The sequence below is a fragment of the Leptodactylus fuscus genome, chromosome 9 (assembly GCF_031893055.1).
Source record: "Leptodactylus fuscus isolate aLepFus1 chromosome 9, aLepFus1.hap2, whole genome shotgun sequence".
Taxonomy (NCBI): domain Eukaryota; kingdom Metazoa; phylum Chordata; class Amphibia; order Anura; family Leptodactylidae; genus Leptodactylus; species Leptodactylus fuscus.
The window spans coordinates 32,497,899-32,569,987 of NC_134273.1; the positions used below are offsets into that span (position 1 = coordinate 32,497,899).

At 43.2% G+C, this 72,089-nt stretch overlaps 1 protein-coding gene across 1 annotated transcript; it reads left to right on the forward strand.

Moving 5' to 3' along the window:
* Positions 1-15,802: 15,802 nt before the first annotated feature.
* FAM120A (family with sequence similarity 120 member A) lies at positions 15,803-55,187 on the forward strand. Its single transcript, XM_075286619.1, has 17 exons — positions 15,803-16,524; positions 32,329-32,575; positions 37,174-37,256; positions 39,132-39,260; positions 41,521-41,617; positions 42,505-42,536; positions 43,078-43,355; positions 44,791-44,875; positions 45,029-45,250; positions 45,702-45,876; positions 46,976-47,225; positions 48,355-48,469; positions 48,981-49,190; positions 49,780-49,963; positions 51,310-51,448; positions 52,145-52,244; positions 53,080-55,187. Exons 1-17 carry the CDS (start codon positions 16,051-16,053, stop codon positions 53,389-53,391), a joined length of 3,132 nt encoding a protein of 1,043 aa, XP_075142720.1. The 5' UTR covers positions 15,803-16,050; the 3' UTR covers positions 53,392-55,187.
* Positions 55,188-72,089: the final 16,902 nt, after the last annotated feature.

Here is a 72,089-nt window from a genome sequence, read left to right on the forward strand (position 1 = left end):
TTTTGAGTATAATAATCGGAGCCCCAGGGGAGATGAGGGAACATAATAAACACTGTTACTCACCTCTCGGGGATCCAATGTTAATCCTAGCAGGCTTCTGGCCTATATGGTAATATACCTGATGTCTGGGGATTACCATATAGGCCCGAAGCCAGCTAGGATTAACATCGGAACCCAGAGTGGTGAGTAACAGTGTTTATTATGTTCCCATACCTCCATTGGGGCTCTGATTATTATACTTGGGGGTCTGAAAAGAACCCCGAGTATAATAGCAGCGGCAGTGGGATCGCGGCCTGGCCCGGGCCTATTCATTGCTGGCCTCCGATACTCCAGCAGGTAGCGGCCTATTAGAAAACAAAAAAAATTATTATACTTACCGATCTCGCTGCTGCCTCCGCGATCCTCTTCTCTCGGCAGTCAGACGTCTACATATCATCGTAGGCGGCGTGATGACGCTGCCTACGCTGATATGTAGATGTCTGAACCAGCACAAGTAGAGCGGCAGCTCTCCTGCACTGGTTCAAAGAAAAAAAAAAGTAAAAAAACAAAAAACAAACCTCATGACAGTACTTGTCCATAGTATTGTACTGTCAGAAGGGGTGTTCGTTACCACCCAGTCATGACACCAAGTTGTGAAGAACATCCCCCAGTACTAATCTATGGATGAGTACAGTCAGGAAAGGAAGGGGGGTTCTTACCGCCCAGCCATGATGACAAGCTGTGAAGAACGCCCTCCAGTACTAATCCATAGGAGAGTACAGTACAGTTCCTCACAACTTAGTGTTTTGGCTGGTTGGTAAGGAATGCTCCCTCTGACAGTACAGAACTATGGACGAGTACTGTCGGGGAGGGGGGGGGGTGTGATCCTCGTAGCCCAGCAAGACTGTTAGGAACCCGTTGGACATCTCCAGACCTGGGCACATAACAGGGAAGCAGACGGTGCACTGCATTCAGTGCACCATCGGCTTTCTAGCTGTATATAAAACCGCATGTGTCCGAGGACATTAAAGTCCATTTACTAATTCAAGCACATCTTGTGCCAGTTTGGGAATTAAAAATTAATTGGGGGGGATGTACTAATCCATCTGTGTCAGGTTTGGTTTTTTTACATAGATGGGTGTAAATGTGGTGCATCTTTAGTGCACAACCCTTTTTTGGGCAGGCCATGGCAGGGATGCCTCAGCCCAACAAATTTGCTATAACTCACGTCAGTTACACCTGAAAAGTATGCTAGTTCCTGACTGGTATAGGTTTTAATACCGGCGTAGAGGAGTGCACCTTAAGGCTGAAGCTCCACATTACGGAAACTCAGCTTTTTTTGTTGCAGATTTTGTTGCGTTTTTTTATCCAAAGTCTGGAGTGGATTGAGCAGAAGGTAGAAGTATAGGAGCTTCCTATAGATTTCCTATTCCTTTTTTAGCCACTCTGAGGTTTGGCTCAAAAAAACCGCAACAAAATCTGCAACATAAAAATCTGCGTTTCTGCAATATAGGGCTTCAGCCTAAGTGTGAAGGAGGAATTGATTATGCCTGGCATAGGAAACCTCAGTTTTAACAGGGTCCCCTATCCTTGTGAATGGAGCAACAGAGCTTGCATGACCGACGCTCCATTAACTACTACGAGGGTGCCAGAACTGTAATCTTCATCAGCGACCTCTGCCAAATAACAGGGAATGGGGTGACAATCACACAAGCACATTGATGATCCAGTCACATGAAAGCTTTAGGGGGGACTGTCAGTCCCTCGTTCTCCTGATCACTGGGGAACCCAATCCCCAATCCTGTGAGGGGAGGAGTGTCCTTACTGGTACAACCCCTTTAATAATTCACATTCCCCTGAAAATAAGTCAACTAATAATATCATAAAGGTACTTTAGGGGGAATCTATCACACCCTGCACTCCAGAATTTTGGTGTACCCCAGTAGAGTGCCCGCTGGTAACAGATGAAGATAACATTATGGTATAATCCACATTCTCGTCCTGTTCTTCATCATGGAACATCTGCTTTATTTCAGTATTGGATGGGCTCCAGAACAGGTTTTCAGATGACCTCATTAATGTTCGCCATCTAAAAAATTAATTAACAAGTTTTAAAGACGTAATGGTCTTTGGTCTGGCATCATTAAGTAAAGTCCGTACGGCAATTAGGAAACTCCTCGTTACTTTAATATTGTTAAGCAGCTAATCGCTTTGGCATTGAAACAGTATTCATTGCTTGAGGCATCGGTACAGTATAGATCTTAAAGTCAAGGGTTAATAAGAGAGACTTGATAGTCTCTAATTATAGGATAAAAGGTCCAAAATATGCCCACAAGGACTATATCCAGAAATGGGGTGTATGCTATCAGGAATAATAATTAGGCTGTGTTCACATGATACAGCATGCAATACGTGTCACAGATGTAGTAGAAATCTGTGAAAAAAAAAAGACATCAGTCTGGCTCCATATAAAATCAAAGGCATACGGTAGTATATTATGGGACCGCAATAGACTGCCTGGACCTTATTATGGATCCGTGCAACTATGGCTTCATGCACTAGACCGCATGCAGGGTCAGTGTGCTAGCCATATTTTTCACAGCTAGCACACTGACCCATTGTTTTGTATGGACCCACACCCATGTATTATCACAGGCCCGTTCATAGGGCTGTGAGCCCAAGGCAAGACTGTGGACGGGTCTTATTCCTGTCTGTTATGTGGCATAGGCTCACTGAAGAAAATTAAAGGATCAGGGAAGGCATCCATGTGCCGCCTATACTGTTCAACCACAGACCCGGCACATGCATATGGTCATATAGTACTTATATAAAGGCCACTATATTGTTACATCTATACTGATCACCTAAGAAGTAGCTTGAAATAGCTGGGTCCCAAGAGGAAATAAATAACAGGGCCCTCACATTTATCTGGTACTCTCTTATGGTCCATGTAACAGTGCGCTCACATTTATCTGGTACTCTCTTAGGGTCCATGTAACAGCGCTCGCACATTTATCTGGTACTCTCTTAGGGTCCACCACAGGTGTTGTGGTATTGGTTTTATGTCAAAAGTTAATAAGAGCGTTTTCAATGAAATGGAAAGACGATGCTCTCAGGTCACAACAGGATTTTATTGAATAAGACAATGATGCACAACGATAAAAAAATCGCCGCGTTTCGGGCACACCTGCCCTTTCTCAAGTGCGTAACTTCACATAAAGCTCGGTCAGTCCGGAAGATGTATACAAATTGTATGCCGCATACAATTTGTATACATCTTCCAGACTGACCGAGCTTTGTGTGAAGTTACGCACTTGAGAAAGGGCAGGTGTGCCCGAAACGCGGCGATTTTTTAGCGTTGTGCATCATTGTCTTATTCAATAAAATCCTGTTGTGACCTGAGAGCGCCGTCTTTCCATTTCATTGAAAACGCTATCTTCCCCGGCCTTGGCCGGTGTCCATCAGACGTGCTGCCTCCTCCACCTGACGGTAAACCCCAAACGTAGTTGTGAGCGATTGTCACAACCTCATCAGGTGAGAGGCCATTTGGTCCTTTTAAATTACATCTTCTGGTTATTTCCACCAAAATTTATCAGATATTCAACACTATATAGTGTGCTCGGTGTCTCTTTTGTTTTTAAAAGTTAAAGGGGCTCTATCAGCAAAATCATGCTGATCGAGCCCCACATATGCGTGAATAGCCTTTAAAAAAGGCTATTCAGGCACCGTAAATGTTATATTAAACTACCCCCCCTACCCGTTTTAAAATAAAACCCTAAAAAAGAATATGATCTACTTACGCATCGTGCACGATGGGCAGGCATTCAGGGTGTGTCTTCTTCATCCACGCCTCTTCTTCCTCCGATGTCCTTTGGTTCCGTCCTCCTCCGGCGCATTCGAACTGACACTGATAAAAAAAAATGGCCTGGGCGCCTGCGCAGTAGCCGTAGTAGACACCGCATGCTACTGCGCATGCGCCCAGGCCATTTTTTTTATATCAGTGTCAGTTCGCGAGCGCCGGAGGAAGACGGGACCGGAGGACATCGGAGGAAGAAGAGGCGTGGATGAAGAAGAAGACACACCCTGAATGCCCGCCCATCGTGCACGATGCGCAAGTAGATCATATTCTTTTTTAGGGTTTTATTTTAAAACTGGAGGGTAGTTTAATATAACTTTAGAGGTGCCTGAATAGCCTTTTTAAAGGCTATTCACGCATATGTGGGGCTCTATCAGCATGATTTTGCTGATAGAACCCCTTTAATAAGAGACACTCAATATTCTCTAATTATTGGATTAAATGTCCAGAAAATGTCCACAAATACTATATTCAGGATTAGGACGTACAGTATACTATCAGGAATAATATTCTCATCGTGCAATGCAACAGATACTGTATAAATCTGCTTAAGAAAGCTCTTAGTGTACCTCCTAAATCAATGGTATACTGAAGTACATTACATCTTACTGTATTTCTACAAGAGCCCTTATACTTTTTACCTATCCACAGCTCAGCATCTCTTCATTTCCTTCGCCCCTGAGCAAGTGGTATACAGATTCCTAAGAAGTCCATAGATTTTCTATGAATCAATACACTGCCTGCTCCACTCTCCAAAGTCATCTGAGAAGAACCAAACAGAGACAAAAGGTGCATAACGCTTAGCCGAGGGTTTCCGTCCCTTTATTTTAGTCATCGGTGGGGATCTCAGCACCCAACCCCCCACTGGTGAAAGCTGATGTCAAGTCAGAATTTTGTTAGATTGATAGGTACTCTTTAAAGGGGCTCTATCATTGGGAAAAGTCATTTTTAACTAATCACATACTTGCATAGGCTTTAGAAAGGCTATTTCACACCTACCGTTTGTACGTAAATCGCTCCAGTGGTTTTTGAATAAGTCCGTTTTTATTCATATGCTAATTAGCCTCCAGTCAGCACAGGAAGTTCCCAGCAGCACTCGTCTCTGCTATTATCTCCTATGGGTGGGTGCAAACAGGAAGCAGGAAGTCATCAACAGCAGCAGCCTGTGCTGTACACATACTGTACATAGGAAAGAATAGGAGGAGGGTACACGATGAGACTTCCGGGGTGCACCGATAAGCTAATTAGCATATGAATAAAAACAGGCTCATTCAAAAACCACTGAGGCAATTTACATACAAAAAGTATGTGTAAAATAGTCTTTCTAAAGGCTATGCAAGTATGTGCTTCGTTAAAAATGACTTTTCCCAATGATAGAGCCCCTTTAAAACACTCTAGAATAGTCACCTAAGATATAGCTTGACATTTCTAAGAAACGGCCCCCCCCCCTAACTTTACCATCCATTCATCTGGTATTCTGTTATGTCACTAGAGACCATCCTCTGCACTTCATGTTTCTGATAACGCACACGGTGATCCATTGTTATAGTCATCGCACAGTGCAAGGAGAATACATCCAAACCAGTGGCATAATAAATAGAATGGGAAGTAACAGCACAGATATGATAGTCACAAAATAGGAATATCACAATGTGACAAAAAACACTAAATTTTGTGTGGGAGGGTGGATGGGGTAAAATAAAAACAAAGTGATACTTCCAGCCCCCAATCCTACATTTTAGCTTTGGGTCCCCTGTTCTATTCCATCCAGATACTTGCCAGGCCAAACATGAAGTGGCTCAGGTGACCACTGTGGCTTGGTGCCCTTGCACCGAATAGGGAAAAGGGCAAGGACTGCTGGGCCAAGGGTGAACAGTTGCCAGGGAACATTGATGATTCAATTATAACTCTGCCCTGTCGTTAAGGGAAAGTATCAATATATACATATGAATTTGGGGTCACGTGGGAAGGGCTCCTTACCGTCTGTCATGGAGGATGAGAAGCACACCCACTCACCCTTACCCCCATGGTTTTAGTTTTTTGGAGGATGGTCTTTTTTCTCTGTGTTGTTTTCTTTTTCAGTTGTCACAGCAAGGCAAGGTTGTGGTCCATGTCCCATGGATGACAAGTAGATGGTCTGCATGCCCGCTGGCAGTCAGCGGGTGCCATGACTATGAAGTTCAAGGCTAGATTTCGCAGAGACATGGAGGAAGTGTTTTTGTTGATTGTTACAGGTCAAAGTTCATGTCAATATTTATGTTTAATTGTTACAAAAATAAAGCTGTGGCCAATCCTACTAACCACAAGTTACTGGTGTCCACATATTTTTGTGGGTAAGGGGTGGAGTATAAGTTGTAAATGTACGGTCATGTCCCAGCAGTCCAAACACTGGCCTTAGGGGCTCACATTTTGGGTACTGGTGACGTATTAGCAGTTTTTGAAAATACATACAGCCGGATACACACAACCATAATAAATCCATATCATATGGACCATGTGATGCCATAAGTCTGTACGGATTTCAATGTAAGTTTGGGTCATTAAAGGGGCTCTATCAGCAAAATCATGCTGATAGAGCCCCACATATGCATGAATAGCCTTTAAAAAGGCTATTCAGGCACTGCTAAAATTATATTAAACTACCCCCCCCTTCCCAGTTTTAAAATAAAAACTTAAAATGGAATATGTTCATCTTACCGAACGTGCACGGGGGGGCGGGTATTCAGGGTCCGACGTCAACTTCAGCCATGTCTCCTCTTCCAGCGATGTCCTCGGGTCCCGTCTAACTCGCGAACAGTTTTTAAGAATTCTTCTTACTATATTATTTCAGCATCAGATCACCAACATGGGATTAGCCATGAAAATAACATTTTCTGCTGTTTTAGCGGGCGTGCTCTCCATCATTTGGGTCCCATGGTGGATATGAATAACGAAGAGCAGGCGCAAGTGTCTATAGGACTGAAGAAGATAGCCAAGCACTGTACTCAGCAATCAGTCTGTAGAGTTTGCATTTACTCATGCAGACCACCACTCCAACCCAACAGTAGTCACCGGACCCCCGTTCTCGTGAACAGAGAGGGTCCCAACTGAGGATAGCTGAGATGTTGCTCACAAACTAACTCTTTAACCAAGGTTCACCACAAAATAGAAATGCAAAATGTAAACAATCCATTTTTGACTATAATAAAATTTCTCAGCGAGTCGTATCATTAAAAGTATATCTGAGTCAATTTGCATTTAATAGCAATTTACAGAATTACAAATAATGACTTGTATCATATTTGTGAGCAATAAAAATGTATTCAATATGCTAATAAATGTCGCCTCAGGCCTCTTTGAAACAAAAGCAGCACATGACCTACTTCAAGCGACAGATCTCCCTAGCCAGCTGTTAATTTCCATCTGATATTTTCCTATTTACATTCTACAAACACATACCACTGAGCATTAGCAGCAACAGTCCGCAACGGCTGCTTCATGTGGGATATCATGTGGCATGCCAGTGTGCCCACAGACTCACCAGACATGTCAGACTGTCAGTGAATAAAAGACCCCTGCCCATTAAATTGTAAAATATAAAGGCAGAAACAATTATCTACTCACAAAAGGGCTATGTAATAAAAAAAATCCACAAAAAAAGCTACTTTTTGATAAATTCATATAAACTTTTATAGTTTGCAGAAAAATGGACAATGAATTCTTACTCATAGAAAGGCACTACATGAAACGTGTCTGATAGGGGGTCCAACCAGTGGAACTGTCCATGTCCCCTGTGTAAAGGGAGCACTAACGCTCATGCATCAGATTCAGTGCTATAAGACTGTTGAAGTATACTGCTCTGACAGCCCTATACAAGTCAATGGAGCAGCAGTCATAATAATAATAATAAAAAATTTTATTTATATAGCGCCAACATATTCCGCAGCGCTGTACAATTTGTAGGGTTCAAATACAGACAAAAAGAAAGTCATTTCACACAATGGGACTGAGAGCCCTGCTCGCAAGATCTTACAATCTATGAGGTAGAGGGGGGTGACAAGAGGTAGCCGGGGCGGCATTGCTTATACAGAGGTCAAACAATTTTGGAATAGAGGTGACTGTCATTACACAAGCATAAAATTTTATGAGCCATCACTAGTGGTGTCCTGTAACATGTGGATAGAGCTTGGATCTATAAAGTTAGCCTGAAATGGCATCATATCATGTGGGGAAATGTGGGAGCGGGGACAGAGGAGGGTTAAATTTTGGGGATTCTACTTATAGTACGGAAGGGTTTACATTAGAAATTGTGATAGGCCTGTCTGAAAAGATGCGTCTTTAGTTTGCGTTTGAAACTGTAGAAATTGGGAGTTAATCTGATTGTCCGGGGTAGAGCATTCCAGAGAAGTGGTGCAGCTCGGGAGAAGTCTTGTATACGAGCGTAGGAAGTACTGGTAATAGAGGATGTATGAGTTAGGTCATTGAGTGAACGGAGAACACGGGTTGGGCGGTAGACAGAGATGAGGGAGGAAATGTAGGGAGGTGCAGCATTATACCTACCTCTCTTTCATTCATGCAGGGTACTTGGGCACCTTCATTTTCATGACCCCGTGGATAGTTGCTGTTCATGGGAATATTACTGTGTGTCTCTGGTCACCAAGTGGAACATTTTTACCAGTTTGCATTAGCAAATGATATGCTGTGTGTTGAGTTTGGTTACAAGTAATCTAGTAATATGTACTATGTCCAGTGGTGTTATATACATTTCACTACAATTGAGTTGACTTGTTTCCAAGCTCCCGATATGTACGCTGTATATGTCTCGATATGTCTCTGGGGCAAATATCAAAAATTGCAAGAATTGTCTGACAACAGAGAGCAGTAGAACTAGCTGTTTAAATCCTATACAGTACTGAGAGATAGATCCTAGACACCCAAAAAGGCAGATGGACTTAACCTGAATTTGGGGTCCAACAGAAACCGGTACAAAAAATAGAGGCTCCACTAACTGAAATTAAGCAGATTTCCAGTACCAAGCCAAAAGGTCATTTCTGGGAGGTAACGCTAGAGCCAAAATCAGAAGAAAGGTAGATTCTCAGTAAGCCAAAAATCAATTCAGAGCAGTCCAGTATACACAATCAGGATATGAAGGCCACACTAGGTACAACCAAATAGCAAGCTCTTAGCTGAGGAGAAAAAGTGATTAAACATGCCTCCTAAGCTTGGATAAGCCTAAGAGAACTCTAAGGCTGGGTTCACACAGTGATTTTTGGACCGGATTTTGATGCAGACGCTGCCTCCGAATCCGGTCCAAAAAATGTCTAGCCACGACTGGATGTCGGCATTCCGCTCCAGATTAGGCTCAAATGAATGGGCCTAGTTGGGAGGGAGTGTTCATGCCGTGAAGGCTGCGGTGGAATCTGCGGCAAGAAAGGGCAAGTCGCTTCTTTTTTCCGCCAGAGGCACAAAACAGCTAGCAGAAAAAAGAAGTGAATGGCTCCCATTGAAGTCAATGGGAGGCGTTTTTTTTGGACCAGATTCTGAATCAAAATCCGGTCCAAAAATCCCCATGTGAACTCAGCCTAAAATATGCAGAAGTTTTTTAGGTTGGTACTGTCAGCTAAAAGCAATGCCATCTAAACTGAGATTCCTGACACTAATCTTTAGTTCTTGGTGACCCAGTGGTGCAACTCTATGTCCAATGGAACCCAATCAGGATCACCTGGCCTACTATACGTTCTAACACAAAAATGGGCTCCAAAGGTCCAGCAGAAGACAACCAAATCTAATGTTGATATTGGAACCAGTACCTAACCACCGGGGTCTGTGCTTAAAAGAGAGATGTCACTACGAAACTTGGTATTGAACCAGCCACAGTGCATAAAAATATAAAAATGAAGATCAAGAGCAATAGGACGTGCCAGGGCCTCCAAGGTATGAATTACTGCCATGTACACTACATTGTCAGCCTCTGACTTTCCTACAGCTGTGATGCTGCTTGTTGCCTGTGGAAAAATAAGGGTGCCGAAGTTGGTGATTTGGCCTATTGACTCCACCGAGCTGATGACAACGGCTCCACTCTCTGTGACAGGAGTGCTCATAATGCATCGGCAAGCCAAGAACATGATATGACACATACCTCATGCCCAGCTACGCCTATGTCCATATCTCTGTTGGAGACCCAATCGCAATGGCCACCTGAACTTTTTCTTCCACCGCCTTCAGTTTTATGAAGATGGACCGTTATCATCAATGGGGTCTGTGTGTTACTGTCCATCCGACCCTAGCAATGGAGAGGAAAAGCTAGTGTGTACCTAATGTAACAGTGATTCCACAACTATATGCTCACATTTGCAGTCCATGGTGCCAAGAAGATGAGAGCCAGACACAGCTGGATTTTCTGTCCATTTTACACATATAAAAATACACGTGTAAAATGTAGTTAGCCATTGAGTTCAATGGCTTTTTCGTATAACGCGTGTGTTTTTGCGCAAAAAGACGCGCGTTATACGAAAAAGCCATTGAACTCAATGGCTAACTACATTTTTTTTTTTTTTTTTTTTTTATGTAGATTGTGAGCCCCACATAGAGCTCACAATGTACATTTTTTTTCCCTATCAGTATGTCTTTGGAATATGGGATGGAAATCCATGCAAACACGGGGAGAACATACAAACTCCTTGCAGATGTTTTTTTGCCCTTGGCGGGATTTGAGCACCAGGACTCTAGCGCTGCAAGGCTGCAGTGCTAACCACTGAACCACCATGTGTCCCCTGGCTAACTACATTTTACACGTGTATTTTTACATGTGTAAAATGGACAGAATACACGGAGGGTAAACTCCGTGTGAAGGGCCCCTTTGTATGCGTTATTTCTACTCTAGCATAGCGGTGAAGGAACCAGCATGTCTCTGACCTTCCAGTTTTACAGCCTAATATATTGATGACATCCTCGTGCATGTTACTTTTAGTGGCGCAGCCTTTATCCTTGCAGAATGTCATGGCTATCAAACACAAAGCAGGAATCTCAGGTTGCATCATGAAAACGACAAAGGATTGAAGCGAAAATAATCTTAATCTTATTAGGAGGGGTTTCCACAGCAACTAATGATTCCAGTCCTGACGCTGGAAGATGCCCATCAATCAGTAACAATAATGCGGCTTCATAGAGACAGCAGTGTCCCATGTCAGTGTGAATTAGCTCCACTGTATCGTTTCGTTGTGAGTCACAGAACTGGGGCGTATTCTGCGACTGTCTGGGGACACATTATCTCCTATTATACACGTTCATACATTTCTATACACATGTATGGTTCATGTCATGTCACGAAGATGTCAGATGATTAGTGGAAAGGAAGATAGCTACGAGCTAAACAAAAAATATATGTAAGCTATATATAATATATACATATGGGCGTGTTGTAGCATCTATGAAGAATTAGTGAGTCATAGGATACAGCCCTATGCTAGGACTAATAATGCCAGGGTTACCAAACCCTATCCAGTTAAAAAGTGGTTCCATGTGGAAACTTGCAGACCCTATAGACTATAATGGGTCCACCGGGCTTTTAGCTCATACATTAGTGTGAACATAACATCAATTTGGAGACGAATTTAAGCATACTTGACTATTCTCCTAGAGTGTCAGGCAGGCACGCTCCCCCAATGCTGGCTAGAATTGTGAATATATGTATTAAATAGAGCCTATCATGAACATTTGGGACACTAAACCACTTGCAGGTCTTCCTGGACTAGTGGCTTAGTGCCCTGAAAAGCCTTATTATAATATTGTCCATGGCTTCAATTACACTAAGAACCTTTATATTTATCTAGAAAGAAGTCCAATGTGTCTCAGCGGACTCATATTTGGGCCTCTAGCGCTTGCACAGCTCTTCATGGAAGTAGACCTGAGATAAAGGCCCAATCTGCACTCTGGCTTCATAAAAATGCATACACGCCTAGAGTAGCGGGATCTGGCCAAGTATAAGCTCTTTTTAAAATTGTGGCCATGTGCAGCATTAGTATAGGACTATTTGAGATAGTAAAGCATCACATATACCACTAAGCGTGCAGGCCAAGGCCCTTCTGGCAGGCCAAGGCCCTTCTGGCAGGTCAGAGACTCAGAACACCCAGGAACGGAATCCTGCAATGAAGTCAATGGGGAACGGAAGTCACTCAGATAACATCCAACAGACATTTCACTATGAAATCGGTTCCCCCTTGATGTGCACACTAGGTCGTGTGCATGTAGCCATTCGTCCATAAGGACCTGCAGGTGGTTTAGTGTCCCAAAAGTCTATGACAGATTCCAGTTTTTCCAGTCACCAGGAAAATCCAGTGCAGACAGCATGTTACAGAGCAAACAGATATTCAGGTTTGTGGGGAATTATTCAGTATGGTTTATATTTTATCCATTGAAATATCTGCTCTCTCTTTGCTATGTAGTCAAGGAGGCGGTCCTATCAGTTACTGACACCTAGCTATGCATGTACAGTCATAGTGGGGCAGCTGTCAATCACTGATAGGACCGCCTCCTTGACTACATGGCAAAAAAAGCAGAGATTTCAATAGATAAATGACAAGTTATACTTAATCTTTGCCCACAAACCTATACAACAATCTGTTCAGTTCTATAATGCTGCATTTTCCTGGTGACAGGCTCCCTTTGATTCCATGGCCGTGTAGCTGAGCTCTAGACATAGGAAGGACATGGACACAACACAGTTCTCGTTTGTCCAATGAAATAACACAGTCATAATATTAAAACCACTGAAAGGTGAAGATGATAGCACCTGGGGATAATGGCACCTGTCTACGTCAGGTCTCAAGCGGTGTCCCTGAAATAAAGGCTTTCTGGCTGGTGAGGATCAAGTCCCTGCTAGTGTCAGCTTTGGTACAAAGTAGGGACTCAAAAGCAGAAATGACACTGATAATGTCAGCCTGGCATTACCAGTGCAGTCCCCATAGCTGGAAAGGCTGAAGGACCAGTGATGATATTATCACCAATGGAGCACAGGTCCTTCACCCCAAATGCTGTATTCTGAAGGCACTACTAGGTAGCAGCTCCTCTCTCATCACCCCCCTTTCTTGAGTGGAAGCCCAGACAGCGTGGAAGGTGTGGGATTGGGGTGAGATTTGCTGCAAGCTTAGAAGGATGCACTTGGGGAGACCGATGTTATCGCCAGTGGGGTAGAGGTGAAGAAAAAAACAGTTGGGGGGCAATGCTGCTTCCAGTGATGTTATACTGTGGTGTTTGCTTAAAGTAGACCTGTCATGTCCTCCAACACGAGGCACGAAGGGGCTAGTTCACACATTGGATTTTTACGATGCAATTGTCAATCAGAAAATTTCAGCCTCAGGAATTTGAAGCAGATTTTCTTTGCTTGTCAAAAATCAACACCGAATTTGAAGTGGAATTTAGAGACGAGCGCTACTGTATTTAGCCTTTATTTGGCAAATTCCAATAAAAGATTTTCTTACAGAATTTGTGAAATTCTGCAGTGATGGAAAAGGTGTATTTTCTACTTCCTATTCATTTGAATGGGAGTTCTCAGTTGGAATTTGCCAGAACAAGTAGCTGAAAAAAAAGAAAAATCATCTACGGCCACCCACTGAAATTAATAATTCGCCTAAAATTCATATGTGTGAACACTCCCTTATATGCTGCTGCAAAGCTGACAGTGTAATGTTGTGCTTGGTTCACATCTGCGTTGGTATTCTGTCCAGGGGAATCCGCATGGGACCCCCTCTCCCCCGAACGGAATACCGAACGCAACTGCAAGCGCTGTGCAGTGAAAGCACACGGATCCCCATATACTATAATGGGGTCCGTGTGCTTGTCGCGTGCTGCCCGCACAAATCATGCGGGCAGGAAAGTAGATTTTGAACTACTTTCTGGTCTGCATGATCCCTGCGGAGATCTGGCAGCAAGTGCACGCACCCCATTATAGTCTATGGGGTTTGTGTGCTTTCTCTGGCACACCGCTTGCAGTTGCGTTCGGTATTCTGTTGGGGGGGTCCTCATGCAGACACCCCTGGACAGAATACCAATGCTGATGTGAACGAGGCCTTAGTGCTTTCAGTTTTGCAGGTATCTGCCCCGGTTTAAGAGAAATCAGTGAAGTTAGTTTTGGCTACTACCATCACTGCTCTGTCAGAGGGGCGTCATCACTAGATAGTGACAAGCAAACCCCTTCACAGTACAAGTCTATAGAAGTGTACTATGGGAGGGGAGCGCGCCATCCTGCAATGACGCCAAACTATGAGTCCCGGCTCCTCTCACAGTGCAATGATATTGGTAGCGGAAACTAACTGCACCGATATCTCTGTGTGGCACAGCGTTATATGCTGCATAGTGGCATTGATTTGGCGCCACCTTGGCAGTATTACTTTGCTGGTGAGGCCCTGTTGTGATGACACTGACTGGTGAGACCGGAGTCGAAAAAAAGGTTAGAAAGCTCTGCTTAATATTATATAGCAGTTATACAGCAGGGGTCAGCAACATCCGGCACCCATGCTGGGTCGGCACGTCAGGCGTATTTGCGTGGCACAGGGCTCTCTCTGCTGCTTCAATAAAGAACAGAGATGCAGCAGGCACCAATCTCATTCTCATAGACCATGGAGACGCAATCTGAGGGGAGGAAGCACAACAGGGAACGTGCGGGACATGACATCCTGGTGTCCAAGCCATGGGCTAGCCTAGTCAAAGGATAACAATAGGTTTTGTGCATGGAAACAAGTGCAAAAGTATAATATGGCAGCTGAAGTGGACGTTCATTCACCTGAACACCAGGGAAGGATCGCAGTGAAATATAAGTTTAAAGGGATTGTCCAGGGAGTTTAAATTTCAATTACCTTTTCCAATGGATGATGACGAACACGGAAAGGGGTCCAGGCTCATCATAACCGCCGGGTCATATGATGTGCAGCAGCACTCCGACCCCCGATCACGCCACGCCCTCCTTTCCAATCTCACAGGTGATTAATTACCTGTGTAAGGCCAGCTAATTAATCACCTGTGAGCTCATAGAGGAGGGGACGGAGCTCAGCTTCCTACCATGTGACCTGGGGTTGTGATGAAGCCCAAACCCCAGTGCATGTATGACACAGTATCACAGGCTGTCAGTGCATGTAGGACATATTACTTTCAGTGTATGTATGACATGATATTACTTTCAGTGTATGTATGGCACGGTTTTACTGTCAGTGTATGTATGACATGGTATCACAGGCTATCAGTGCATGTATGACATGATATTACTGTCAGTGCATGTATGACATGATAATACTGTCAGTGTATGTATGACATGGTAATACTGTCAGTGCATGTATGACATGTAATACTGTCAGTGCATGTATGACATGTAATACTGTCAGTGCATGTATGACATGATAATACTGTCAGTGTATGTATGACATTGTATTACTATCAGTGCATGTATGACATGGTATCACTGGCTGTCAGTGCATGTATGACATGGTATCACAGGTTGTCAGTGCAGGTATGACATATTACTGTCAGTGTATGTATGACATATTACTTTCAGTGTATATATGACATGGTATTACTGGCTATCAGTGTATGTATGACATTGTATTACTGTCAGTGCATGTATGACATGGTATCACAGGCTGTCAGTGCATGTATGACATGATATTACTTTGTGTATGTATGACATATTACTTTTAGTGCATATATGACATGGTATTACTGGCTATCAGTGTATGTATGACATGGTAATACTGTCAGTGTATGTATGACATGGTATCACAGGTTGTCAGTGCATGTATAACATATTACTTTCAGTGTATATATGACATGATAATACTGTCAGTGCATGTATGACATGGTATCACAGGCTGTCAGTGTATGTATGACATGGTGTATCACAGGCTGTCAGTGTTGGGGGTGTAACCCGTTGCTCAGCAGTGACAGCCCACACCATGTACCGGGTGCTCCGCTCCTCCGGGCCGGCAGTGACAGTGAGGTGAGCGGGGCCGGGGCTCCTCCCGTTCCGGTTTCCTGTGCCCCCTCCTCTCCCGCACACATCCCCGGACATGGCTCTGTGAGACAGCACATGGCGGCCGCGGCCATGCAGAGCCCCCCCAAACCATCCAACACCCCCCCGCTCTTCCTCCTCCGCCACTAGACACCCGACACTACGCCCGACACACCCGCCCATCCCACTACCACCACCACAAGCACGACAAGCAGCAGCAGTAGCAGGCGGCATCATCATGGGGGTGCACGGCTTCCAGGACTACATCGAGAAGCGCTGCCCGGGCGCGGTAGTCCCGGTGGAGCTGCAGAAACTGGCCCGGGGTAGCTTAGTTGGGGGAGGCCGGCAGAGACCCCCCCAGACCCCGCTCCGCCTGCTCATCGACGCCGAGAACTGCCTGCACCGGCTGTACGGCGGCTTCTACACGGACTGGGTGAGCGGAGGCCAATGGAACCACATGCTGGGCTACCTGGCGGCCCTGGCCAAGGCCTGCTACGCCGGCAACATCGAGCTCTTCGTCTTCTTCAACGGCGCCCTGGACAAGGCCCGGCTCCACGAGTGGGTGAAGAGGCAGAGCAATGAGCGGCAGACCGGGCAGCAGATCATCAGCCACGTCCAGAACAAGGGCACCCCGCCCCCCAAAGTCTGGTTCCTGCCCCCCGTGTGCATGGCCCATTGCATCCGCCTGGCGCTTGTCCGCTTCCACATCAAGGTGAGACAGGTGCCCCGTGCCCTGCTCCGGCCCCTGCCAACATGGCGGCCTGTCATGATGCCAAGGAAACCCTGCTGTGCCCCCTGTCTCTGCAAGGCTGCACATCCAGGCCCGGGCTACACAGCAGCAGCAGCTTGTGCCCCTGTCACATGGGGGCTGCACCCCTAGCAGTGCACACACAAGCACTGGGCAGTTGTCACTGGTTGGTGGTACTGCCATCTTTATAGCCCGGGGCTTGATAGTCACAGCCACAGTATATAATAATGCCAGTCATAGGTTGCAGTACTGGGATTCTTGGCGTCCATGATGACAGCGGGTGACATGGTATATTGACCCCATGATGACTCCCAGCACCTACATGGTGACATTATTGACACTCAATCACATTACATTATTGACAACCCCCTGACCCGCATGATGTGGCCTTACACAAACCTGGGCTGTTTGTCCAGAGCTAGGAAAGAAAACCCTGCCAGGGAAGATGCCAGCATGGCGGGTGTAAGGAGGAATATAGTCCTGACTGCAGACATGGCAACTAGAATAAATCCTGGGATTGCCATGCCAGGCTATATAGTGTGAGCCCCATAGACCATTATATGATCTAGCACATTGATGGGACGTCTTCTGCTGCTTCTATACACTGTCCGGTGCTGTCATCGAGTGAGCCCCAAAGCCGGCCATATTAGATTACAGTTACAGCCTTGTCTACTCATGTGTCCCCCTAACAGCAGGGAAGAAGGGTCAGCCATGTTGGATTTCAATATGGCTGATTTGCTGTTGCCGTGTGAGATAAGCACCTTATTGGCGTCAGCTCCTTGAGGTTACTGCTGAGTATACATGTATACAGGGGAGACATCTGTCTAATATCCATGGCTGCCTGACACTGTAGTACTTCTCTGAGGTCAGTTACCATTAAAGGGGTTGTCCCATATGTAGTGATAAATATCTCCAGCGATCATGAGAATAGGGATACACGCAGTGTGAGGGGATCCATAGTCAACACACGTGACCACTACTTCATTCACTACTATAGGACTGAACGGTGACCCATGATATGTTATTAAATCTGCAGCACGTCCATTTCTCCTGCAGGTTTTTACACCAATTTTGCCGCTGTCTAAATATAGATGTGAAATGCTCTGCAAATCTGAAGCGAACGCCAAGTGTTTAAACATATAGTAGTCAGTATTCCTTAAAGGGATATTCAGATATCCAGAAATTGATGATTTATCCTTAGCGGCCAGGTACAAGGCCGATATTTCCGTGTGCTTAGAACTCACTACATCATAGTCTGTCATGCCGTGCTGGCCCGATCACTACTGTATTGCCCTGTTAGCTTTAGATTAGTCTAACACTGGCTGCATAGGGTAGATCAATAAATATCGGAGTCATCTTTTATAACTCGGGGTGGGGGGGTGTAACTACCTGCTTTGACTGTCTATGCTGATTGGACAAAGTCAGACTGTACACAGACATGCCCCCAACTGGTAACGTTCAACAGTCAATTTATTCAGAATTTTCCAGGAGGATTAACAGAGGAACAACACACCCCAGGTACAAAGATGCTCCAGAATCGTATACTGTAAATCTGAGTTTTTACTTACAGAGGACCTTTCACCATCTCCAGTTCTTAGCATCTGGTAATAGTCGCCGCTACTCTGATTCCAGCACAGTTGGAATTTTTTCACTATCCCCCACCAAGTAATCTGTGCAGTTAGTATATGAATATAGTAGTTTTACTGTCCATATATACTGATCCACAATTATCAAAAAACATGTCAGTAGTTGTCTGAAATCAGGGATCCACAAGACAACGTACAGATGCACTACACTGGGCTGTTCTGCAAATACAGACAAGAATAGGACATGCTTCATAATTCACACAGGTCTTCTACAACCCGGGCACATAAAAAGGAGGTTATGTATATGGGTCCTAATGTGCTACTTAGGCTTCTACTGTCAGGTGGGTGGTGACAAGCAGGAAAGGGGGCGTGTCACAGTGCTCCAATCAGAGACAGCCAGTGTCAGAGTTCACCCCTTGTCTGACTCCGCCCTGTTGACCGTACAGAACCTAAATCGCATATCGGGTACCAAAATGAACAGCATTGATTGCTCAGGAATGGTGGGGGCTAGAGAGAAAAAAAACTGAACCGGAATCAGCGGAGGAGCGCCTGTTCATTGATGTAAAGAGTGGGACTTGGCGTCATCGATGGAGCATGTTGCGTATCAGAACTACAGAGTGTGTGGAACATTTTGTATAGTACAAGGATTCACTCCACTGAATGACATCCATATTCTGGACTTATTCGATGCAGAAAGAAAATCTGGATTCTGCCTACAGAATGCGAATGAGGCCTTAAAGGGGTTGTGCAGGATAATAAGACATGGCTGAATCCTGTTTCTGTTGGTCACATGGCCACGCTGCAGTTCCATCTCATTTATTAGGAGTGAACTGTAGCATTGTCATGTGACCAACGGAGGCCATGTTTTCTAGTCCTGCGCATCCCCTTTAAGAGCACACGTTTTGACCCTAGCAGATTCCAGGATAGTGTACCAAAAAGAGAGCTGGTGTCATGGCAACTAGCCTGCTTTATATCTGCATGAGTTTGCAGAGGTGAGGCCGACCCGGTGACCTATATATGTCAGGCCCTCTCTTTATAATATATGTAGGCGTTTGCAGAGGTGAGGCCGACCCGGTGACCTGTATATGTCAGGCCCTCTCTTTATAATATATGTAGGCGTTTGCAGAGGTGAGGCCGACCCGGTGACCTATATATGTCAGGCTCTCTCTTTATAATATATGTAGGCGTTTGCAGAGGTAAGGCCGACCCGGTGACCTGTATATGTCAGGCCCTCGCTTTATAAGAAATGTAAGAGTTTGCAGAAAGAAAAAAAAAATAGCTATTTCCTAATATGATAAAGTGAAGCCCGGCTCCCTAGAAGACCACTTTTTAATGCAACTTTAGGTGGTCATCTCAGAGAGGGTTCACTGCCACTTTACTGTTACCGTTACTATTTTAGTTCCACCTACCTGACGCTAAAAACAGAAAGGAGGACAAGCAAGAGTTAACATTACATACTGGGACTTGGAGGCTTCTCAAGATCCACAAGGGCCATCTTATACACAGTTCAAATGAAGTGTTCTGTAAGGGTATGTTCACATTAGAATTTGTGCGGACTTGGGGGTGGATTTTGCCCCTGAAGCCAGGACAGATTCCACCCGTAATCCACCTCAGAAATCGCAGCAGGACGTGGAGTAAAGAAGCGTCCTGTTCAATCTTTCCGTGGATTCTGCGTCTGCTTCAGCCACGAAGTCTGTGGCTCGAGACTCCCTGCTGACTAGGCCCATTCATCTGGGCGTAATCAGCAGCGGGAAGCCATGACATAATGCCCATGCACTGCATCAGCATCCGGTCACGGCTGTTTTCCTCCGTGTGAACATATCCTAAGTCTTTGTAATAAAGAGCCGTGCAGCAACTTCCAGCATGCAAATATCATGAAAATAGCTTGTATTTGGGCATTGTCGCCAACCCTTTTGGGAATAAAAAGGGATTGATATTTTAAGCTGCAGGAGAGGGTCGGCTCCTGCTCAGACTACATGTTGGTTGGAGTCTCGTCGCAGTGCGCTTCCAAAGTCATCGAATGAAAAAGTCCTGCAAATCTGACTTTTTTTTGTCTGGAGGTTTCAGTTGAAAAGGATGGACACCCAACAGACCCCATTATAGTTGACGGGGTCCATCAGGCTTCATATATAACCACTGTTGTGGTAGCTTGCCTGTCAGTTGTTCTGGTCCTACAATGGATATGTCAACACTAGTGTGAACCTAGCATTAAATGTAAATTAGCAGAGCTGGGCTTCTTAGTTATTCACCTTAAAGGGGTGATCCAACTCTTAGCTTTATTACTCACCTCTCCCTCCAGGCCTCTGTTTTCAGTGTCGGCTGCTCTATCTGTCTGTTTACAGTTCCTCTGGCTGTTTGGGCTGAGTGACCACTGCAGCCATCACAGTCATGTGACATTTTGTAGAGGTCACCTCTGAGGCCTGATTGGCTAGAGTGGTCCCTTTGCACGAATGTGATATCACTGGTGATGTCAGTTTGGGGACCTGTATACAGACTGATGGCTCTACAGCAACAATATAAGAGGGGTTATCCGGCCTTTGAATACGCCATCAATATTAGATTTGTGGTGTCACTTTCCCCCGCAGATCTAATATTGATGGTTTATTCCATAGTCCTCTATGGGACTGCGCTGCAGTACCTACATGTAAACATTACCGAGAGCCACGCTGCCTCTGAAAAGATGATCTGCTGGGTTCTCAGGTGTCGGACCCCTCCAGATCTAATATTGATGGACTATACTAAGGATAACCCCTTTACATGATAAGAGAATGAGTTGGACAACCCCTTTAAATTTATTTTTTAAGAAAAATCTGGTTAATAATGCTGACTAAGCCTTTAGGAAATCTGATTACTAATGCAGGCTAGGGGGGCGGGGCTAACAGCATTGCCCTTCTCAGGATGTCAGCACAACTGTGAAGTGCTGAGTCACTGGTTGCTCTGGAGATGCTCCCTAACAGCTCCAGCTCTTTATATAGCATTGTCAGTCAGTGCAGCCATAGTAACCAGTCAATCTCAGTTTGTTCAGTCCTTTAGTTCATGGAAGAATTGCTACAAAGATGAGAGAGAGGATTGCATTTCTCTATATATAGCTTGCGGCCATATTAATGAGATTTTTACACATGATTTTTATTATTCCAATTTCCAACCAACCAATCTATTCACACATCATGTTGGTTATACCATGGTTATGCTTTTCAAAAATTGTGTTGATGAAATTTAGACTGACCCTAGTGTGTGAATACACCCGAAATGCCAAATATTCTTTATGGTCCTAAAGTATATGTCAAGTAGGCCAACCAAATGGCTTGGTAGGGCGCGTACTGACATATGGGCACATACCATATTTTATTGTTTTAGTGTTTTCATTGCAGCGGAAAAGCCTATTATAATATGCAAATTATGTCCTAAGTGCCATGAGGGCGGTCCCAGACTTAAAAATGCTGAGGAGCCAATGCCTCCTTCTTGGCCTTGATGGACCGGGAACCCTTTGGTGATGATTTTGTACAGGCCTCATGTACGACAGTGTTTTTGGCACATGTGCTATGCATGATTACAGATCTATAGTAACGAATAGTATACAGACCCATTCATTTCTGTGGTATTTGTTGACCAATCCATGGATGGGCTGTGGGACCGAGCCACAAAATATAGGAACATGGTCCTATTCCTGTCGGTTTTTGCAGTTTCGTCCATCTCCACTGCCCTGTCAATGATGCCCCCCGCCATTTAGTAGCGAAACTAAGAGAACTTGCTGGTCCTTGATGTGATCTTATTACATGTTACAAGAACTTCTAGACGCTCTAAGCATGGGAGGAGAGAGCGACAGAGGACTTGAGGTTCGCTTTTGTCTGCAAGTCCCCAGCGAGACATTTGGCCGCCATATTTCACCTGACAGGCCCTTTCCTAGTGTAGCAGAGCAGTAGATCAGCTAGGACACAGCTTTAAGCCCTGGCCATCATTCTGGGTAGGGGATATATTCGAGTACTATAAAGTATATAAATTCATATAACCGCCATCTCCGCTGTTGCGGTCACCTGTTGTGTCTGTAAAATATATCAGCGTTTTCATTTCTCAGCCTGCTGTTGCATTGTGATATTTCTCTTAGAATCACATACAAGGTGTTGGTGACCTTTGAGTCTCTATATCCGTGTGTGTAACAGGAAACCGCAGCGCTTAGATATCAAGATTTTCATTTAATAGGTTAATTACAGACCAGGCAAGTCGCTGCGCAGGTGTGAAGTAGATCGGCCACGTCTCATTGCCCCGGGCTGTACAAGGGGCTTGATCCCTATTGTATGCCTTCATTACAGTGAACATCCCTCAGTACAAAGTATTAGAAGTCCTGAGGCCTCTTACAGTATTGTGCATGTTCTATCCCACTGTGGTATTGATGCCATCTTCACTTGGCACCGCTCAGAGATCCATTACTGGAAATCTGGCACAATGCATTATACTAAGACTGCTGCCATTGATGGGAAGGGTTACTTGCTTGGGCTGTTGGGTCTGATTTTCAGTCGCACGAAGCCAAAGTAGTTTCTCGTACTGGAAATCGTTGGCGATCTGGGATCGGACTCTACTAATCTCATCTACAGATTGTAGTTCCCCTTTAAGGCTGCATTTAGACGGCCATATCACAGCTTTACAGGAGTGGTATATATAGAGCCAAGGACGGGATCCGATCCTGTGCTGGGAGATTAGGAAAGCTTTTTTCTAAGCCTGCAATGGGAACGTCTTTCCTGATCTCACGGTATGGAAATTTATCCTGTCCTTGACCCTTTGCAGAATGGTAATATAGCCGTAAATCAGAACTGGTAAAAATCAGCGCTTCCCATTCTAGCCATTATCAGGATAAATTCAGATGCTCCTGATTTGTGGTTCAGAGTTCAATGTATACGGATAAAATTAGCACCAAATTCGTATTTTAGACTGGATTCACACCTGTGCCCAGTTCCGTTTGGGGATTCCGTCTCTCAAGCAGGATTTTTCTCTCCGCATTTTTTCATCGGAAACCCGCCGGTTCTTATTATAGTCTATGGGGTCCATCAGTTGCCGTGGGTAATTGCTTTTAAGTGGATTGGGTTTCCATTTTTCAGGTCCCCAAGCGGACCAGAAGAACGGAAACTAGAGATGAGCGAGTACTATCGAAACTACCATTTCGAATAGCACGCACCCATAGGAATGAATGGTCGCAGCTGGCACGCAGGGGGTTAAGCGGCCGGCCCTTTCCATTCATTCCAATGGGTGCCTGCTATTCGAAACGGCCATTTCGAATAGTACTCGCTCATCTCTAACGGAAACGCGTACGCAGGTGTGAACCTAGCATCAGATTTTGCAGTTGAGTGGCCATCAACAGTTTAGGAGATATGTATTTTATTGATGGGGGTCTGAGTGCAGTGGCACCTAGCCATCACAAGAATGTGGTTCCCAAGTGCCCCCTGTCAATGGGAGCAATGGAGGGAATACTTATTCATTTATGTGGGACTTTTGGAACAGCAATTTCAGGCGGTCTCATAGAAGTGAATGGAGCAGTCATGTTTATGCAAGCTCCGCGCTCCAGGCACTTGTCCCCACCATCAAAAACAAAAGGGAGGATTGCAAATCAATGATTTGCGAACACCACTTGCAACTAAAATGTAAGTGGTGTTTTTTCACTGGCTTCGTCACTTTCCCAATAGTGGGTGGCGCCACCACCTGCTCCATTCGCCACAAAAGTGTCATAAATGGGGGCAACAGCCTTGCAGCGCTGGCTTCCTGGGTTCGAATCCCACCAGGGATTTTGTATGTTCTCCCCATGTTTGCGTGGTTTTCCTCCCATTCTACAAAAAGACATACTGATAGGTAAATAAAATTAAAATAAATAAAAAAGTGTCATACATGTCACCGAAACTCATTTTCATCAAGGCTCAAGGGCGCCAGAAGGCAGCACCTAATTCATGACGATTCACAGCCTTGTGATTTAAGGGCCCGTTCACACAGGCACAGGGGGGGGCGGAATCCACGTCATAATCCTCCCCCTCACAAGGATGGTCTATGGAGACACCTAACGTTCTTTTAAAAAAAGAAGCGAGCTGCTCTTTCTTCAGGCAGATTCCGCGGCTCGTTGAGCTGAGGCGTCCGCCTCGCGGCAGCAACCTCCAGAGTCGGCCCATTCATTTGAACCTACTCCGGAGGGGGAAGCTGCGACTGTCGTAAGCCGTGACAGTCGTGGCAGGTGGATTTTGGCCCGAGAGCGACGCGGCTCCCCGTGTGAACGGCGCCTAAGAGCGCCCTCCACTGGTACAGGGGTAATTAGATCTCTGTAAAATACGCCAAAGTGTTAATAGTGGTGTAAAAAGGTGTATAAGAAATGTGAGAGACCTTATCTAGTGTCTAGACATGATTCTTGTACTTTTTACAGGCAGATGTAAAATCTGAGATTATCTTCATATAGTGTATTTTCTTTATGGCATTTTTGATGTTAAAGTTGCTGATTTATCATGGCATTGGGCCAGAAAACTGTGGTACAGGCCATGCAAAAAGTTGTTATTTTGTGCAAAAATTGTGACTTTTTAAGTTCTATGCCCCACACGACAGGCCCTGTCAAATTTATCATTTCTACCAGTTTTCTGACATAATAATGACAGCACTGTATGCCAGGAGACCCCAGAAGATGGACCTAAGATAAGAAACTCCCTTATGGTCTATCCAGTGCATACGTCATACATGTACGTCAGAAGGGAACCTGTCTGTAGGATTTTCACCAGTAAATCCACAGCACTACCAGATATGGTCTAAAATGTCCTCTTTAGCCTTCCCTCGTGTATGTTAAAAATTGCCCATTTACCTATAAAAATCTCCTCAGAAATCTCTATGTAAATCACCTGAGAGGAGCCATACTGGCCTACTTGGTCATGCCAAGAGGCTGGAGGCGGCGATCACGTCAGATGCCAATATGATGGACTGAGTAGCACCAGGAATTATGGTTCTGGTGTTGTTTTAAAGGAGAGGATCGCAGCATTGAGCTTCCATAGCCCATACAAGCAGAAATACAGCTCCCTGACCTGTGTCTTTAACTGTCTGCAGCTCCCATTCTCTACTGTGGTGATAGTTTTGTTTCCTTAGTACATAGAGCAGTAAGTTTGGTGCGATTTTAAAGCTGAGACTCATAGTTGTAAGACAACATCAGAACCACGGCTATAGGTGCTATAGAGCCCAATATATGAGCATCTGAAGGGATCGCCCCTTCCGGCCTCAGCATGGCCCATCTCCTCCTTACTCCGGGTGCTGTGGGTTTAGTGGTGGAAATCCAGGCTTACGCTAGGTTTACATCAGCATTCTGCAGTCGGTTCTGTGGTTTCCATGTTCTGCATGCAGAAGACGGAAACCTGTCAGATCGGGTCCGGTAGTGAGCATTTTATGGTCTCCGCCGCGAAACCGTTTTTTTTTTAAAATCGGACACAGAGTACTGCATGGCCGACAGTGTACGGTTTAAAAAAAAAAAAAAACGGTTTTGTGGCGGAGAGCAAAAAACGCTCACCGCCGCTCACGGCTGGACATCTTTCAAACCCATTCAAATGAATGGGTATGAAAGACTCCTTCAGGTTTCCATCTCCTGCCTCTGTTTTGTGCAGGAAACAGAAACCTGCAGAACGGAGACCGGGCGCAGATGTGAATGAGCCCTTACTTTAATGTCAAAAGCATCAGATTGTCTTCTAAGCTTATATTCACACAACAGTCAAAATCGACTGAGACTGCCATTTTTTGAGAATGGGGGCTACTCACATGACCAATTTTTTGGATGGTCTGTTTCAATGGTCCGTGGAAAAATAGATCATGTTCTGTTTTCATCCATTTTCACAGAACCCTGAGTAAACTCAAATGTGTAGGGGACTATGAAAATGGGCGCTTATCGGATGCAAGATGGCCTCAGAAAGTGTGCAACTTTTTGTGTGAATCTGAGCTAATGCTTACAGAGTATTTCTTAAAGTGACGGCATTCTTTCATCAGACTGCCCATAGATCTTATCCTTTGGTTCTCCCATTGAGTTTTCTTGTATCTGGCGTCTATTGGCCAAGACATGAATTATTATTTCATTATTGTATTTTATGTCTTGGGCTTACAGGTCTGCTTCTTTGTTCTACGGACTAGTCTATAGGATGTGACCTTTGGAGTAGAGAGATTAGTAACCAGAGCTTAGTATTATCAGGATGGCGCTGCTCCCCGCCCTATCTACAAGATTATACCATGGTGGTAGCTGGGACAGATGCAGGGTGTATAATAATCCATTAACCTCTTTCTGACACTTTGCTTTGGCTTGTGGGTGTGAACAGTACGGCGGACTTATCAGGTTTTGGTGCCATATGTAAAGCGTGTCATTACTTTGAGCTTCGCCATGTCACGAGTCTTGGGGATAAATACTAATATACAGAGTTGTAGAAAATACAGATCCAGGTTCTGCTGCAGGCCTGGCGTGTCACTCATCGCCTGGTTTCTGTCTATAGCCTTTGATAGATGATGTTACATTATATAAATGGAAAGGAACTTTAAAGGGGTCGTCCGGTACAGTGATATTGATTACAAAGGCCTCCTCGCTACCAGAGCCCCCAAACCGAGTCCTGTTCATTTGCAGCACTTTATATCTCGGAGTGAATTCAGCCATGTGCATAGAACTCGCTGCGTCATAGTTGGCCCGTTCGGCACTCTACTAAGGCTATGGTCACACTAGACAGGACTTTTCTCTCCGTATTTTTTGGGCAGAAACCAGCAGACCACATTATAGTCTATGGGTCTGCGGGTAACTGCTTTTTAAGTGGAATGGGTTTTCGTTTTTTGGGTCCCCAAATGGACCTGAAAAACGATAACCCCAATGCTAGTGTGAACCTAGCGTAACCTAACAGCTGGAGGAGCAGCAGGGCGACCCGCCAACCTATAGTTGTGTGATAGCAGTCTATGTGTAAGCCTAACCTTATGCTTTGAAGGGCACTAAACAGTGAAATCTTTCAAAACCTACTACCATCCTAATACTATGGCTCTATATCTGAAGACGACTTTCTATTTTACATGGAAAGAATATGCAAATCTGACTTCCATGATGTAATATTTACATGGAGGCATGTTATACGATTGTATATATTGTATACTGCACAGCCCCTATTGTAATCTGTGTGCATTCCATGATGCACTAACCTCTTTGGGAACTTCTGATCCATTCTATTCTGATAACACAGAGAAGGACAGGACCTGCTATTTATTCATCGGAACAGAACTGAGCATCGGACACCCCCTCTAGAGAGCCTTGGCCTGCACACTCGGTTGTGTGCATTAGGCCTTATGCATGCTGTATCTTTCATCAGAGCAGTGTAGTGATAGGAGATCTTTGACATATTGACAAGGCAAGTCGTCCTGCAGCACCACCCTGCAACTTGGACTTTCTATCGGATTTATAGTTATACCTATAACTGCAACAGATGTACCTATCCCATGATATTGTGAGTCTGCCTGGGCTCTGACATGTAGTTTCAGATGCAGTTTAATCTTATAGATAGAAGTGCTGTGAAGTCGACAGTCCACTGCTGCCTTTGCCTAAGAAAGCATACCACACAATTCTGTAATTTTTATCTATTGGGGTGCTTAGCATGGTTATATAGACATTGGGCTGCGTAGTTATGTGCATAACCCTCCTGAGCCAGATTTGTGACACGTTGGTGATCTCCATGTCCGCAGACATTACCGCACTTCCCTCTTCAGCAGGCCGCTTGGCCGGGGTGATACAGGAAGTGTGGGTGTAGCGCTGTGACTGTCATTTTATATACAGGGGAGAATGTGTGGAATTTTAACCCTTTTTATCGGCATGATTAAAATTGTGGCCCACATAAGCTGGAGTACAGGACTATTGTCTTATATCTTATGGTCCTAAGGAAACTTCTCCTATGTACTAAGGCTTTCACTTATATCTTTCTATAGTTGGTCTGCTAACAGTAGGTGCTGCTGAACACTGTATAAGTCATAAGATCTGGAAGACGATTTCATGCCATGGCAAGGACACTGTTTGTGTTGTTAGCATATATACTGTATAATAGGCCTGGCTGATATCTCCTTGGAGTCTCCTTTTAGTGCAGCTCCGTCTAAAATCGGTACATGAAAAAGTCCTCCCAGCCCAACTTTTTAGTCCGAGGATTTCAGTTAAAATGAACAGAAACCCAATGGACCCCATTATAGTCAATGGGGTCATACCTTTTAAAACGATGAACACCTGATGGCCCCCATTATAATCAATGGGTCCATCAGACTCCGCGTGTAACCGCTGTTTTAGCGTCAGCTTCTCCTTCCCCCTGAGTGACCCAAACAACAGTGAGAGACCGTGCTAATGTGAATCTAGCGTAAAACTGTTCTTTGCTTTATGGCTACTTTTTAGGATCTACCCTTGACCACAAACAAATCATAAATGGTCCTCCTCCTGGGACCCTCAGCAATCAGCTGTCATCTGGTAAACCTGATCTGTTTGCTTCCCTGCAGCGCCACCACAGGGGAAATTAAGTATTACTTAGATCTCATACATGGACAAGCTATTGGTCTAAAATTCAGGACAGAACAGGTCCTCCAAAAAGAGAGACACTCTTTGTAACAATTCTCAAATCTCTTCAAGTTGTGAAACCTTAATTAGGGGATCCCCCATCAGATAACTTAGTGAGTCCCGTAATAGGGTAGGTGAAATGGGGATTTCTAAATTGGACATCCCCTTTATGTTTAATGATACAAACTGACAACTGCAGCTTTTCTCAAGTCTTGTCAGGTTCTTCCCCCTGATGAATGAGTGTGCTATTCGCTGTTTGTGCCATAGCTTTTAGATTACATTTACCGTCATCAGATTTTGAGCACGCTTTCTGCTGGGTGTCAGTATCTGGGGGTGAATGAATGCGACATAGACAGACTGCTGGCAGAGATGGTGGGAATTGTTTATTTTGGCCAAGCATCGGCCCAGGCAGATTCCATTAGATATCTTATTAAAGTGCACTGACTTCAGCCGTCAGGAGTTCTGGTCAGAATTCACATGGGAGTTTCCTTTTTATTCCTTCAGTGGATAAACAATCCAAGAGTGAAATTCCAGTCATTGCAAAGTTGGGTTATGGCATGGGGTGCAGTATTCAGGACAGTCTGCAAACTGGACATTTGCTTTGATCAAAGACTGCATGCATGTTGTGCTGTTCTTGACATCTTTTCGTTTTCAGAAACAGACTTTATTTAGAGCCTCAAATGACAGTGTGAACATTGTCTTACTGGGGTCCCTTACTTTGGGAGCATTATTGGTCTGATCCCTTCAGGTGAGCTTGCCATTTCAGCAACAGAACAGGGTATCGGCCATGTATCGCTGCCCTAATCTGTCCGTGTTGACTATGAACATCTAGGCAATATACCCCCTTTTGTAACACAACTACATACAGAATAATACTTTTGGACGTAGCCCTGTACTACATGCGAGGTGGTTATGATCCATCACACTTCTTTGGTTGGATGCTTGTAGGAAGTTGCAATTACAAGTGGTGTTGGAGGACCAAGCCTACAAGTTAATACACCTTTATTTATTTTGTTATGGGAGTCTGAAAGCAGGAAAATAGATATCAAAAGATTAACAATACCTTGTAGGGTGGTGTCTATACTTTCCAAGGATGCTTTTCTTATTCTGCAATGTGAGGCTTCACTCTATGCTGTAGATAATTGCCCCTAAATGCAGAAAAAGGTGTCACAAAGTGTCAGGTGTCAGTCAAGCAATAGGGAGGAGCTGGACGGCAGTTGGGGCAATTGTCTAGAGCAGAGAGTGAAGTCCCAGCAGGATCGGACACGCCCCTAAAGCCCTTTTCAGCTAATCTGCATAAAAATAATACACTGATTTTCATGAAAATGGAGCGGCCATGCAAAAGAAGAAAGGCAACTTTGGAAATTATAGAAGATGCATTACAAGGAACGGTCATTAGTTTGATAAGGGCAGGTTCACACCTGCGCCCAGTCTCCACTTTGCAGGTTTCTGTCTTCTGCCCGAGAAACGGAACAGGAGACGTAAACCCGGCAGTTAGTTAAATGGGTTTGCAAAGTGTCTACTCATGAGCGTCTTCTGGTCTTCGTGGCGAAACTGTTTTTTTTTTTTTGTTTGTTTGTTTTTTTTTAACCGACCACAAAGTTGGACATGCAGGACTTTGTGTCCGGTTGAAGAAAAACCCCCAAAAAACGGTTTTGCCGCGGAGACCAAAAGACGCTCATGGGTGGACACTGACTGCTGGGTTTCCGTCTCCTGTCAAGGTTTCCCGGAGACCGGGCGCAGGTGTGGACTCGCCCTAACAGTCTGCCTTTAAGACTCCGGCTCTGACTATGGCTGACCACCACGGTCAAGTCCTTAAGAAGCCAATGATGGCATTCCTATGACTTAAATGTATAGCAAACTATACATCTAATTCTACAATATTAAAAATTGAATAATAAGATAGAAAATAATTATTGATGGTATTTTGAAGTCAGTGACTCCGCCCACCATCCACTGGCCCAGAGCATTATTTAAAATAACAAGTTTTCAAAACAAGTCTGAGTCTCGATGGTAACAGACTACAAACTGTAGTCTGATCCTGCCGTCTTGCTGTATTCCACCACATTTATTCAAAAAGTTAGCAAAAAGTATGGGGACAGAATAGCTAGAACACCGTGTTTGTTGTTTTCATAGGAGCTGTAGGCACAAATCCAGTAGGAGATTTTGCATCCATTTGCAAAGTTATCTGATTTTGCATTGTGGATAGGCCGGAGCAATAAAATGTAAATCTGCCTTACATGGCACTGCTTGCTGTGTTTGTGCTGTAGAGCAGTGTGCACACATGTGCTGTGTGCATTGTGCTATGACCGTACCGCACTCAATGATGCAGGAAGTTACAGTTTGCTGCGTTTTAGTAGATAATGGCTCTTTATTGCTATAAGAGTGTTTTTGCAGTAGTGGCACAATAGGATTGGTTGTGTGCCATGTACACTCATGTACTATGGAGCTGCCGGAAAATCACTCTGCAGGTTACCTTACTGTCAGGACATCATTACTTGTCCTAGTTACAGTTTCAGACTCTGGATCTAGTAAAGGGTTTGTCTATCCCTTTTAAACAGGCCAGATAGTGACATGCTGATCCCTGCAACTGGAGAATATAATCCACCCTGAAGACTTTATGGTGGTGTCCCACATAGGTAGCCATCATGCTGTGGAGAATGCGACTGATACAACCAAAACGTTCCATGCCCTTGGAGATGTGTGGTATTGTGTACCGCTAGAAAGCCGACAGTGTGCTATATGTGTCCAGGTTTGTGAGATATCGGTGTTGTTAGTTTCGGCACCACTGTCAGAAAGGCTGGCCTAACAGCCTAGCGTCATCCCTGATGAGGAACGCCCCCCTGACAGTACAAGGCTATGGAAGAGTACTGTCATGGGGGTGTTCCTAACCACCCAGCCAGGACACTAGGCTGTAAGGTCTGCCTTTCTGACAATGGAGATATATTGATGCCGAATGTAACGACACAGAAATCTCCAGCCTCAGGAGCATACCGGGTTAGCTGACAGTGCACTGAGTTCAGGAAAGTGTTGCGGCCCTTCGATGAATGCCAAGTATAGTGATGCCACATTGTGTAGGAATTGTACTTGGTACTGCGGTGCAGCCCCATTCACTCGACTAATGAACATGATGTCATCGGAACAGGGAATCGGCCCACTTACAAATTGTGGCGTATCTTACGTAAGTCCTGGGAATGTCCTTTAATAGTTTGACCTGTTGAAACTTCAGGAAAGGTGTATGCAGTTTTCTAATGGCACCATGTGAATACATCCCAAAGCAGTCCAGAATTGTAGTGTCATGGTTTTTAATAGTATAAGGCTCGGGCTACACTACATCATGTAGCAGTATGAGAATGGATTGCTTTGTTGCGCTACTATATTATTGCTAACGATATAATTGTGATGACACTGAAACCCGCAAGTTATGTCAGTGTCAAAGTCATCTGAAATCCACCCATTCTAGATTTTGCACAATCACATTCACTATCACTAGTACTGCCGCCGTCCTAAATACCTCAAGTTTGGGTTTTATATCATGTATGGTACGCTGATCTCTCTTCTCCCTATTAACTGTTTCTTCTAATCATTCTCTACCTTGATGTAACATCTGTTTTTTTTCCCCCCTTACAGGTTGCACAAAGCATTGAAGACCATCACCAAGAAGTTATTAGTTTCTGCCGAGAAAATGGATTCCATGGCCTCGTCGCCTACGATTCAGACTACGCTCTGTGCAACATCCCTTACTACTTCAGTGCCCATGCACTAAAACTGAGTCGCAATGGAAAAAGTATCACAACCAGCCAGTATCTGATGCACGAGGTGGCCAAACAACTGGACCTCAATCCCAACCGCTTTCCCATATTTGCCGCTCTTCTTGGTAATTACTTTGGTTACTTATAAACAGGCTCTATAGTTATCCCTAGCATGTTGTAACTAAGCACTGCCAGGAAATGTCCCCTATACTAAATGGCCCATATTCAGGCATGGCTTCTACACCATTTTACTGGCATACAAAGAATAAAACTTGCATATGTCTGGTGTCGTACAAAAGCTGAGCTCTCGCAGTTCTAGCCATAACAAAACTGGAGCTATCACTAGTTAAAGACACCGTCCGGAATGTGATTTTTATATGCCGCATCAACTACTCTATATGTAGCTGAAATTCCCAACCGTTTATGGATATTCCCTGGCAAGAGTTTTGTTAGAGAATTGATAGGGAGAACTTTAGAGCTTTTTTTCTATTAAAAAGGAAGTAAAGTTAATAAAATTAATAAATCAGCCAAATGTTCATTTAGCCGACAGCTGTTCCTCCTGAGCTTCGGCTCTCTGCATTGTCTAGTCTATCTGCATGGACAATACATCTTTAATATAAAGGATAATGTGCAGATCTTCTGGGGTTCCTTGTACCTGCAGTGTGAATGCAGAGACATTTGTGCAGGTGCTCAACCCCTCTGTTTGTTCCTATGGGACTTCTGGAGATTGCAGAGTACAGAGCCATCTCCAGCGGTTCCAGAAAAAGTAATAGAGCACCTGTATGATCATCGCTTCATAAAGACAGGGGTACATGGGACTTCTGTTTTTGTAATAGGTGGGGATTCCAGCCCAGTAGATAAGAGGATAAGTTTTCTTCGCGCGTTTGAACTGCTTTTCGGGTTTCTGTCCACATTTTACAGCTGAAAACCGGGCATAAACCTGGTTAAACCTATTATAGTCTATTAGTTAGGCGTGTAAGCTTTCCATTTTTCGGGTCCCCAAGAGAACCTGAAGGACGGAAAGCCGAACACTAGTGTGAACCTAGCGTAAGTATTCTCTAACAGTTCTTCCTGGTGGGATACTTCTTACAGTTTTGGGGTTTGTGCTTGACTGATGACCCCATTAAACGTTCTGCTGTTTTGCCGAGAGAAGCCACTATGGTGGTTCCTCCTGCTCTTTGTTGATGTTCCTGACCAATCACTGGCATCCATTATGATGCTGGCATGTATGGCACAGGACCACCAATGTCAATGGGTAGATCATTGCCTAAAATTCTGAAAAATCATCGCTGGAGCTAATGGGGTTTCATTAGGAAATAGGTTGGTTTTTTTAAAATTATTCCTTTTCCTGCCTTTTGTTCATATTCTTTTCATCTCAGTAAACCTTTAGCTGTTAAAGGGATGTGTGTAATGTGGTATCCTTTGCATACGAATGTATTAAACTTTTTTTTGGAACCAAACATGATGTGAACTGATCCCAATAAGAAAAAAGTATGTTTTTGTACCGTGTTAGCCAGTGGATATGAAATATAAAAAACAAAAAATTTGAGAGTCTTCAGTAGTTGATACCTTTTTTAATGGCTAAGGGGGCGTTCACACTACAATCGGTGTCCGATGCTAATGTTCATCTCTACTAGTGTCCGATACTAATGTCCGCGCAAGATTTTGCGTGGACATTAGCATCGAACACTAGCTGTCGGACACTGACGGTAGTGTAAACGCCTCCTAACTAATAATAGTACGTGCTCAGGTAAACTATACCTGAGGAAGCGGCCTAGAGCCTCGAAAGCTTGTAATCCGTCATCATTATAAGTTAGCTTTAAAAAAAGGTATCAAGTACTGAAGACTCTCAAGTTTTCTGATCCTAATAAGAGAGTGAGACCCAGGTAGCCTTCACTCTGTAGTATTCGGCGCTATCTTTGCTGATCATCATGTTCTGGTAGACGCCGCCATTGTATAAATAGCCCCGTTGCTCCTTCTTCTTGTAACCATGGAGAAGCATCTGAAATGGGTCCACGACCCTAAAACTCCTTCAGAAAGTGTGTGAACAATATGCTAATCCCGGTGTCGAGATTGACGTGTCGGCGGTAGAAGTGGTGGCATCTTTTTTAGTGAGCAGTCCTTGGTACAAGCGCGTCTGTGTGCCGCCATGATCATTACAGCTTTACACGGAGAGGCCTGCACTGTTGGCAAGGTTACCAAATCCTTCAGTGGGGCGTCAGGTGCTAATCTGCGATGGAGGCGGCCGCGCTTATTCTATGGGCTCAGCCAGAAGGGTCTTATTGTTCCTAATGCTCAGTAATTTGCCTGTGTTGGAGCAGCGGTGGCCCAGAGAAGGAACGGTTACATGTCTGTACGGAGGAGACAAGTTGTATCTATCCCAGATGTGCATTCTCTGTGGCCTGCTTGCCATATACATCATACATGGTGCCTTTGTCCTGATCCCCTCTTGTTTAGCGTCTAAGGGTGTATTCACTTGTGTAGGTTTTGATCAGGTTTTGTTGACGCAGCTTTTGAAGCCAAAAACAGGTGTGGAGGATGAAGGGAGAGAAAGCGTAAAGACAGATAGTAATTCTCTTTTATGTACAGTGTGAATGAACCCTTAAAGGGAATGTGTCGCTAAGAAATTGTTTAAATCACTTTTTGTATTTTTGCATATTTTTTAAGAATTTTTGGTGATTTTTTAAATTTTCTATTCTTAAAAAAAAAAAAAAAAAATCCTAAAAGTCTTACAATTGCAATTTCAACTTTTGCCACAAAGCCTAAAATCATTCAGCAACTTCTACTTTCCTATTGAACCGTGATGGCAAACTTATGGCACGGGTGCCAGAGGTGGCACTCAGAGCCCTCTCTTTGGGAACTCATCCATGGAACAGATTATACAGTGTGAGGGCCAACATGGAGGAAATTGTACTGTGTGGGGACCACTGTGGAGCAGATTATACTGTGTGGGGAACACTGGAGCTAATTGTACTGTGTGGGGACCACTGTGGAGCAGATTATACTGTGTGGGGAACACTCTGGAGCAGATTATACTGTGTGGGGACCACTGTGGAGCAGATTATACTATGTGGGGAACACTGGAGCTAATTGTGCTGTGTGGGGAACACTGTGGAGAAGATTGGACTGCGTAGGGAACACTGGAGAAGATTGGACTGTGTACGGAACACTGGAGCAGATTATACTGTGTGAGGAACACTGTGGAGCAGATTACACTGTGTGGGGAACACTGGAGCTGATTGTACTGTGTGGGGAACACTGTGGAGCAGATTGTATTGTGTGGGGGTCACTGTGAAGCAGATTGGACTGTGTGGGGGTCACAGTGGAGCAGAAAGCTCTATAAAGTCCCATTCGTATGACCATATTTTGCAGGTCTGTAATTGTGTGCAATTGTGGATCCGCACATTATTAAGGTTAAATTGCCATGTTGGCACTTTGTGATACATTAGTGGGTTTTGGGTTGCAGTTTGGGCACTCAGTCTCTCTAAAAGGTTCACCATCACTGCTATAGAAGGACCGTAGACATAATGATCTGGAGCAGACCCTATTCACATGTATGGGAGAGTTTCTGTAAATGTGAAATCCTCTATTGTGACAAGTGGACTCTGTGTCTTATCTACATATACATGATAGCTGTGCTGATAAGTGAGGTACTGCTGCAAAGTAATTACAAAAAACAGGAATATAATATGGCCTAGTGGACAAAGTTAGAACTGCAGGATTTTATTTTATTTTTTTTACATATATAGTAACATGGAAACGCTTTAAAAACCTCACCAAAAAATCTTTAAAAATATGTTTAACATAACATTTTTAAAAAAAAAAAAAAAAATTTTAAAGTCATTTTTTGGCAACACATTGCCATTAAGGTCTATTCACATGACTGTGTCCGCCTCTGGGCCATCAACAACAGCCATTAGCGGCCATTTTATATCCGTAGGACACCAATTTTCATAGATATGAGTCTATTGAGAGGACATATCCAAAGAATTGGACATGCAAATAGCCCCGATTGAAATGAATGGATTTTAAGGCAGCCATCTGATGGCCGTCACATGGCCATTATTTGCGTTTGTGTGAATAGAGCTTTAGAAAATGATTGAACCAGATCATTATATTTAATCTTATGATCAACATATCCCCAGTTCATGGTTTAAAGGCGTTGAACACTCTGTCATTACTGTACTTTATCCACATACTAATATATAGTTATTACAGGTTCAAAGCCAATGCCCTCTGAGAGTCGCTGCCGAATTCTTTACTATACTTTGCTCAGCTATCAGCATGGCGCTCTGGTCCTCAAGATGGCCTCTAATAAACCAGACCAACCCACTGGTGGCCATGAAATAACACTCTGCACGGCATGGGAAATACACACATGGGCAGTGTTAGGTTACTAATGGATGGGTTTGGTCACATGCCCTTCCATCAGCAGCCATGTTGAAAACCATGCAAGAAGGGAAGTGGACAGTACTATATGAGGGATTGGTGCCTCTCCATGGAAGACATTGGCTCTCCACCGCTACTCGCTGTATCTTAGTGGTTTACTGCATTGTTTCCAGCGCATTTGGAAAAATGAATGACAAAGCAGCCAACCCCTTTAACCGTGTAGTCCGGAGTGACATCACTGCACTACCTCATAAGAATAGGACACCCATGTGTTTGTAACTATAAACCCTCTTCTTCTCGGGATTAATCTAATTTTTCCTTCTCTGTTTTCCAGGTAACCACATCTTACCAGATGAAGATTTAGCCGCTTTCCACTGGAGCTTACTTGGACCAGACCATCCATTAGCTTCATTGAAAGTAAGTGAATAACCTCGGTGTGTTGTATAATTCGAGATTTGCCTAAAACTGTGTGAATAAATATGGGAATACCATTTCTGATCATTTCTATGCTGATATGATGACTTTGTTACTGGCCGAAGGCTCTGCCAGTTCTCAGCCCAAACCCCCAACATCTACCTTATTCTTCTGCTATATTATAGTAATTTCCTTATACGATTATGGGTTGTCTGGGATTAACAAAAACTAATCCGAGAGCAGGACTTTGGGAGGGGCAGTAACTAAAGTCAGAAGCGAGTGCAACAGGAAGGAGAAAATAAAGGTGTCCCGTGGGAAACATTGATTCCCCATTTATAGGATAGATGATAAATGTAGGATCCTGCACCCGGACAACCCACCAGTAATGACGCCCTTCATGTGTGGATTTTGCTTCTCCACTCATTGTTTATGAGGCCAACAATATGTTCACACAACTGTGGGTGAAAACTGCTGCGAAAAACGTCCATTTTTCATGAGCATTTAGCACCCGAGAGGCTGTCGGTTTACACAGATCCCTCATACATTGCAGTGGATGGAGAGATCCATCAAAATGGCCAAAAATAGAGCATGACCTGTATTTTGAAAGATAAAAATATCAGTCATGTGAGTATCCCTCATTCACAGACAGTGAAATTAATGCGGACATGTGAATATAGGGTTACATGGACAGTCTAGTATTGCGCTGAGGTGGTTTCCTCTAGGTGTTGGGAGGGTTGTATTTATCAAGTCCCACATACCAAAATTTTGGTTTGCAGCTTTTTGGGAGAAATCCCCTCCTTTACTGTGGTTGTGCAGTAAGCCCTTGGCTCCCCAGTTCTAGTGATTTGTAGGGGTCCTAGCGACCATACAGTTATCATCTTCCTTGTGTATAGGCGATAAATGTTTTTCATGGGTTAACCCCTGTAAAATGTTTAATCTAAATTAGCAATATCATAAGGAACTTTTCTCATTCACTTCTGATACCTCATTCATCTGGGATCTGAGACCCCCGGGGGTGGGGGATCAAGTATACATTAAAGGGGTTATCCAGAGAGTAGTAATTTACTTACCTAGTCCTAGGGATCGCTGTTGATGGAACCAGGGGTTCTGGCGAGGTCACAACCCTCGAGTCATGTAATCTACCCCAATCTCACAAGTAATTACCTGTGTTATGGGGGAGATGGGATGGAGCAACCCGGGAGGCGGATAGCTGCATCGGATCCCTTGACCCTTGAGGCTCATAGCATTGCCAGAACCCCTGGGTCCATTTTCAGCGATCCCTGAGACCAGGTAAGTAAGTTACTACTCTCCAGACAATCCCTTTAAGGCCTAAGTAGATGCTGTTTGTGGATGTAGATTGCTGTGATTATCTTTTCTGTAATTGTTTGTTAGCTGTATGATTATGATAGATGTAATGCTTGTCTACAGGCGCTTACAATGTTTGTACAGGATGCAATACAGAAGGCCACGGGTCAATAAACCATGACTGCTGCTATTCAATCTTCAGAGCGATAACTCGTCTTTCGTGACAATACCTCTCCGTGTACAGACGAGTTTACCAGAATCACATCTTGTACTACTTGTTGGGTTTTGTCCGATTTTTACAGCACCCTTGCCTATGTTTTAACATAATACATAGTATAATCCTCCTTCTATTAAAGACTTTTTCTGCGATTGTAATGATGATCACCTATGCATAGGGGAAAGACTTTTCCTTCAATGGCAAAGACTAGAGGGCCGCACTCGTCAAAATTATGGAACAATGACTGTGTTGCCTATGGGGATCATTGACCTTTGAAGAAATTACAGCTATAAGGTGTTCTGATATATGCATGGCACTTTTTTAAAATAATAATAATGTTCTTTTTTCACATTTAGGTCCGTGCTCACCAGCTTGTGTTACCCCCATGTGATGTTGTTATCAAAGCGGTCGCCGACTATGTCCGTAATATTAAGGATACAAATGATTTGGACTCAATCTCTACTGATGTATTCCAGCATTCACAGGTACGGTAACTTACTGTCCGATGTCTAATCTCGGTCTGGTCCTGACTAAGTGTCCCAGAAACTTTTCATAAAACATCTTACTGTACTAGCTTTTAACCCTGAGCTTTGCTGAAGGTCTTGGCACTAGTCAGACCAACATGTTTCACACATCCTTGGCTTATGAGTCACTAAGTATTCGCTTATATGACATTTGATGTGATTTGTTAACAAAGGGAAGACGTCAGATCATGATAATGTGGAATGAGAGAAACAGAAAACTGCTTCTAAGATGGACAGTGCACCATTGTCTTCTTTAGTATTGGTACTAAAGTGGTTGCCATAGTGGGGAGGGGGGGGGGGTCCCTGCTCAGGACCCTTCCCTCTATGACCCAAAATGGTTCACACTCTGAGAGCAGCTCCTTCGAGTTGACTTGGATTGTCCTTACATGGATGGCCTCTCTGATGTTAAATTTGCCCTGTATTGACTATAGAACTACAGGACTTAGGAGTGACCATACTGATGACCATTTAAGGGTTAGTTAACACGGGGAGCGTTAAAGAGCACCTTTCATGGATTTAGGCACATGTGGTGTTATATACCGCTGGAAAGCTGACAGTGCGCTGAATTCAACGCACTGTCGGCTTTCCCGATCTGTGCCCTGGGTGAAGAGCTATCGGTGCCGGTACTGTAGCTCTTCACAGACAGAAGGACGTTCCTGACAGTCTGTACTTTAAGACCGGGGAGGAACGCCGCCTCCCTCTGCTCACAGTGCACGTCCATAGACGAGTATTATCAGGAGGGGAGGGGGCGTTCCTCCCTGCTCACACTGTACAGCACTATAGGCGCTGCTGTGCAGTAGGACGTTCCTGACAGACTGTCAGGAACTCGCTTTTGACCGTGAAGAGCTACGGTATCGGCACTGATAGCTCTTCACCTGGGGCACAGATCGGGAAAGCCGACAGTGCGCTGAATTTGTCGCACTGTCGGATTTCCAGCGGTATATAACACTGCATGTGCCCAAATCCATGAAAGCTCCTCTTTAAGGCAGATTTTGGCACTGAGAGTCAAAACCCGACTGTTGCAGCTTCCCCCTCCGGAGCAGGCTCAAAGGAATGGGCTGACTGCGGAGGTTGTTGCCGCAAGGCAGAATCTGCCTGAAGAAAGGGCAGCCCGCTTCTTTTTTCTGTGAGCGGCATGTTGCTACATAGACCACCATTGTGAGGAGGGCAGATTATGACGTGGATTACGTGCCATAATCCGCCCCCTCTTTGCCTGTGTGAACTAGCCCAAAAGGGTTGTCTAGGAATTGGACAAATCACAGAGGAGGCCGGCAAATATGCAAAATAGAGCTCTGGTGTCCGTTGCCGCTGCTCGTTCAGCGCACACTGTGCCTTTGTTAGCAGAAGTCCTGCACCGCATGGGACTGCTGAGGCCAAGCAGTGGTGATGTCACTCACATGTCACCAGAGCGCGTTCCTGCGACTACTCATCCATGTTACATGTGGCGCATGACTTCTGGCAACAAAGGAACTGCTCATCTCCGAAATGACAGTGGTGAGTTTGATTTCTTTTTTTTATTCTACTCATTCTCCCGCCTCTTCTGTGATTTGTCCAATTCCTGGAGAGCCCCTTTAAAGGTTTGTATCCCACACAGCATTTTTTTTTTTGTTTTTTTAATGTCACTGTGGTTGTGATTTTGGAACCTAAACCAGAAGTAGATTCAGAAATAAGTATGCGTTCTTTCTTTTAGATTTTTTGTTCTTTTTAATATACCTCTGGTTTTAGACCAAAAAAGTCAATGTTGTGGCCAACATGGTGTCTCAGTGGTTAGCACTGCAGCCTTGCAGCGCTGGAGTCCTGGGTTTGAATCCCGCCAGGAACAACATCTGCAAGGAGTTTGTATGTTCCCCCCCGTGTTTGCGTGGACTTCCTCCCATTCTATAAAGACATACTGATAGGAAAAAATGTACATAGTGATCCCTATATGGGGCTCCCAATCTACATTTTAAAAAAAAGTCAATGTTTTTAGAAAAAAAAACCCAAAAAACTGTGTGCAAAACAGCAAACAGATGTGTCTACCTTTCTACGTAGTTAATGGCATTTCCCAGCCATTTTTATGGTAATTGGATAATTTCGGGGGATAATGTTTTGATCTTGGAGACAGGACTGCATAACTACAGTACACCCCAATAGGGTCTAATGGTTGGTTGGGGGCCGGACAAAAAAAAGTCTTGACGTGTTTTCTTTATCTTCAATATTAATGGTTAATTCTGTTTTTCAGTCAAGAACAGATGATAAGGTTTCCCGGTTCAAGAGAGCAGTCGCGTACTACAGAGCCACCAACAAGCCCCTGCCATACCCAGCAGCTCCATACCCTGGTCAGTCTGAGCAATGATCTGCATCAAAACCAGTACGGGATCCGGTTTACGGCTTTGTAGCTGGTGCTTATGGCTATGAATTGTGAAGGGTTACATCTTCTCTTACAACAGTAATTGTTTTCTGATGTTCAGAGGAGATGTGACAAGCTCTGGAAGGAAAGATCCTGAATGTTCAGAACAAAACTCTACATTTGATCTGATTTAAGTCGATATCCCTTTAAGTCAAAATTATTTTAATGGATAGCAGGTTTTACAAAGAGGATACCACATTGCTTCCCATTACTATTTTCTTCATATCTGCAAGCACAGGGTCAGGGAACAAAAACGCCACCCTGTAAGGCCTACTTGAAGACAATATGAACGGAGTTACTTTAGAGCTTTCCAGACAACTCCATAGGAATGTGTGGTATAACTCTATATGATATGGAGACAGAGAAATTTCATTACCATGGCATGGCAACAATCAGAACTAATGTAGACGTGGATTGTCCCATTTACATCTATTGCAGTGTGATTCAAGCAGGGGAAAGTTGCATATCTGTACTACAAACTTCTGTAGGATAGGTCATCCATATTAGATGGTGGAGGTCCGACTCTTGGCACCCCTTCTGATCCACTCTGTTGTTTACTTGTTGTCTATGTATTTTGTGCTGGTAGTGGTATTGGGTAATACACCACTTGTACTAAATAGAGAACATGTACATAGATGGACCAATGTAAACTCCCAATAGCTGATCAGCAGGGGTGCCAAAGTCAGTCCTCACCAATCTGATGTTGATGGCCTGTCCTAGCAGCAGTATTGTAAAATGAATGCTATATGTACTAATATATATAATTCTCTATTGAACTTGCTATTTATTTATGGTGTGTTTCTCCTCTTTAAACAGGCAGACCAAATAGAGGCCCAGGTATGATGCAGGTAAGTCCATCCGCTCAAAAGGCTTACTGTTGTTGATGGGTTTTTTTTTTTTGGTTTTTTTTATAATGGGTAAACCTTGTCCAGGCCATTTAGTGACTTTTTTGTTTTGTTTTTTTAAGTTAGTGTGGTTGGGTGTGAATACCCCTTCCTGCCATTTTTGTGTTTTGTTTTGTTTTTTTTCTTCCTGTCTTCCAAAGGCCATTACTTTTTCCTTTTTACGTTCACATAGCTGGACGAGGACATGCTTTTTGACATTTTATAAATCTGAGGTCTTGTCAAGCTGGACAAATAGCGAAACCACACCGCATTTGTATAAGTTTTTGTTTTTACAATGTTTCATCTGCTTCCAGAATTTTAGTTTTGGTCCAAAAAGTTGTTCAGTTATCAGAAATTTAGAGTTCGAAATCCAAGTAAATTAAAAAAAAAACCAAAACATAAAAAACTGGCTGCTATAGAAAATGGCCACACTCTTGTATCTGCTTTTTGTATATGTTTTTATAACATTTTTTTTTCCTGTAATTGACTTTTGATCTATTTACAGGGACCACACATGTCCGTCCCGAGTGGGGCTCCCAATAAAAGTCCATATCCATACAGCCTTTCTGAATCTGTCGTCAGTCCAACAAACAAAAGTGTGTCTGAGCAGAATAATTACAGTAACATTCCTCATGAAGGCAAACACACACCCCTGTATGAGCGGTCCTCTCCTATCAACCCAGCGCAGAGCGGGAGCCCAAACCACGTAGACTCTGCCTACTTCCCAGCATCATCTGCCTCATCCTCATCCGATAATGATGATGGCAACGGAGGAGCCACCAAGTGAGTGTCTTCAATTTATCTTCTCAGCTCAGTACCAGTTACCCATAAAAGTGGTGATAACTGTTGCTTTTGGTCTTGCTTGATATAGTTTCTTAAAAGAGGGGTGTCTCACCTTGGCGACCCCTGTCCGTAAGCCCCATTATGGCATATGGGCATCATGCAGTGTCTACCCTTTAGATTTTTCCAACATGAGCCAGAGCAAGAACTAACATCTAGTGTCTCGTGCTCTGGTGGACAATGTACATAATGTACATTCTTGTGTAGTATATAATATATGTATATATATATATATATATATATATATATATATATATATATATATACATATATATGTAGTTATATTTATTATAATATAAATAAATAGTTGCATGCTATATTATACATTTTTTGCTGCATCTTGGATTTTGGCCCTGTGCTAAAATTATAAAGAAAACAAAAAAAACATCTACTTTCCTCATCATTCTGCTCTCTGATTTATCATTCTGATAAAGTGAACACAAAAAATTAGAATTTTTCAGACCCTTTCCTCAGTATTTAGTTCAAACAACCTTGTCAGCCTGAAGTCTTCTTGGGCACGATGCCACAAGGTTTGCACACTTGGACATTTCTGCCATTCTTCCGTGCCTGATCAGAATGGTGACCATCGGTGGACAGCCATTTCAGGTCTTCCCAGAGACGCTCAATTGGCTGGACCCACTGAAAGACATTCAAAGCGTTGTCCCCAAGCCAACTCTGTGCTGTCTTGGCTGTGGGTGTTTTTTTTGCAAACTCCACACAGGCTTTCACATGTCCTTTACTGAGGAGAGGTTTCTTTCTGACCACTCTGCCATAAAGCCCAGATAGGTGGAGTGCTGCCATGATGGCTGACCTGGAAGTGTCCCTAATTTGCACAAAGGATCTTTGGAGCTCATCCAGAGTTGATGGTTGGGTTCTTGCTCAGCACTCTTACCAAAGCCCTTCTCCCAATTACTTAATTTGGTGGGGTGGCCAGCTCTAAGATTGGTTGTTCCAAAATTCTTCCATTTAACAACTATGGAGACCACCATGTTCTTGGGAACTTTCAGTTTAGCAGAAATTATTTTTAGTCCCTTACTCCAGATCTTTGCCTCCATGCCATCCTGTTCCTCATAGCTTGTTTTTTTTACGTTGATATCCATGGTCTTCTCTGTGGTCTTCTATGGGGGGCTGAGTTGCAATACCAAGCAAAGCCCCTACACATTGTAAAGTGCTGTGTAGGTAAGCGGCCCTTGTCCCAGCACTGCAGCCTCTTCTCACCCCGCCAGTTTCATACTAGTGATGTATCCGAGGGAAGGGTCATCGATGTCACAATTCTGGAAAAATCTTAATTTTGCTAAATGGGTGCAATGTATTTTCTTTCGTCACTGCATGTTTCATGTTCACTTTTTTTTAAATTCGCTCACGATTTCCCTTTCAGTCACATCAGCGGGACCAAACCTGACTGGGATAAAAAGAGTAAATCACCGGGCAAATCAAAGAAAGATGCCGCAGACCAATCCAAGGTAACCTCGCCATGTTCCTAGGCCCCCAATATATATAAAAATGGGAGAAATCTTTGGGAATGCTTTCTTACAGGTTTCCCAGTCTATCTACAAATTATGAGTGAAATGGGTCATTCTACCTCATTACTATATTTTTTCCTTTCATTTACACAGGCTGAAAATTCCTCTCCTTCCCCATCAGGATCCAAGGCCACAGATAAGAAGGGCAACCAGGGGGGTTTGCAGATACCTTGTCTTCTTTCCATGCCCACCAGGAACCACATGGATATCACAACTCCTCCGCTGCCTCCTGTGGCCCCTGAAGTATTGAGAGTAGCAGAACACCGTCACAAGAAAGGGTTAATGTACCCCTACATTTTCCACATACTGACAAAGGTATGCAACGCCATATATTATAATGGGAGAACTATACTAAAATCCTTTACGTGTTTAGTTAGCATGGTCATAATCTAGTTTGAGGATGTTTTCAGCAGTGTTAGATGTTGAGGTTTACTAGATTTTAAAGGGGTTGCCCGAGACCTAAAGGTAATGACCTATGCTGATACAGGGCTGGAATTTGTAGAGGAATTCATGGCATAATTCTCTTGTGTGAATCCGCCATTACAGCTCTGCTTTCATACATTTGAATGCAGTTGCACAGCTGGATTTCTTGGCAGTGTACAGGGCTATTTTTTTTTTTTTTTGTCTCTGTGCACTGTATGGAAAACAGCTGATCAGTAAGTGGGCCGGGTGACAGACGCTAATCTAGCAATAGGTGATTAATCTTGGGTCTTGAACAACCCTGTCAGTAACCACTTTTTATAATAACCCAATTTATTTTATAAAGGGAGAAATAAAAATTCCAGTCACAATTGAAGATGAAGCAAACAAGGACCTCCCCCCTGCCGCAATCCTTTACCGACCAGTGCGCCAGTACGTTTACGGAGTCCTGTTCAGCCTGGCAGAAAGCAGGAAGAAAACGGAGCGTCTGGCATTCAGAAAGAACAGAATGCCCCCAGAACGTAAGTGATCGAATAAGTCACTGGGGAAGAAACTGCAGCAAATATAATCATTTATTTATAGGACAGAACCAGTCTGTGAGTACGGTTGGGCTTTTCACGTTACATTAGCCAAAGCTGACACCCCGCAGCACTTCTCTAAGTGATTTATCGTAAGCAGTAATATTCTATTCACTGACCTCATAGGATTAGATCTCTATGGACTGCTACATGTATCTTACAAGGGATTGTATGAGACTAGAAGAAGAGGAAAGAGAGCCCAACGGAGGATGAAAGGAACACACATATGACCTCTGTAGGAGAATGGGCACCTATGGATATGTATGATGTATGCACAGGGAGCCATCTTGGCGCACTTGCCAGTGTAAATGCATACTAATTTATCAGACTACTAAACAACGGGAGCAAAAAAATCTTTTTTGGCATATTTGGCTTATAAAATATTGCAGTAATTCAGCTAGTATTCCACCATCTGTAGTGTAATAATGTAATTTTCCAAGGCAGAAAATGAAGTTTATTGGTTCCTTCGTGCACTGAATGAAAAACCTTTGTCAGCTTTAATAAAGAAAAAAGTAAAAGGGCCCCGGAAAATGCAGAGGAATTAGAAGCACAAATCTACCTCAGAGTCGTCTTCATTTTCCTCCTCACAGTGGGATTTTGAAGCAGAGCATTGGCTTTCTGCTTTGGTCTTCCTCTGTTCTTTGGGCGTAGAAAAATTTGGCAAAGTAAACGTTCAATAAGTGAGATGCCGAGCCAACCCTCTGAGAATAGAAGAGGGAGAGAAATGAACAAACAAAAAAATTCCGAAATGGCTGAATCGTCCACGGATTCCGCCACAATATCAAGCAGGATGGTTATTTTTTCAGCGTCCTGCTCCGATTTCTGCTTCCCATTGAATACAATAGGAGGCAGCGTCAGGGCAAAATCCACATCAAAATCAGATGTAGATTCTGCTGTGTGAACAGTCCCTAAAGGGTCCCATTCAAGGCCTAACAGCAAAAGGCATACTAATAGTAAGGCTGAATACACATTATAGACACTGCATTACAGCTGTATGCATGCGGATGGCTTTAGTATTCATTTCTGTGCCTATACCTTACAGATTACCCAGTCATTATTAAGGAGTGGGCTGCCTACAAGGGAAAGTCTCCACAGACCCCTGAGCTAGTGGAAGCCCTTGCTTTCAGGGAATGGACTTGCCCAAATCTAAAGAAACTTTGGTTGGGAAAAGCAGTTGAAGATAAGAACCGGAGGATGAGAGCTTTTCTGGCATGTATGAGATCTGACACACCAGCCATGCTCAATCCCGCCAATGTGCCCACTCACCTCATGGTGCTGTGCTGCGTTTTACGGTAAGTGGCTTATACTTGTTAATAACTTTGGCATGTTGCAGAACAATTTGTCAATTTCAATTTGCCAACTGTGCAATAAACTATGTATATACCACTACAGAAAGAGGGTGAAAATTTGGCGCAATTGCACCTTTTTTATGCCAAAAAAACTGGTGTAATACCCTTAATATGTATACTCTATGTCCTGCACTACAAGCTCTGTCTCCTCTCTCTCTCTCTCTCTCTCTATCTATCTATCTATCTATGTAGGTTTTTAAGATTTTCTTTGTAGTAAGTGGGATGAAACCAGTCCATGAACTTAGAGGTCACTTAAAATATATAAATGATTGATAACCTTTCAACATATTTTGCATAAATGAACAGTACAGGCGATTATAAGAAACTTTGTAATGTATTGTATCAGTGGAAATCGCCCCTATCTCTACGTATTAGGAGAATAACAGGCGATAGATGCGTTTCCCTGATCCCTTCCCTCTGCTAAAATGATTTTAACTTTAAAATTCCCTTTTATTTCTCAAGACGTTCTGCAGGTCACTTCACTGATATCTATAAAAATCTATAAGAGAGGGAAGGGGAAGGGAATGAACAGGAAATGCAGGAGAGAAGAGAAGAAACACTTGCTTAGTCAGTCAGATGCTGCAGCTAAATAGAAGCTTTCTATCACAAGAATATGGCTTCATTTACATTAGTGCAAGTGTCAGTATTCCTCTGTATATGTCCTGTATGTTCTTGGGACTATTTCTGAGACAGAGACAGTTCTAAAACAGATTCTCTTCTGCTTACTGTGTGCAGTGTATGGCAGCTATGCTAAATCTACCAGCTCAGAGAGAAATGCAAACTAGGGATAGAAACTAAGGGGAAAATTGCTCAAATCTAGTGGCCTGATAAGTGTTATTTACTATTCATTTATGCCCATTGTTTAAAGGTTAGATGCACTTTAATTTGTGCAAAAATAACTTTAGGCTTCTCTTTGGTGACTTCTTTGCTTGTAACTCCTTACTGACTACATGTGATCATGCATATCAGTGTTTTGTCCACTATGGACACCTAATGATAGAAATCGTGAGTTACCATTTAATACTAAACTACAAATCTGTGATCTCAACATTTTATTTGTTTCCTTATGCAGGTATATGGTGCAATGGCCTGGCATTAGAATACTTCGCCGCCAGGAACTTGATGCCTTTCTTGCCCAAGCTCTGTCACCAAAACTCTATGAGCCTGATCAACTTCAAGAACTCAAGGTAAATGCTCCTATATTCAGTAGGGTTATAAGAAGTCACCTTTGTGATTCACTTTACAACATGGGGAAAGATTTATCATGCTTTGTACACCAGATTTTTGGCATGCAAGACATGAAAAATCGTAAATTGTAACACATATCGGGCCCTTTTGCAAAAATTTGCAAGTTTTTCCCCCTTTTGTGCTGCCCTTGCCATTCTCATTGAAGGCCATGTAAGACTTATGATCATTTATGCCAGTTTACTGACACAAATGATGTCTTAAAACTACGGCAGATACAAGATGGCATTGATTTCACTGCAGGTGGCATGACCCTGGGCAGGGAGCATCTGATCTGAATAAATGCGGTGTCTTAAAGATAAGCATTTAAAACCTTCGGAAACTACTTTTAAGCAGTGTGTTTTTGCAAGACGACGATCATGGTTTGTTTTTTTTTTGTTTTTTTTTTAAATACTGGACAACCCCTTTAAGAAGTTTGCCATTTTGCCTGTATCAATAAACGTCTTGTTACAGATTGATAACCTGGACCCCAGAGGGATTCAGCTGTCTGCCCTGTTCATGAGTGGAGTAGACATGGCTCTCCTGGCCAACGACGCCTGCGGACAGCCCATTCCCTGGGAGCACTGCTGTCCTTGGATGTATTTCGATGGAAAATTGTTTCAGAGCAAACTTATTAAAGCCACCAGGGAAAAGGCCTCACTAATTGACCTCTGTGACGGTCAGGTATGTGACCAGAGCCGCAGGTAAGTTCTGTACTCTTCTAGAGCGTGTGGACTAGACGTCACTTGGCAGCATGCGCTCTACAATAACCTTGGCGTCACGTAGCAGATACGTTGCAGATTTTCCAACCAAAGTGGAACATTCTCAGTGTGTTACAGTAGCAGCAAAGTAGATAAGATTGCAACAAATCTCATCCCCGTGTTGCAGCAAATATCCATGCAGAAATTGAAACGAATACCAATTCTTAGTTACTGGGGATTTTCACAGCACTTTTTAACATTTGCAGATTTGAGCGTGAAATCCACAATTAAATTTTGATATCCCATGTGGACGTACCCTTCGGACTCCAAGGAAACTTAAAATGCCTCAAGCTAAAGTTGATCATACAATTTAGATATCGGTCAGGACACTTACTTTCCCTTATACATTACATGGCAGGCAGGTTTGACCAACATTATTCTAATGGTGTATGGTCACCATTAGAAATGTGTACAGCAATGTTCAGAACTTGTGCAGTGAGATCAGGTAAGAGAGACAGATGCTAGATAGTTCAAGATAAATCTCCTGACTATTTTTGTTTTTTTTGCTGCAGGCAGAACAAGCTGCCAAGGTGGATAAGATGAGACAAAGCATCCTGGAAGGGCTACACTTTTCCAGGCAGAACCATCCACTGCCATTCCCACCACCACCTGCCATGCCTTTCTACACTGCTGCTATGTATCCACGACCTTTTGGACCAATGCCTCCACCTCCAGGCAGAGGAAGAGGATTCTCTGGTATGTAGAAACCAGATTTGGAGATGAGCTTCCTTCTTTGTTGCATTTTTTTAGGATGCAAATTTAGCACTAAGGACGTTATCCACTTTTCCAAAATTGATGGCCTGTCTTTAAATTAGGTTGGTGGCGGTCCGATAGTCCGAACCTCACCTTTCTAAAACTGACGACTTATCATCCGACAGTCGGAACCCTGCCTATCTACAATTGATGAATTATCATCCGACAGTCGGAACCCCGCCTATCTACAATTGATGACTTATCATCCAACAGTTGGATTCCCACTTATCTAAAGTTGAAGATTTATCATCCGACAGTCGGATGACCCTTTTAACTTAATATTACTGAAAGGATCCTACACTATGGCGACCATTTGTTCCCTGGGTTCTGAGTAGATTTGAGCTCACGTCAGACTAACCTGTTTTGGTGTTACCATTTTATATGTGAACTATAAGGACATTAAACACTCCATATAGACTGATATGCCTAATGCGGGCTATGTAGGAAAGGTGCTGTATATTTTTGCTGTGTTCGAGTCTTCCACTGCCCTCTCAGACCCTGATTTTAGGTATTACAGAGTATATTTATAGGATAGCTTGCTGGAGGTTGTTGCCTTTTTAATCCTATGTAAACTCACAGCAGGAATCTTGTAATCTCATTGTATGGTCTCTGGCCACATGGTCTGGTATGGAGCACAGTCACAAAAGCCATGTGAATGCTAAACACAATAGAGCTCCCAAAAGTACAAATCCTAAAACCAGCGCTAATCTGGGCCTTTGTCTAAGGCGTTGGAAGGTCCTAGGACAACAAGGTAATGCTTTTGTCCACCTATTGTGAAGGTTAAGTGAAGAAGAAAGGATCATTGTAAGTGGACCTTCCAAGCGTAACCACAAAACTACTTAGAGAGTCTTCCACCATATTGTTCCCTTTGCAACTAATAGCAGTGCGGTCAAGGGCAATGTATAATGTTTGCATACATACCACTGAGGTGCTTGAATAGTCTCACATGCTTGTGAAACACTTTTATTCCTTATGTCAGCTAGCTTATTGTTGCACCAATTGGTGGACACTGTCAGGCTCTGTTTTCAGTTCTTTATGCTGCCCCACTCTGGCTAGCACTCTTGCGCTGAGCAGTGAGGCCGGCACATCACACAGTGCAGTGATATTGATAGCCGAAACTAACAGCACCAATATCTCTGCAAACAGGGTAACTAACTGCAAAGTAACTGAATTCAGTGCACTGTCTGGTTTAAAGCCGTATATAACATGTCCTATCTTAGAGGACAAGAAAAGTCCTCTTTAACCCAATCACTTGCAAGTTTTTTAATATTTTGTTCATTTTTATTCAGGAGTCCAGCCCATTCCTTCTCAGGGAGGTAAGCTTGAAATAGCTGGGACAGTGGTTGGCCAGTGGGCAGGAACAAGACGTGGCCGTGGCAGAGGACCATTTCCACTGCAGGTGGTTTCTGTTGGTGGACCAAATAGAGGGTAAGTGCAATGTCTCAGCACTAGCATGGTAATATATCCTATAGTAATGTCAGCACTCTACCATAGCTATCTTCATGGTTTATATATCTGTGCTTTATTAGAATACCTACTATATGCCGATATCCTATCCCAGTGGTCTCCATCCTGTTAAGAGACTACAACTCCCGCCATGCTATGCAGCCTGCAGCTTTCATGACATGCCTCAGGTTGAATGAAGACTCTTGGGGAAGGGGGAATGGTGGTCTTGATAAATTTCCCCCACTGATGCTGAATCTTATGCTGCTACTTTGCAGAATCCTAATAATAAGAACTTCTGAGTGAATTTTCTGGGATTTTTATATTGATTGTCTATGGGGTGGGATCTGACTCTCAGGACGGCACTTGAGTAAGCCCGTCGTCTCTTCATTGTATATGTAGAAGCTCAGTCCCATTCCCTTACATAGGACTGAACTGCAGAAGGATCACGTGACTTAATGTGCTGCTTATGTTCTCAAGTGCTCACTTGAATACTGCAGCCCCTTCAGTCAACTGATCAGTGGGGATGATGGCTGCCGGACTCTCACTAATCTGATGACCTTTCCTAAGGATACCCCTTTAAATTTCAGAACCGTCTCTCTTTTTCTTAAGGAAGATGGTATATGACTTTCTCTAGCAGTTTTGTAATTGTAAAAATATCATTGTTTTTATCATTCACAGACGCCCCAGAGGAGTTATATCAACCCCGGTTATAAGAACATTTGGAAGAGGGGGCAAATACTATGGAAGAGGAGGATACAAGAATCAAGGGCCATCTCAGGTACATAACTACTCTGGGGTTAACATTCTGGAGGACCTGGTATTGGACAATATTTGTAGTGAATTTATTAACCCTTCTAGTTTTCTGGAGTGGATGGCTGTGATGGTGATGCATCTTGAGCATACGACACTGCCCGTTTTTGCTCCAAACATGCGTCACATTGTTGGTTCTGCGCCTTGATCTCACCTTTGTACAGAAGTGGATGGGGTAGTTTGACGACTAAGGCACGACAGGACGGGGACACCTCAGCCCACCAGATTTACTATAACCCGTACCAGAAAACTGGCGTGAATTGTACCTGAAATATACACTAGTTCCTAACTGGTGTAGATTCCAATTCTGGAGCAGAGGAGCCTCATAATAATAAAAGGAGTTGTCCAGGATCTGAAGGAAATTGATACCAATGGCCTATCACAGGATAGGTCATTAGTATTAGATCATTCGTGGTCTGACACCTGGTTTCGAAGCAGTCCTGGTCCTAGTCAAGTGAATGGGAGTGGGGCCATGGTTCCAGTCTGGAGGTTCCAGTCTGTACACTTGAATATGGGCAGGGCTGCATCCAGGTGTCAGACCTTGACCAATCTGATACCCTACCCTATCTTGCACCAGTTTATTTTTAGTTTATTTGGCTTACTTATATAACACCATCATATTCTGCTGCTTTACAGATATTGTCAACAGTGTCAAATATAAGACTTTCCAATGGGATTCATGTTGCCGTACATATGGCTGCAGTATATTCTATCACATCCATGTAGCTCCAATTCACTGTCCTTTGCAATAAGTTGTGAAATTTGTGACAGTAAGCGTTCCTTATTGGTGTTTTTGTCTTTAGACCAAGCCGGCATATGCCACTTCTGCAGCTGAAGTGGCCAAAGAGCTTAAGACACAATCCGAAGACTCCAAATCATCCGCCGTGTCTTCAGATGGATCTCTGACCGAGAATGGAGTGGGGAATGAGGAACCGCAAGCTTCCCAGATAAACGGGGGCTCGGGAGATGTCCGGCCTTCTAATCACTCTGAAAGTGCCTTAAGCAGTGACTCTAAACAGTGCAATACAAATCCTCACTTAAATGCACTAGCTCCAGACAGCGGGCGCCGGGAAGAGGAGACTCTCGAGGCGGCTGTCTTTAAAAAAGAAGAGTAAACTTATTTTTCTAGAGGGTGAAGGATGTTAGACAGTTCAGGGTTAGGAATATCTGGAAAGATGGAGAGCCTACAGTTACGTACATTTTTTCCTTTCCGTAAGAGAAAAATGAGGATTTGGAAATTCGGATCCCTCTTCTGATGTCAGGCTAAAAATAAAAATAAAAAAGAGAAAAGATTTTATTTTACTTTCTAACCAGTTTGTAGTCAATATGCTACAGGGAAAAATCATCAGCTGAGAATAAGAAGAGCATTTGACTCCCATACTTAAAGAAACATACACACGAGATAAAACTGGTTATAACGACGACAACAAGAAAGACAAAAATAAAACCGCTTGTTCTGTTTCTTGCGATACCAGAACACCAATTTTTTGGCAATTTTTTTCAGTATATAAATATATATATAGCTTAAATATAATTTGTAGTATCTGGCACCATATGTATGCCATTATATTTGATTTTACATTACTGTGTCACAAGATGAAAAAAAAAAAAAATCAGAAACTTTTGGTTTCCAGATTCTGATGATGAAATATGGCACAAGTTTTTTTTTTTTTTTCGTTTTTTTTCAACCTTTATTATTTCATCGCTGTTGACGTGGTTTTTTTTTTTCTTTTTTTTTTTTTTTTTTCTCTCTACTAAGACGTGCAACTTATTGGAACACGAAAAAAAAAAAATATAGCGTAACCTTTGCAGATTTTTTGCTGATATGTTAAATACTCATTACTCATACTATTCAAGCAAGTTAGAAAAATCATAGGGGAAAAAAAAATGACCTTATTTTTTTTTTTTTTTTAATTATTTTTTTTTTCCGAACCGCGAAAAAAAAAAACAAACGAAAAAAAAACAGGCGTTCTCAAAAGTTTCTGTGATACTGTTATACCATGCATCCGTGATCAATGAAGTTGTGTGGTTTTTGAATCAGACGTAGACCATTAGTGCTACTATTGACCTGCATGGTTCATCATTTTAAGGTGTGTAGTTAATATTATGCATGTTCTTGTCCTATTTCTACCATTCTTACAAAGTTCTGTGCCCATCTGCAAAACAAGAAAAGAAAAAAAACTAATAATCAGTAATAGTTCTATGAAAGATGTTACTTATGTTTAGTCATTGACTGATCTCTCTCTCTCTAACCTTTAAAGAAAATTTTGTGATTATTGACCTCTGTTGCATTTATCCTAAAAACAAAAAAAAATAATAATTATCTAGCCGTTTAAATATCAACGTTTCCCTGGTGTATCCATTGCTGTATTGCATTATTGTTCTTTGTTGCTGTTTTCACATTAGAAACTATGAATTCTGTGAAAAAAAAAAAAAATCATAAAGTGCTTTGATCTTTAATCCTCCCCACCCCCACTTCTTTAGCAGGATAGGCTCGCCGCTTCCTGGCATCTTCTCTTTCGGGACGTAGCCTCTTCCTTCCACCAAGTACACCTGTATCATTTTGATGTTTCTGTTAGTGTTTCCAAAACTTTTAAATGTACTTTTTTGAGGAAAAAAAAAAAATCCAAAATCACTTCTTTCTCTTCGTTTTCATATAATTCTCCTGATGCTCTTCATCACTCATTAGTGATCAGAAATGAGGTGTAACTCCCCCATTCCTTGCCCGCAAGAGCTGAGTAGGTATTTTTTGATGTAAGTTGAAAGGAGTTTTGCCCCAACTCATGGACTGTGCAAGAATGAACTACTGTTGGCTTTGACTGGAAGTCGGTGGATTGTGGTGCGTTATGTTTGAAGGCTATTGAATGCAACTTACAATGCTTAATAAAAATCTTTATTCTTTTAGTATAAATCTGGGATCCTTGTTTTTTTTTATTGCTTTATGATGTCTTTGTCTCATGGTTGGGCTTGATTTACCATATATACTCGAGTATAAGCCGAATTTTTCAGCCCAGTTTTTGTGCTGAAAAAGCCCCCCTCGGCTTATACTCGAGTAAGATTTCTCTTCCTATACTGTGATACCAGTATAGGAAGAGAAAAGCGATTTGTCATCAGTTCTTTCATGACAATCCCAAATTATTTCTTACAATTATTAAAAGTGAGTTAGAGTTACTGAGGCTGGATATTTCGCGCTAGGCCACGTTGGTTTGGTAACCTGTAAATTATTGGGTAGCGCGGCGTCCTTAGCAGCTACACCACTATACAGTCTCTGCAGCCAGGAAATAGCTGGTTTTTAACGCGATTTGCCACAAATTAATTAGCCTCTATTTTCCCAGTCCCTAGCCTCTTTCTGCTCTTATCCTACCTGTCTGTTAGGTTTTCGCGTTTAGAGAGCCAGTAGTTGTCGGAGCCAAGCTTAGCTTGGGAACAGCTGACCAATACCCTCAGGCAGGGCCTAGTCAGCCGTCATAGTGCTAGGGACAGCTTACCTACCCTGTTTCCCTAGTAGTGCTACTACCATTCTGACCACGGTTGTCGGGCATTAACACACACGTGACACCCTCCATATCTTGTAATTTCCCATAGTGGCCCCTCCACACCTTATAATGTCCCATAGTGGCCCATCCCTCAGTATAATGCCCCAGAGTGGCCGCTCCGCACAGTATAATGTCCCGTAGTGGCCCATCCCTCAGTATAATGCCCCATAGTGGCTGCTCCACACAGTATAATATCCCATAGTGGCCCCTCAGCGCACAGTATAATGTCCCATAGCGGCCCCTACAAACAATATAATGTCCCATATCATCCCGTCGGCACAGTATGTCTCATAGCGGCCGCTCTGAAAACAAACCAAGCGGCCCTCTCCTGCGCTGATTTAGACCTCTCAGAGGCGTCATCATGCTGCATGCGCTGAGACGCAGACGTCTTATGGCCTGGTGAAAGGAGGAGGCGGCAGCAGCAACAGGAGCATCGGTGGCAAGGTAGGTGAGTAACATACTTTTTTTTTTTTTTTTATAATAGGCCGCTACCCAGTATCACCCGCTGCCTGAGGCAGACAATCAAAAGATGAACACTTCTTCCCCCCAGTATTCAGTCCAGGAAGAAGGGGCCTCTTTTGATCATCTGCCTCAGGCAGCAGAGAGGCCCCCCTTCCCGGATTGAATACCAGGGGGGGAGAAGTGTTCATCTTTTGATCGTCCGCCTCAGGCAGCAGAGAGGCTAGCTTCACCACTGCCCATAGTGGCCCCTCCACAGAGTATAATGTCCCATAGTGGCCCCTCCACACAATATAATGTCCCATAGTGGCCCCTCCGCACAGTATAATGTCCCATAGTGGCCCCTCCGCACAGTATAATGTCCCATAGTGGCCCCTCCACACAGTATAATGTCCCATAGTGGCCCCTCCACACAGTATAATGTCACTTAGTGGCCCCTACACTTTTTGTGTAGAATAGAGGCCTAGTGGAGGTGATTAAACATAACAAATAGTGTTACTCATCTCCATTGGGCTGTAGATTGGGTCTTCGGGCCTCTTTCAACCTCCTGAATGATGTCAGAGACCGCTGACATCTAGTCTGACGCTATCTGCTTGTAATGTTAGTACCAATTGCGCTTTTTATTACGAAGATGTGAATTAATAAAGAAGGAATTTTCTCTACATTCAACTAACCACCACGGCTCTTGCTGGATTTCTTTTATCGTTGATATTCGTGTACATCGCTCCAAGTCGAGGGAGTCCATTCTTCCGGGCATAGCCACATCGAGTATACTTTGGTGGGAAGGAATTCAATTGAGATTCAACTACTTTTGGGCTGAGTATCAAACTCTTTTTCTTGTCTATTTTTTCATTTATTGTAGAGACCGCTGAGGTCTGTGATCAAGACTCAGCGACCACGTGGGTTATGATGGCGTCATTATGTGTCATGCAAAGTTTGCAAAATAAATACTCTCAGTGCCCCGCATCAGAGATTTGGAAATCTGCTGCCTGAGGCGAGATGAGCCTCATGGCAGAGGCGGCCCTGGGTTATGAACATTGAACTGTGCACATTATTGATAGGTTAATAACAAGGTTAAAATCAGTTTCCTATTTTGTTGCTCTGATCTTGGCCAATACTGTGCGGCTTCCCCTGCTTGTACTGTTATTGCTGCAAAAGTTAAAAAGCTAGACCCAGTCACCCGAGACTCATGGCTGAAAGTTAAGGCAAAAGATTCTGAACTTTGGCTTTTTTTCTTTTCCCATGGGTAAGTCCACTTCAGTAGGTTTGCTGAGGACAACCAAAAGCATTTAGAGCTATGCTCATTTTGCACGCCATTCTTCTGCTGATCCCTAACTTCGCCATGTCACTTACAGACAAGGTGGAAAAATGTCTACAACAAATGATAAATGTAGTGCACAGCATACGGGACTTTTTTTTTTCGTGGAGCCAAGGCAGGAATTTGGTACATTTAGCTAAATCTTAATATTTTTTTTAATTTACCATATTAATTTATTACTAATCATTAAAGGAATTGGCTTATGAAGACAACCCCTGTCTGTATGACCTATTTGGGTTATATAGAAATCACAGAGGGGTTCAGGACTCTGTACAAGCAGCTTCTGAAGGACACAAGTTGTCCTTGTATTACATCAGCGGACCCTTATCTGAATAGCCACCATGTTATACTACAGATCTCTACCGAGCCTTCTATAGTAGAAATGCTTGGCCACCTGTGGCCTCCCCTGGCAAAATCAGGAGCAGGACCTGGGGCAAACAGCTTACCACCCCACTGGGTGTATTATGGGCGACGTTGTATCTAATAGTCATTAATGGGAATTGCCGGCAGATAAAGTTCTATCATGTAACTCTATGGCTATGTGAAGGGATTTACCACCAGAAACACTTCTATGGACCAGGATTTTTTAGGTAAATTATTACTGAATGATGACAAAGCACAAAGAATTTTTGGCCAATTGTAACAATCATTTATAATAAGGCCAATTAACCTATCAATATGTTTTTATAGTGTGGGAGGAAACCGGAGTACCCGGAGAAAACCCACGCAAACATGGGGAGAACATACAAACTCCTTGCAGACGATGTCATTGGTCAGATGTGAATCCAGGACCCGGTACTGCAAGGCTACAGTGCTAGCCACTGAGCCACCGTGCTGCCCAAAATGAGTCAGAAGATGCTGTTCTGGTGGAAAAGAGAGCTGTCACTTTCCACAGGTCCTCTGGATGACATCTTCTATCTGCTGCCCTCATGGCTGGGTCTTTATTATGACTGGTGGCGGATCTTCATGGAAGTTTTCAGATGGGCTTTAGGAGAACCATTTTGCTGGAACAATGGCTGCAGGGAAACCTCTCAGTGTCAAGAGAAGCTTTCCAACGTCCAACTCTAGAGGGATAGAAAAAGCTTATATTACAGACAAGTCCTAACAGCACAAACAAGGCCAAAATAAATTCTAGAGCCCCTTAATGTATTACTGTGGAAACCAGTCTATAGATGTGAAGCAAGCAGTGCTGGTAACTAACACACTGCACATGCTCACATAGCATAGGGAAGGCCTAAAATACAAGATCATCACCAATCCAGCATCACGCTCCGGTCTGTCCATGGATTATGTGCTTGGCTTATATACCAGATTGTATCTTACCTGTGTTCGCAGCCTGAGCATTGATAGACCACCGGGTAGTTGATCTCAAAGTCATGGTATTGAGTAATTGGTGGGAGCTCAGGATGATTCTTGGCGACCATCTCACAGTAGAACTGCCAATGCAATCCATGGCCAGCATTTCCATCTCCATCGATGACCCAGCAGGCAGCATGACACATCTCATGGACTAATGTGTCTTGTACTCGGTCTGAAGACAATGAGAGATAGATTTATACTCAGTAATAAAGACACCTGGAAGATTTCACAGCCGTCATTGTACATGATGAGAGACATACCTGCAGAATCGCAGACTTTCTCCGATATATGTATGGCGGCATATGGACGGCCGTTCTCCTCACGGAGCTTGGTGACACCCGCGGTTTTTCTCAGCTTTTTATTCCAGCTGATTTCCATGTCTGCAGGGAGCTAAAGAAGACAGAAGGAGAAAAGATATAAGAATAATAAATATAACTTATGTCTATGAGTATATTCCTCTATATACCATATAATCAATCTATTAACCCTATACCCCACCCCTACCTGTAACCCCCTATATCTAACCCAACATGTACATGGCTGTTTATTATAATTGTTTACCTTATTCTCAAAGACGGTATCATTAACCCCTTAGCGACCCTTGACGTAACTGTACGTCATGGGTCGCATGGGGATGTATGGAGCGAGCTCACACGCTGAGCTCGCTCCATACACGGCAGATGCCGGCTGTATAATACAGCCAGGACCTGCCACTAACAGCAGCGGTCGGTGCCCGAGCCGATCGCTGCTGTTAACCCTTTACACACTGCGGTCAAACGTGACCGCAGTGTGTAAACGGCGCCGGCGGCATGGGCGCCGCCATGTTTCGCCGATCGCCGCCCTCCTGAACGTCACAAGAGGGCGGTGATCGGTTGCTATGACAGCCGGAAGCCTATTGAAGGCTTCCAGGCTTGTCTCTGCCCGAGATCTATTAGACGATGCCAGAGGCCAGAGGCATCATCTAATAGAAGTGCTGGGATTCTGCTATTCACTGCAATACTGTAGTATTGCAGTGAATAGTATGAGCGATCAGACTCCCTAGGTTTCAAGGTACCTAAGGGGTCTGATCATAAATGTAACAGAAGAAAAAAAAAAGTTTTTAAAAGTATTAAAAAAATAAAAAAAATATAAAAGTTCAAATCACCCCCCTTTCCCTAGATCAGCTATAAAAGTAATTAAAGAACATTAAACATAAACATATTAGGTATCCCTGCGCTCCAAAATGCCTGAACTATTAGAATATTAAAACATTTATCCCGTACTGCGAACGGCGTAGCGGCAAAAAAAATAAAAACAGCCAAAAAGCGTTTTTTTCAACACTTTGCCTCCTATAAAAAATTGAATAAAAAGTGATCAAACCATCGGATCTTTCCCCAAATGGTATCAATAGAAACGTCATCTTGTCCCGCATAAAAAGACACCACAACCAGCTCCATACATGGAAATATGAAAAAGTTACAGGTGTTAGAACATGATGACACAAATTTTTTTTTCTATTTTGCAAAGTTTATCATTTTTTTAAAAGTATCAAAAAAATTTCAAATACTATATAAATTTGGTATCACCGCGTTTGTACTGACACGTAGAACACAGGTAACATGTCATTTGTACCAAACAGTGAATGCTGTAAAAATTAAACCCATAAGAAAATGGCGCAAATGCATTTTTTCTCCAATTGCGCCTCATTCTGAATTTTTTTCCAGCTTCCCAGTACATTGCACAGCATATTGAATGGTGCCATTACAAAGTACAATTTGTCCCGCAAACAATAAGCTATCATGTGACTCTGTGAACTGAAAAATGAAAAAGTTATGGCTCTTGAAATGTGAGGAGGGAAAAACGAAAATGCGAAACCAAAAAATGGCCTGGTCCTTAAGGGGTTAAAGAAGTCGTAGAGAGATCTCGCCAGCTCCTCTTTGTTTTCATGGAAGTTGGAGACATATTTGCAATATGAGGAAGACAGATCCTTTAGTATACAGTAATTGATGGGACGCTCCTGTTTCCTTTCACTGTAACAAAACATATAAGAAGCTCAGACACCAATAGTCCATATACTCTAAGATAATACACAACCTGGAAACACACAGCTAACAGCTTAGCCGAGAATATACCACTAAATAATACTGCCCCCTAGTGTCCGGGTAACATGAACCAGACAACATAGTTATATAAAAATACTCTACCTCTCCTCCTGGACAAGGCTCAGGGTTGGAGAATTGGGATCTAAAAAACATAAGAAATAGGGTCATAAATGTGTCAGTAAATTAGTTTGTTATAAAAAAATAACTTTTTTGATGAAAAGATATTTCTGATCATTACAGAAGCTCAGTTGGATACCTGTGTCTATGGATGACTGGTAGGTACCGCAGTCACCCTCCTCATCTTCAAGGCTCCTTGGAGACCTTGGAATAGGTGGATGAGACTGGAATAAAGAGAGAGAAGAAACAATTACAATGAAGCAAAATAAACTGTATAAAAGTGTAAGTAAATACCGCACAGACCAGTCAGTGCCATAGAGAACACTGCAGAGAAGTCGCCACTTACCTGATATACAGTCTCCTCATTGTCCTCTATGTCGGACTCAATAATCTTGCGGCTCTTTTTATCCCCTTCCCGCCGATGGCATTTTTTGAATTTCGTTTTTCGTTTTTGACTCCCCTCCTTCTAAACCCCATAACTTTTTTATTTCTCCACTCCCAGAGCCATATGAGGTCTTAATTTTTGCGGGACAAATTTTTCTTCATGATGCCACCCTTAATTATTCTATATAATGTACTGGGAAGCAGGAAAAAAATTCAGAATGGGGTGGATTTGAAGAAAAAATGCATTTCTGCGACTTTCTTACGGGCTTTGGTTTTACGGCGTTCACTGTGCAGCCAAAATGACATGTGCTCTATATTCTGTGTTTCGGTACGGTTCCAGGGATACCAAATTTATATGGTTTTATTTACATTTTGACCCCTTAAAAAAAATCCAAAACTGTGTTAAAAAAATTTTTTTCTAAAAGTCGCCATATTCCGACAGCCGTAACTTTTTTATACGTAAGTGTACGGGGATGCATAGGGCGTCTTTTTTTGCGGGGCCGGGTGTACTTTTTAGTTCTACCATTTTCGGGAAATGTTATTGCTTTGATCACTTTTCATTCAAATTTTTATCAGAATCAAAACAGTGAAAAAACAGCGGTTTGCCACTTTTGACTATTTTTCCCGCTACAGCGTTTACCGAACAGGAAAAATATTTTTATAGATTTGTAGAGCGGGCGATTTCGAACGCGGGGATACCTAACATGTATATGTTTCACAGTTTTTAACTACTTTTATATGTGTTCTAGGGAAAGGGGGGTGATTTGAACTTTTAATACTTTTTATATTTTTTTATATTTTTTTTTAAACTTTTTTTTTAAATTTTTTTTTGAATTTATTAGACCCCCTAGGGGTGTTGAACCCCAGGGGGTCTGATCACTAATGCAATGCATTACAATGCTAATGCATTGCAAAAAATCATCCTCTCTTTTGCAGGCTGCATAGACCAGCCTGCAAAAGAGACAATTTGCAGACAAGCCTGGGAGGCTTGTACAGGCTCCCGGCTGTCATGGCAACATGACGTCAGCCCTGGAGCATGCTCCAGGAGCCGGCGATCCCGGACAAAATGGCGGCGCCCATGCGCCGCCGGGAAAATGGCGCCTCCGGCGCCTTTGATCGCGGCGCCAGAGGGGTTAATGCCTTAGCTTAAAGCAGTAGACACCCAGCGGCTATGGCGGCCGCCCAGCTCCCGGGCGTTCGCCATAGTTACAGACCCGACATGCGCCGTACTATTACGGCGCATGTCGGGAAGGGGTTAATGACCGGTAACTATGAAGGAAAATATTAATAGATTTGTTACAAACTGAAATATTGACATGTATATCTCCTCATTGACTTTGGTACATTCTAGATACAGCTCGTGTAGTATAACTTATATGGTGGCTTCTAACTGGACCTGATGGACACCAGATAGCCATTGTTGACCCAGAAAACAATAGTGGTAGCCACAGAAGTAATAGCATCACCTGGTCCTATGGTATATAGGGATTATGGGGATTACTAGGGGTAAACAGCAGTATGAAGGATATCTGGATGATACATTTCTGGGTATTTTTGGATATATGGGCAGCCGGGACACTTTCTGACACCCATAAGTAAACTAAACCTGAACATGTAATATTGTATAGAGGAGACCAGAGAGCACAGAATCAGTTCTCATGGTGGCCCCAAGTTACCCTATTGTGACCCCAGTGTAAGGGATAGGGCTGACACCGCTATAATTGGGCTAACTAGAATATTGTTCTGATTTTACTGCAGAATCAGCTATAACTATGAGCAATGTGGATATAGGAAGCTTTTATATTATGTCTGTGATAATAAAGGGCCACAAACAACATTTTACAGAAACTACATCTCACCTGGTCACCACTGCCGCTGTCCTCTGTATCAGACTCAATCACAAAACAATGTTTGCGCTTATTTTCAGACATTTTGCCAACAGAACAGAATAGCAAACCTGTCACTCCACAAACTCTATAACCCTCAGTATATGGGCTCCGAACCGGGACTTTTATCATCACTGCATTATGTGACATCATGGAACGTGGCTCATTACTGACACCGTGACATCATGACTTGTTGGCGTGATACACACATACATTTGTTATATGTATAAATTATATATATGTACTGTATATACAGTGATGATAGTATATTATAGCGATATATAGTATATACTGTATATGTACTGTATATACAGCATATACAGTGATTATAGTATATTATAGCAATATATAGTATATACTGTATATATACAGTATATACAGTGATAATTATAGTAAACATATAGAAATATTGATATAATAATGGAATAATAATTCCAGGTCTATACTATATAATATCAACCATGTACTATATCATAAAAAGGCCCAAGTAAAATAGTAACAGGTAAAATATCACATGGTAACAGCGCTGTATACATAGGGTCATAGGTATGAGATATAAAGAGGTAGATTTTGGGCCACTTCAGGCACCAGGGTATAAAGTCCTTCTACCACATAAGAAGATATAAGTATATATAAGTCACATAATACAGTAGAACCTTCTATCCACACCACTATGTATACAGGCACAGTATGATGTGTGTATCTATACATATATACAGTATACACACAAATATATGTCTGTAATATTAATCGTATATTCCATGACTTGTGTTCCCAATAAAGGTAAAGTCAAGCAATATAAGGGGTGCAGCTATAGTGAGTGCAGGGACAGTAGTCGAAACTGAGCCCATAAATATAAATATATATATATATATATATATATATATATAATCAAACAAGCTTTATTGGCACGTTCGAATAGATATTTGGCATTGCCAAAGCTAGTAAAGTGTGTGTGTGTGTGTGTGTGGGGGGGGGGTTGGATTCGGGTGGGTGAGTGGTGGGTATGGGGTATAACAGTCCGTGGAATCTCATCTTCCTCTTAGTTGGTGACCGCTATATGGTGGGGTGGGGTGGGTGGTTTGGGGTATAACAGTCCGTGGAGTCTCATCTTCCTCTTGTTTGGTGACAGCTGGACACGTGTTGGGCAGTGATCTCCACAGTGGCTTCTTCTTCTCCCAGTAGGATGTATATTGTAAGCTAATGGCCAGTAATGTGCTGGAGGGGGTATACATTTCACCCAGACTGCTCAGATGGGTAAGATGAGAAAAATCCAGGATCGCATCTCTTAGAAAGCCCTCAAATATCTTACCCACCACAGAAATCAAACTTACTGGCCTATAGTTTCCAGGTTCACTTTTACACCCCTTTTTAAAAATTGGCACCACATTTGCAATGCACCAATCCTGTGGAACAGACCCAGCCATTACTGAATACATGGTTTCCTATCTGTTTTCCTGCTGCTAATAGCCCCATTATTTCTCTGAGGCAGGGGACGAATACAATACAGAGCAGTCTACCCACGCCTTAATTTATTACTGCTACTGGTTTCTTTACATGTAAATCTGTCACAATTAATGCTAGGTTCACATCTCCAACATTAGGATTCGTCAGGTGTCTGTCATTTCAAAACTGCAACTGAAGGAGGGAACAGTCCTCCATTCAGGAACTGAGCAAACAAATCACTGTGAAAAGCCCATATGACCATAACATAAGAAATCCAGGTTATGATGCAGCTAAAAAGATCCCTGATATGGAAAGAGAGAAATCTGAACACAATAAGGAAAGCTGCTTGCTATCTATGGACAGACTTTCCTTAGTAACAGGGAGTGAACAGCAAATTAGGAAGGAGGAGAAACTTAGCCGTATTAACTTCCATTTGGCATTACATTTTGGTCTAGAATCAAATGCTCCATTAAATAAAACTAGGTTGTCTGAAAAAAATGAATGTTCATTTACAGTTTTTTTAGCCACTGTTTTGTCTGGTCTTGGTCTGGGTCTTACTGTTCATCAACACTTTGTTACTGTGTTGTACTTATAGTCAGTGTTTTCTCTCAATAATGTTCGTAGGTCTCCTGGTTTTCTACCAAGTCCCAGGTGCTCCCAGGGCATTGAATAATAATCATGCCCTTTTGGAAAAAAAATGTGTATTCCTTCTCTCATATTCAAGATAAAGGAAATCCAATAGTATACAATGTAACTCTTCAGGAGCCTAGCATCTCAATTCAGAAGTATTCTGCTGTCAAAGATATGGTATCAGAGAATTCGCCTTGCTGTTTTGCCTGCGCGCCAAGGATATCCGTAAAAGGTATGTGATATATAAAAGAGAATATTTGTCATATATTGTGTTGAGAAATTCTGGGCTAGAACTTTACTCCTATACTTGACTACATAGGAGCTAGGACAGAAGCTGTTTGACTACTATTGCAGAATAAGATCATTATTTCACAGAAGGATGAAACTCTATGTTGCCATTTGAAATAGAGAGCTCTGCAATCTTTATTGAGTTCCATCAATGAGGTTGGGCTGTACTTGGGCCTTTGTAGTTTGCTTTTTGGTATTACAAAGTCAGGTTTATTCAAGGTTTATCCATTTGGGACAGTGAAAATTTCTGAAGACAATGCAAACCATTAGAGATGAGTGAGTAGTACTCGATCGAGTAGGTATTCGATCGAATACTATGGTATTCGAAATACTCGTACTCGATCGAGTACCACTCGCTGTTCGAATGTAAAAGTTCGATGCAGAACCAGCATTGATTGGCCGAATGCTATACAGTCGGCCAATCAACGCTGGTTCTTCTCCTACCTTTAGAAGTCTTCTCCGCGCAGCTTCCCCGCGGCGTCTTCCAGCTGTTCATTCACTCTGCCAGGCATCAGGCCTGGGCAGAGCCGACTGCGCATGTCTGCTTGTAGTGCTTGTAGTGCGGGCATGCGCAGTCAGCTCTGCCCAGGCCCGATGCCTGGCAGAGTGAATGAAGAGCTGGAAGACGCTGCAGGGACGCTGCACGGAGAAGACTGCTCGGAGGATCCAGCCCGACCCTCACTCGTGGACTTGGTAAGTATAATTTGATCAAACATTGCCTACCCCTGAAACGAGCATTTTCCCCCCATAGACTATAATAGGGTTTGATATTCGATTCGAGTAGTCGAATATTGAGGGGCTACTCGAAACGAATATCAAACCTCGAACATTTTACTGTTCGCTCATCTCTACAAACCATCAACTGGTATCACTGGAAAGCCACTTACCCTGGCAATAGTGTACCTGAGTATTGTCCTACCTTCATGCCACTGATTCAATTCCTTTCTCAATACCTTACCTCCTCTGATGCTATAACATGGTATTTCACAGATGAGTTGAGGATCATAATCTACTTTATTAATATCTATATTTAATTTTTGCCTTAATATAGATGGAAATAGGAGATAAGATTACAGGAGACCCTTGGTCCACACTACGTGTTATACCATCATCTTGTTTTTGCCAAGAACTTAGCTGATATGGTTTCAATTTCTTTCATTTTCCTTCCGTGTTGATGAACTGTAATCAGTGGCGTAACTACCGTGGTAGCAGCAGTAGCAGCTGCCACAGGGCCCGGGACATTGGCGGCCCGGTGGCATCCGCTACCGCTGCGTTTTATTTTTTTAATAGGCCGTTACTCCAGCCGATAACGGGCCCTATATACTTACCGATCCTGGCAGGGGCCGGGATCGGTAAGTGACACTGCGGGCCCCACAAGCACTATTATACTCGGGGGTCTTTTCGGACCCCCGAGTATAATGATCGGAAGTGCAGGAGAGGTAACTGAATATAAAAAACTGCGTTACTTACCTCTCCAGGCTCCGCGCAGGCTTCGGCCTACTTGTGTGACGTCTCATGATCGGGGCCTGCGTCCTTATGCGTCGCGACGCAGGCTCCCGGTCACATGACGTCCCTGACGTCATTGAAGATGGCCGCCAGCGGGGAGTCGGGAGACAGGTAAGTTACAGTGTTTTTTTTTTTTATGTTGTTCTTCCCCTGGGTCTCCGATTATTATACTCTGGGGTCTGAAAAGACCCCAGAGTATAATAATTGTTAATGGGTGTCCACAACGGGGCATAATAGTGGGTGAAGGGGCCACAATGGGGGATAATACTGTGTGTAGGGGCCACAATGGGGCATAATACTGTGTGCAGGGCCACTATGGGGTATAATAATGTGTGCAGGGGCCACTATGGAGCGTAATAGTGTGCGTAGGAATGCAGGGGGTGGGGTCGTGCGGGGTTTTCGGCGTCAGCCGGGGGGGGGGGGGGGGCATGTCAAAGGTTCGCCACGGGGCCCCGCCATTCCTAGTTACGCCACTGACTGTAATAAATATCTGTTCTTAAAGATTGATAAAACTTTCCAATCCACCAACCTCTTCCCATGTGTTGAAGGCAGGTCCTAAGTAATCTGATTGATCAATCACTCCTTAGACTACTTGTAGAATTTTTTGTTCCCTGTCCTATAATAACAGAATTATCAATGCCAAGGTGTGGCTCATATAATACAGAGTGGAGACTCAGCTCAAGGAATTCCATCAGTCTCATCATCTAACATGTGAAAATATGAGTGTAAGTAGAACTTTTATTTAACCCCAGAGTGGCTCTCCTAGATCCCAGAAGGTTACATTGTTGTTGGAGTCAACAAAAGTATACAAGACTACAAAACCATCACCGAAGATGTTTGTCCTCCTCCGATTCCTCCTAAGGCTTCATGTACACGACTGTAGTGGATTTTACTGTCTTCAAACTACGGATCAGTCATTTGTATTTGCTTTCTGTTGGTCCACAATATATCATCCACATCCGAGCTGTCATGTCTGCCCATAGAAGATCTGGCCGTTTTTATCTATAAAGGGATCAGCAAAAAACATGGAATACTGGAAATGGTGTCACTAGCTTACCTTAACCAGTTGAAAAGGTTTTCTGATCGCGCAGGCGCCATTTTCTCTTGCTTTTTTGTCTGGTTGAGAGATGTGTTGGATTTGACGGCTGATTCAAGCTCTGGTTTCTGGATGCAAGCATGTCCCTTGTGTAGATGATGTGCTCCTGGACTGGAATGTCCCTTGTCAATGAGGACAGCAAGCACCAATGGAAGAACAAAAACCGAAGATTAGAAGAAGATAGTTGGTATACTGCATTGGTTGAAGAATGGTCACTCCTCTCCCTGTACACTGACCTGCAGCAGCAACTGCACAGGTTCCAAACTTATTTCCACATCTGCCTAATCCCCATCTCCGACTGTCTGCTGTTGGACCTGCGTCCTAGATTCACCTTCCAGGACACCAACATGTGACAATATATTTCTCGATTATGGGGATAATGTCACTCTTAAAGGAGAGACCACCTATTAGGTGTGTGGCGACTTATACAGCCATAGTCACTCCACTATAAGGGATCATGGGAGGAATATGCAAATCTGTCTCCCAAGATGTCTCCCAAATCTGTCTCCCAAGATTAGTATATTTCTCCTGAAGAACAGCTTATTAGGTAAGCACACTTATGTCTCCTTTGCCCATTGCTATCCTGATTCCGCTAGGGTAACCAAAATTGTTTCCTTTACCCATTGCTGCCTTCTCACGCTGCTACTTCTAGTATAACCATAATTGCCCCCTTTACCTATTGTCGTCCTATCACCCTATTACAGCTATCAAATCGGGCAAAATTTTTTAGAAGGTCTGTTTTCTATGATTTACAGATATCTGGCAACAGGGAATTTACATTGCTTGATTCAAGTTCCATCAGGGAGCTTCACCATTTCACGGATTATCAGGAAGACTCGGTAAAGTGATCTGACCGTATCTGACGCTCATGCAACAGACCAAGGCAGATCACTGGCTTCATTTAAGCTAAGGGCTTCTCAATTTTCCAACTGCATTGGTTCCAACTCACTCAGGATCACTGTATTTTAATAATGATAAATAGAGATGAGTGAACGGCGTTCGATCGAATTGATATTCGATCGAATATCAGGCTGTTCGAGGTGTTCGATTCCAATCGAACACCAGGTGGCAAACTCACTAAAAATTTGATTCACCTTCCCTGGCGCGTTTTTTGCACCAATAACTGTGCAGGGAAGGTGGGACAGGAAATACAAAAACGGAGGCAGTTAGAAAAATTGAAAAAACCCATTGACCGCCGAAATCAGGTGACCTCCAATTTAGAGGAATGGTGGATTTACCATTCGATTAATTTAGGACTGTGAACTATATCAATGTGACACAGGGACAGATCTACAGGCAGGGTTAGCTAGGGATTACCTTTATTTAGGGGGGAATGTCACTCACCTAGCTCTTTGGGGCTCTGTCTTGTCGGGATCCCTGTCAGCTTGCGATATGCGCGGGCTGACTTTTTCCCATAGGAATGCATTGACCAGCGTTGATTGGCCGAATGCCCGTACACTGGCCAATCAACGCTGGTCAATGCATTCTTACAGCGAGATATAGCAGTGCCCGTGCGGTTAGCCTGGCTACTCCAGACACCGGAGATGAAAGAGCTCTGCACTACACCCAACCATCCCTCCAGCTACTCCTCCTGTACTAACACGACTAGCTCAGCTTGGCTATTCCTTAGTACTACTAACACGCTCAGCTTGGCTATTCCTTAGTGTAATAGTCCAGCTGAGCGTGTTAGATCCCCTGTAGCGAAGCATTTTCTCCCATAGACTATAATGGGGTTCGATTTTCAATCGAATAGTCGAATATTGAGCGGAAATTCAAAACGAATATCGAATCTCGAACATTTTACCGTTCGCTCATCTCTAATAATAAACAGATTTTCTTGGTATTGACCTTGGCTGACACCTACTATGGGTCTATAATTATGGATTTAGCGGTGTATTGGAACTCTGCTGATACAGGCATCTATGGGTCTTCCAGAATAGTTTCAGTCCACCCAGTTCACCCTTCTGAGAATAAGACAACTGCCTGGGGATGTTCTTGACCTTTGGCATCATTTGTCATCAAGACTAATGAATGATTTAGACTTTTCCCCACGTGTTGCGGCCATTTCCTCCATGTCGTTTGAAAAAAACGGAGCCAAGATGTTATGGGTGGGCTGTAGTTGGGTAAACTGGGCCAGTACCCGTATCTCCTTAGTTTGCATTTTAATAATATAAAGTCAGGTTTATTATTTGCTAAAGTCATTTGGGACATTCAGTGTATTAGCAGACAGTGCAAACCAATGATATATGTCACAAGAAAGCCACTTCTCTGATCCAAAGTCTGAAGCCCCGGCCATCGTCCGCTTGAGTATTGTCTTGTACCTACTATCCATTTCTCACTTTCTGGAAATGAAGACTAAATTCTGAATTGAGCAAATAAAATGACCTGGATCTTATACAGAATGTCTACATTATCAATATACTGTATGTCTGTTCTGAGCATGAGTTCTTGCAGAATCTGAAGAATTTGGATTTACCATTAGATGACTTTGCCAAAGACATTTATGTTATTGGCATTCAGGAAGCATGTCCAAATAGGTACTGTGTTTCCCCAAAAGTAGGTCACCCCCCGAAAGTAAGGCATGTTTTTTTTTTTAAATTGCCTAATATAAGACACCCCCCGAAAATAAGGCATCCCGGCTGAACACTGTGTGCAATGTTCCATGTGCACAGCCGCAGGAAAGGTGTGTCCAAACTTTTGGTCTGTACTGTATATATACAGTATATACAGTATATAGCGGCTGCTGCTGCAGCACAGGGGACTATAGGGGGGCGCCATATACAGTGAGCAGATCACTCATAACTAGTCATTGTGATACCATAATGTCATCTCCCGTCCCAGGTTACATTACATGTTTTATGGGGTTCAGTCTCCCTGATGGGGGGCAATAACATTATAAGTGTCCTCACATCTATACACAACATTCTACCTGAAAGAAGACTGAAGAGTCCACAAGAAAGACTGAGCACAGGAGAGACTGGGGGTCTTGTATAATAATAGGGAACAGACTAAAGAGGCTTCATATCCACAAGGCCCCATAACAAAACTTGGAGGGGGCCCCACTCAGCAAAGACCACTTTACCAGACAGTGGCCCACATATACTAAGACTACTTTCACTGCAGGAGTAATTAAAACATAACTTTTAATTTGTTACTGTTAAAGATAAAAGGTTTCCTTTAAAAATTGAGTCCTCTTTTTATTTTAGTGTGTGAAAGGGTGGGTACTACAATATGCCTGTGGTCACTATTATAACCAACTGGTTGACTAGGCTCAGTAACAACACCTTCCCACAATTAAAACATTAACCCCTTTCATTTTTAGGGGAATGTTTGCACCTCTATATCTTTCTTCTGAGCTCCTCTATTAGAAAGTATATAAGGAGTCCCAGTTATAGGGCTAAAGAAAGCAGGGGCTCGGGCATATCATGAGCTCCTACAAACTGGCAGGCTATATTTTCAGTCCTCTCCGATTTAGAGTGGCTACCCGTACTTGCTACCTGCCAGTTATAGCCTTTTTAGATGAAAGTTCTCGCGTCTCCTCTACGCGTTTCCCCATATTTCTATTGCGAGCTGGTTCATCAGGAGGAGTTAAGAAACAAAAACCCTATAATGTAGGTAGATGAATGCGGTTATAACCGCAGTTCTCCCGTCTCTGATGGTGAGACGGGATACTTCGATCTACGCCCAAGACTAAGACTAGTATATCA

What these genes read in the sequence shown, in the direction of transcription:
- FAM120A (XM_075286619.1), top strand. Translation starts at nt 16,051, where the DNA reads ATGGGGGTGCACGGCTTCCAGGACTACATCGAGAAGCGCTGCCCGGGC. An exon ending in ATGTATTCCAGCATTCACAG is followed by an intron (nt 39,261 to 41,520) that starts GTACGGTAACTT and finishes TCTGTTTTTCAG; the next exon opens with TCAAGAACAGATGATAAGGT. An exon ending in GTTGGTGGACCAAATAGAGG is followed by an intron (nt 51,449 to 52,144) that starts GTAAGTGCAATG and finishes TATCATTCACAG; the next exon opens with ACGCCCCAGAGGAGTTATAT.